The sequence below is a fragment of the Lepus europaeus genome, unplaced genomic scaffold (genome assembly GCF_033115175.1).
Source record: "Lepus europaeus isolate LE1 unplaced genomic scaffold, mLepTim1.pri SCAFFOLD_3_1, whole genome shotgun sequence".
NCBI classification, from domain to species: Eukaryota; Metazoa; Chordata; class Mammalia; order Lagomorpha; family Leporidae; genus Lepus; species Lepus europaeus.
Genome location: NW_026909276.1, coordinates 13,681,548 through 13,753,636, shown reverse-complemented (window position 1 = coordinate 13,753,636; position 72,089 = coordinate 13,681,548). Strand labels below are relative to the sequence as shown.

Genomic DNA, 72,089 nt, shown 5'->3' with positions numbered 1-72,089 from the left:
ACTGATGAACATGAATGTACTGAGAACTCCTTGTCCATTAGATAATAAAATCCAAATGAAGATTTACAAATGAGTTCCCTCCTGCCTTCTTCTATCATTGAAATTCTGTTGTTCCTGCCTTTTGGATCTCCCTGTAATCTGTTGCCTCTTCTTCATTCCTACTACCACCATACCTTGGTTCAGATCCTACTAAATTACCATTGATATACTTTTTAATTGAACTCTCTGCTTTTTGTTTTTCTTACCTTTGTGTCAAAAGCCTCTTAGTTCATCCCAACCTTTTCTGATTGCTCAGGATCTCTTATTCCAATATCTAGGAAAATCATGTGGCTGGTAGTTCTTTCAACACACCACACAAAAGAATGCTCAGTAAATGCTTACTAAATAGTGAATGGAAAGCCTTACAAAGCTAGGGTGAACATTTAACCTGCTTGGCCCCGGATGGTTTCTGTTTATACATTTCAGCCCTGTGTCATCATTAACATGTCTTTTTTATTATCAAAGTTGTCTCTGAGCAACAAATTGTACATTCATCTAATTGTGTCTGTTATCAAATAGATATCTATTGCATTGTCTCTTCAACTAGGTAGTTATTGGGATCAGAAATTGTATTTGTTTAATTTTTATAGCCTCATTTATTCATTCAACTAAAAGAATGACTCTATCAAGATGCTGAGTTTTAATGTCAAAGCAAACATGTTTCTTGCCCTCATGAACTTTCAATCTGGCAAGAAAAAGCAGTCTACACAAAGCATATTGCCTGACATAATAAACATTAGTGTGAAATGAATGGATATATTTAAGCATTCCTAATCCAGCAATTCTAATCCCATGAATTATAAGCAACAGAAATAATCACAAACAGAACTCCATGTCATCCTGCTTCCATTTACATTTCTACTTAAAATCTTAAAAATCAAGCACCACACATATACCTAAGAATGCATAATGTTTATATGCTATCTTGATATTAAACATGAGAAAAATAACCATACAGCAATAGCAACTTTGAACCTCCTTTCTTTTTTAGATAAGTTATAATCCTATGTGTTTCTCTACAGTGAAGATTAGGATTGTAGATACTCTTCCTCTTCCTCACTTTTTATTTTAGAGATGAGAAATCTGGGGTTTTAGAAACTGAGTCGCAAGATAAAAGAAATATTTCTTTTTTTATAGAAGATTTTTTTTATTTGAAAGACAGAGTTACAGAGAGGCAGAGGCAGAGAGAGAGAGAGAAGTCTTCCATCCACTTGTTCACTCCCCAAATGGCTGCAATAGCCATAGTTAAGCTGATCCAAAGCCAGGAGCCAGGAAATTCTGGGTCTCTGATGTGGATGCAGGGTCCCAGGCATTTGGGCCATCTTCTACTGTTTTCCCAGGCTAGAGCAGAAAGCTGGATTGGACGTGGAGCAGCAGAGACTTGAACCAGCTCCCATATAGAATGTCGGTGCTGAAGGAGGCAGCTTAGCCCACTATGCCACCGTGCTGGTCCCAAAAGATTTCTTAAACCAATATTTCACTTTGGTTGGCCTTTAACCTAGACTTTTTTTTTTTTTTTTTTTTTTTTTACCATACTTCCATGGGCAAATTCAATTCTAATCTCTTCCCACCTCAGCTTTCTCTTTGTAAATTGAGAATGCTGTCTCCAGAATTAAATGAGGTATAATTGATACAAAGTAAGGCATTTACTCTGGTAATCTGGCCCCTAGAAGATACTTGGAAATGTTAGTCCTGTATCCAGTTCTCTTTTTTTTTTTTTTTTCTTTGTTTTTTGTACTTGGTGAATTAGAGGGTGGTGTAAAATGCTTTGAAAAGAACCACAAATAAAAGACACAAATAAAAATTGTATTCTCAAATCTAGATGTTAAACTATGCTGTGTACACCTGTGCTAAGAGTTACATTGAAATCCTTGTCATTCATTACTTGAGAGAAGCTGTCCAGGAATAAAGCAGCCAGTAGGATTTTTCTGAGGGAAACAGCGTGTGTGAGGGAACTGGGATTTGGGACTCAGCAGCAGTGGCTGTCACTTCTTAAGATTTTGTTCAAGAAAGGAAGAACAGCAGCTGACCCTTGAGGTCTGGGGTGGGAAGGAAGGGAAGGAGGGATGTAAACAAAAGTAAATACCCTCTGGTTCCCAGCCTGTCTCCGCCCACCCCACACTGCAGCCCTAGGAGAGGGCCAGTAAGTCTATCCAGGAATGCCCTGGCCTGGACTCCATTTCCCAGAGTCACCCGGTGCTCTACCGTTTTCCTCTCTGAACGCCTGTGCGTGTGCATGCGGAAGAACGTGCGCATGCGCGTGCCTTTCCAAGTGGCTCGGCGTTGGGAACAGAAGTTCAAGAGGCCGCGCTGCTCCTTCTCCTGCATTCAGTGGGGAGTCTTGCTCTGCAAGTGCAGTTGCAGGCGGTTCGGGAGCGCAGCCCCAGACCTGCCGCCCGCCGCTTCTGTGCCTCTGCATCTGCCACCGTGGGTCCCAAGTTCCAGTGACTTCTGTCCCCCCCTCTCCGCTCTGCTCCCCGTGTGTCCTGAAGAAAGGGGACCTGCTCCCGAGATTTTCCACGGCAAGTATGGGGGCCAGGAGGGGGCATCTATGCGTGTGTGGGAGAGCGGTGGGTGCGATGGCGGGTGGCGGCTCCCAGACCTCGATCACTTGCTTCTCAGTGATCCTGGGAGCTTCTCCGGCAGAGTCAAGGCTAGGGCCCAGGTGTTGTGTATCCCACAGCCACTTCCCAGTCTCCCAATTCTCGGCCGGTCCCACAGGCTGCCTCGCTCAAATTCTCCTTAAAGTACACTGGACGAGGAACAGCACAAGCAGGGCAGTTGAGAGCACGCAAAGGAAGGATTCCCATTTAAATAAGCCCAGTTCTCACTTTGGGTGGGTCAGAGAATGCCTTGTGGCTGGGCCTTAGGCTATATCCCCTGGTAGTTCCAGCTGGGTGGGGCTTGGTGGCCCTCAGGCTCCGGAGAGGTGGAGATGGAAGATCAGAGTAGGATCTGGCTCTCATGGACCCCATGCTGGATCCCGTGGACACACTTGACAGCTGGGGCTCTGGGTGTTTGGCTGACTTTCCCAGCAGCACGTGAAGCTTGTGCAGTAGCTTTGTGGATTGATCTCTCTTCCGTGTATAATTAACAGACTCTTTTTCAATCTGGAGCTTGAGGCTGATTTATTTTCCTGCTTTTCGATTTCTGTCTTCAACCATTCTTCTCATGTTATTAGGGATGTCAACTTTTATTACCTGCTGCCAATCCCTTTGCAAAGTGAGAAGTGAACTGAAATTAATGCAAGTCTACCGTGTGAGTTAATAATGAGCTACTTCAATCTGGATTTTCATAGTGGAGAGCTATGAAAACATAAATACAGAAAAGTATCAATTTTTCTTTTCTAGTTCTTTACAGTCACTCAATGCTCCACCAAGCTGATTATCTTACAGTCTATATGGTTTTAATTAAGAGGGCCAGTTGCTTTTTTTTTTTTTTTTTAATTTGACAGGCAGAATTAGAAAGGAAGGTCTTCCTTCCGTTGGTTAACCCCCCAAATGTCCACTATGGTTGGCACACTGTGCTGATCCGAAGCCAGGAGCCAGGTGCTTCCTCCTGGTCTCCCACGTGGGTGCAGGGGCCCAAGCACTTGGGCCACAGCAGAGAGCTGGACTGGAAGAGGAGCAACTGGGACAGAACCGGTGCACATATGGGATGCCAGCGCTGCAGGCAGAGGATTAACCAAGCGAGACACAGTGCCGGCCGGTTACTTTAAAAATATATATATATATATATATATATTTATTTATTTAAAAGGCAGAGTTACAGAGAGGCAAAGATAGAGAGAAAGAGAGAGATCTCCCATCTGCTGGTTCACTCCCCAGATGGTCACAATGGCCAGAACTACATGGATCTGAAGCCAGAAGCCAGGACCTTCTTCCAGGTCTCCCACACAGGTACAGGGGACCAAGCATTTGGGCCATCTTCCACTGCTTTCCCAGGCCATAGCAGAGAGCTGGATCAGAAGTGGAGCAGCCAGATCTTGAACCGGCACCCATATGGTTTTACCCGCTCAGACACAACACCAGCTTCAAGTTACTTTTCTTATTCTGGGTTCTGTGTTTAACCTCATGACATTTCCAACATGGGAGGATATTAGTGGTAGATTTTCAAAATGACTGGTCTGTGGAAGCCTTTGTTCAAGGTGTTAATGTGAAGAGGGGTAAGGAAGAAAAGGGAAAATGTGCCCCTCTCCCCCCACAGAGATGCCCACACAGTACGGTAAAAGATGTGGCTTTGGGCTGGCATTGTGGCTCAGTATGTTAATCCTCTGCCTGTGGTGCCAGCATCCCATATGGGCACCTGTTTGAGTCCCAGCTGCTCCTCTGATACAGCTCTATGCTATGGCCTGGGAACACAGTAGAAGATGGCCTAAGTGCCTGGGCCTCTGCACCCATGTTGGAGACCCAGAAGAAGCTCCTGGCTCCTGGCTTTTTATCAGTGCAGTTCTTCTGGCCATTTTGGCCAACTAGGGAGTGAACCAGCAGAAGGAAGACCTTTCTCTTTGTCTATCCATCTCACTATCTGTAATTCTACCTCTCAAATAAATAAATAAAACATCTTTTAAAAAAAGAGCAATGTGGCCCTGAAAACTATTGCTATAGACTAACTTTCAGTATAATGACGTTTTCACTTGATTAACTGAGTGATTCATAGATTCTGTTAGAGTCCTGTTGTCACTAAATTACTAATCTGTGAAACTCATTTAGCATAGTAAGGTTACCTAGGAAGTAAAAATAGAAAGGGAATCCTGGATAGAGGTTGCTAGGGTAACAGCATTCTTCCTCTCAAACCCAGTATGTTTTTGACCTTTTTTCCCATGTACTCCCTATCTCAGTGCTTGTAAGTGGGCAAGCAGTTATATTTCTGCTGAAAACAGTTGCTTCACACCCAGGAAACAACTGTAAGACACTCTATCAGCAACTATGTTGTGTGTACATTAATATGAACTTGAAAACATCCAAGAACAGGATTCCTAAACTACTCAGGCTAACTCACTGTTCTTGGCACATTATTCCCTGCTCTGCTATAAGTTTCTGGCAAGTTCTTTAAAATTTTTAGGAGAGACATGTTTCATATGAGAGACATAATCTGATAATGTAGCAGTGATGTATTTAAGAAAAGGTGCCATGTGAGGAAGCAGTCTGATGTGTCCTTTCATCTTCCCATTAATAACTCTCATTGATGTCTAGCACAGGGTGGCAGAAAGCAATCCTCCTTCTGAATTGCATCAAGCCAGGAGGATTCATCTACAGTTCATCTGAGCTTTCTTTGTATGAGGGAATAACCAAAATACAACATTGTATAGGTTTTTTTTTTTTATTCATTTTATTTACTTGAACAGCAGATTTACAGAGAGATGGAGAGACAGAGAGAGGTCTTCCATCCGTTGGTTCACTCCTCAAATGGCCACAATGACTTGGGCTGGGCCAGGCTAAAATGAGAAGCTAGGAGCTTCTTCTGGTTCTCACACTTGATTTCAGGGGCCCAAACACTTGGACCATCATCCTTTGCTTTCCCAGGTGAATTAGGGAGCTATATTGGAAATGAAGCAGCCAGGTCTTGAACCAGTGCCCATGTGGGGTGCTGGCACTGCCAGGGTCGGCTTAACCTACTACACCAGTCCCATGTGCATTTTTCAAAGGGGGGGGAGGGGTTAAATTTTGTCTAATATGACTCTCAAAGATTATAATTTCTGGGCCGGCACCATAGCTCAACAGGCTAATCCTCTGCCTTGCAGCGCCAGCACACCGGGTTCTAGTCCTGGTCGGGGCACCGGATTCTGTCCTGGTTGCCCCTCTTCCAGGCCAGCTCTCTGCTGTGGCCAGGGAGTGCAGTGGAGGATGGCCCAAGTGCTTGGGCTCTGCACCCCATGGGAGACCAGGAGAAGCACCTGGCTCCTGCCTTTGTATCAGCGCAGCGCACCGGCCGCGGCGGCCATTGGAGGGTGAACCAATGGCAAAAGGAAGACGGTTCTCTCTGTCTCTCTCTCCCACTGTCCACTCTGCCTGTCAAAAAAAAAATTATAATTTGTAGTAGATGATGATTTTGGTTATATTTTGAGTTTCATTACATTTCTATATTTTTTAAGTTAATGAGTACTAGTAGTTACCTTATTTTTTTTAAAGATTTATTTATTTTACTTGAAAGTCAGAGTTGAACACAGAGAGGAGGAGAGGCAGAGCGAGATAAGTCTTCATTTGCTGGTTCACTCCCCAGTTGGCTACAGTGGTCAGATCTGTGCTGATCCAAAGCCAGGAGCCAGGCGCTTCTTCTGTGTAGTAGTTATGTTATGTTATGTTATCCTTGCTTTGGATAAACAAACTCTCTCCCATCCCTCATTTAAAATGCTTTTTAAAATAGGTTTATTTTGAGGGCTGGCACTGTGGCATGGCAGGTGAGGCCACCACCTGCAGTGCTGGCATCCCATATGGGTGCTGGTTTGAGATCCAGCTTCCTGCTGTCTCCTGGGAAAGCAGTGGAAGATGGCCCAAGTTCTTGAGTTCTGCACTGCATGGGAGACCTAACAGAAGCTTCTGGCTCCTGGCTTCAGATAGATCCAGTTCTGGCCATTGCAGCCATTTTCAGAGTGAATCAGTGCATGGAAGACTTCTCTTTGTGCCCTGCCTCTCTGTAACTCTGCCTTTTAAATAAATAAATAAATTTTTACATGCTACACCATGGAGCTGGCCCCAAGACCTAACAGGTTTTCTGGGTGCTTATCCTGGGGTTCACTTTGAGCACTAAGCACAGTTATTCTGTGTGACTGAATATTTCATGTTTCTTATCGAAAAGTTTTTCTCATGTTCTGAGTGATTCGGCTACATCTGCCCATAGTGGAAACTAAAACTTAATTTGGCGTTTGAATACCCAGAGTGCTGATTCCTGTAATCTTCTGAATTTAATCAGAAAATGTGTTTTGAAACATTTGGTTTATGGGTAGACAGGGCAGTTTTCCTGGATCCCTGTGAGAATTGATGAACTGATGGTGTGTTTCTACCCCACGTTATATTCTGAAATTTACTTCCTTTTATTTTCTTAAAATAAGTATATTTGAAATTTGCTCCCCCCTTCTGAAATGTTTGTGCTTCTGTCCTCCTTATAACCATGGACATGAGTAGCCCTTTTCCTTCCCTTTATGATGCTATAAGAGCAATAGGACATTGTCTCCCCTATCAGCACATCTTCCTCAGTATATCTCTTTGAATTAGACCCTGGGTTAACTTGGCTGCACAAAAGGCATATACCTAAACCCAGTGTACCTAATGGATGAAAGTCATCATAAAATCAATATGCCTTGTAAACCTCTCATCTCTTGTTTTGAAATGTGTTTTGAATGTGTCTTATGTCAGTGTCTGTAAGCCAGAGACTTCCCACTTAAGGCAGAAGGCTGCTGAGGGACAGCACAACCGTAGCTTTGCTCTGTTACTTTACTGTGGCTACTCTCTCACCCTTTCTCTTTATTTTATTAAGATTTAAAAATTTTTATTTTAAAGCAGAGTTACAGAGAAAGAGGCAGAGACAGAAGGATGAGGATCTTGCATCTGCTGGTTCACTCAAGAGCCTGCAATGAATAATCCTGGCCCAGCCTGGAAGTCCAACTCAGTGTCCCATGTTGGTGCAAGGACCCAAGTACTTGTGCCATCTGTTTCTGCTTCCCCAGTTGTGTTAGCAGGGAGCTGGATCAGAAGTGGAACAGCTGAGACTCAAACTGGCACTCATGGGGCTGGCATTGTGGCACAATGGGGAAAGCCACCATCTGCAATGCCAGCTTCCCAGATGAGCAGCAGTTCATGTCCCAGTTGCTCCACTTCTAACCTAGCTCCCTGCTGATGGCCTGAGAAAAGCAGCAGTGGATGTCTCAACTGTTTGGGCCATTATAACCCATGTGTGAGACCCAGATGAAATGCCTGGCTCCTGGTTTCTGTGTGGTTCAGCCCTGGCCATTGCAGCCATCTCAGATGGAAGATCTCTCTCTTTTTTAGCATTTATTTATTTATTTGCAAGGCAGAGATAGAGAAAGGGAGAGAATGAGAAACAGATTTTCCATCTGCTGGTGTACTCCCTAGATGGCTGCAATGGCCAAGACTGGGCCAGGCCCAAGCCAGGCACCAAGAGCTTCATCCAGGTCTCCCACTTGGGTGTCAAGGACCCAGGTATTGGACCATCTTCTACTTTTCCAGGGCTACTAGCAGAGAACTGGATCAGAAGTGGAGCAGCCAGGACATGAACTTGTACCTATAGCAGATGCCAGCACTGCAGACAGCAGCTTTACCTGCTAGTCCACAATGCTATCCCATCTGACTCTCCTTCCTCTCCATAATTCTGACATTTTTAAAAGATTTATTTTATTTATTTGACAGAGTTATTGATAGAGATAGAGACAGATAGAGAGGTCTTAAGTCTGCTGGTTCACTCCCCAAATGGCCACAGTGGCCAGATCTGAGCTGATTTGAAGCCAGGAGCCAGTAGCTTCTTCTGGATCTCCCACATAGATATAGGGGACCAAGGACTTGGGCCATACTGTGCCACTTTCCCAAGCACATTAGCAGGCAGCTGGATTGGAAGTGGAACAGCCAAGATCCAAACCAGTGACCATATGGGATGCAGGCCAGTGTCTCAACCAGCTGTGCCACATCACCTGCCCCCAAAACTCTGACTTTCAAATAAATCTTTTTTAAAGGGTGGACACACATATTGGATCCCAGTATTTCATTTGGTGGTGGCTTAATCCACTGTGCCACAAAGCCAGCCCCACCCTTTATGCTGTGTGTCAAGATCTTGGTAATATCTGCTGAACAAATGTTGTTATTATGTTAGACTCCTGTTTTATTTTGGTTCTCATTTGTTGAGTTCATTTTGGCTGCCACTTTTGGGTAGCAAGCTGTGATGTCATCAATGGCTAAAGCTGCCATGTGTTAGGCTGGCACAGATTCTACCTTTCCATTTCTTCAAATAGAAGTGGAAAATGAAATCCTCTCAAAACTAACATGCTACAAAGTAACAACTGGAAATCAAGCTTCCTTTCTTCTCACCTAACAGACCCAACTGGTCTCTGTGTTTCTCATTTTAGCCCAAACCTATATCAGATTCATAGAGCAGAAGGAAGCTTATTTTTCAAGGCAGAATTCATAGATGTGGTTGTCCATTCACCTCTGAGAATTAAAGCCATCACTCTGCTTTTTGACTGGTTTTCAGTCTGTGGTGGTACCATCCTTCACAGGAAGACAGATTCCTCACAGAAGAATACACCTAGGTGGAGAAAACTTTATGGAGTGGGCTTTCCAAAGTGAAATGGAATTCTGGCCTGGACATCCTTGAGATCATGATCAGCAGAGTGGGGAAATTCTTAGCTATGTCCATTCACATACTTTCCTTTTCGTTCAATGTATTCCTCCCTTACATAGTGCTCTGTGCTCTCCTTCTGTTGCACAACACAAGGAGTGTCTGTGATTGAGGCTGTTTGTGTACCGCTGCAGTATCTGGAGTTGCCTTTGTCTCCATCTCTAACCAGAAACTCAGATGCAGAGTGAGGAGGAGACTGCCAGCCTGCCACACAGGGTTTGGGCCCCTTGCTCCTTTACTTTTCTTCAGTGCAGGAGCAGCCTTAAACAGAGCTGTACTGGGTAGTATTGTTTCTTTTAGATTCAAGTGCTCGGATAGCAAAAGAAATACATATTTTTTTCTTATAGAATGGATTGAGGAGGCACTACATAAAGTCAGCAACAACGTTCTTGGCTCTTGTTACATGTCAAGATGAGTCAGAATATATAGGGCCATTTGTTAAATTTTTTTAAAAATTAAAAATATTTATTTATTTGAAAGGCAGAGTTACAAAGAGAGAGAGAGACGTAAATCATTTATCCACTGGTTCACACCCCTATTGGCCACAACAGCTGCAGTTGGACTGGATTAAAGTCAGGAGCCAGTATCTTCCAAATTTCCCATGTGGGATTAGGAGCACAAGCACCATCTTTTGTAGCTTTCCTAGGCACATGAAGGAGCTGGATCAGTAGTAGACAGTTGGGACATAAATTCATGCACAATATGGAATACCAGCATCACAGGCAATGGCTTTCCCAGTATGCTCTACTGTCTGTTTTTATTATTATTATTTTTATTTGAAAGGCAGAGTTAGAGAAGCAGAGGCAGAGAGAGAGAGAGGGAGAAAGGCCTTCCATCTTCTGGTTTACTCCCAGATGGCTGCAATGGCTGGAACTACCCTGAACTGAAGCCAAGAGCTGAGAGCCTCTTGCAGTTATCCCACATGGGCATAGGGGCCCAAGACTTGGGCCATCTTCTACTGCTTCCCCAGACCTTAGAAGAGAGCTGGATCAGAAATGGAGCAGCTGAGACTCAAAGCAGCGCCCACATAGGTTGGTGGCAGTGCAGGCAGCAGCTTCCCTGCTGGGACACAGTACCAGCCCCTCTATCATCTATTTTATGGAAATATATATTTAAGGGACATTAGAAGGCCATTCAGGCCTTTCCTACAAAACATTTTGAAATAATGATTGACAGTTTACAAGACTGCTTCCAAAGGGAGAGAGCTGCAGGAACAGAGAGGGCAGTGATATTGAAAGGGTATGAGGAACAAGGGAAGGTAAGAAGGCCAGAAGAAATCTTGAAAAGTATTCCAATGGATAAAGTAATAGGGCACAGGTCATTTGTGAGGATTTCTATTATAGGGTTTTCCTTTTTTTTTTTTTTTTAATTAAAGATAATTTCTAACATAATTTGTGATATACTTGACTCACTTTTCAGTTTTCTTCTTACAGATAAGATATGCTTATAAGATGTAGAGGGGCTGGTACTGTGGCTTTGTAGTTTATTCCTCTGCCTGTGGCACTGGCATCCTATATGGGCACCGGTTCTAGTCCCAGCTGCTTCTCTTCTGATCCAGCTCTCAGCTATGACTATGACCTGGGAAAACAGTAGTAGATGGCTCAAGTGCTTAGGCCCCTGCACCCAAGGAGGGGACAGAGAAGAAACTCCTGGCTCCTGGCTTCAGATCAGTGCAGCTCCATCTGTTATAGCCATTTGGGGAGTGACCCAGCAGATGGTATAACTTTATCTCTGTCTCTTCCTCTCACTGTCTATAATTCATCCTCTCAAATAAATAAAATCTTAAAAAATAAGATGTAGAGAAAGGGATGAGCTTGGCTTTATGTGTCTTGCTTAGAGCAGAATTTTTATGACTGAATTTGAGATAATTAAAAATCAGTTTTATAATTGAAACATTGACCATTTTTACTGCTGCAGCCTCCCCCTCACTCTGTATCCCTATGCAGATAGTCCACATGAAGGTACAACAGAAAGAGAGGCCTGCATATCTGGAGTAATGCAAATATGCCCTTTGATTAAACCAGGGGATTGATTGACTGGAGTTCTTTGTGATTCAGTTTGTGTTTTTCTGTAGAGTGAAATATAGTGATTTGGGTAAATTGTCTTCTAGTTGATGATTCCAATTGGCTTTCTTATCCATCTACCTGGTATCACAGGTGATTCCCAAGACAGGTGTTGGACTCTATGGAAAAAAAAAAAAAAGTAGCCTCTTCAGAGTTGATGTATTTCTCCTGGAAAATTGGAGAAATATTTTGTAAGAAGCAGTTCATGGAGGATGTATACTTCCCTAGAAATGAAACTGAAGTGATTCCCTTTAATTGCCCCTCCCTGAGCTAGTTCCTGAGGCTTATTGATCAGGGTAAGAATGCTAATATTTATAGGCCAATTATGAATGATCCATGTTTGTCTTACACATGAGATGTCTACAGATCTGTTTCTCAAGGCCTTTAAGATAAAATAAGAAAACTTTGCAACAAAAGAGAAGGTTGGCATTGCCTGTTGTCTTGGTCTAGGATCTGTGCATTTATTACCCACTTAGTACTCTGACTCCTATTGTGCGCATCTCCTGATGGTTCTTTTTTGGCCATTCCTGTGTCCAGATTCCTTAATGGGTGACAATCTTTGTCCAGATTTTCAGTCTGATAACTCAGCCCAAATTGAGTTGAACTAGTTTGTGTACCCACTTCAGGATTAAGGTGGTCCAAAACTGCCAGTGCCCAATGACTTGGCTGCCTTTATGCTCTTATCAAGAGATAAGACTCTGGGCACGGGTTCCAAGTGGCTTTGCTTGGTCCTCTTCCCTTGATCTCCCTGGTGACAAGCTGATTCTCAGGTAGGCAGGGAACTTGTTGGCTCACAGGAGTCTCCAGATTTCTGCTTTGCACTCATCTGCAAAATATTTGAGTTTTCTCTTGGATCTCAAAAGTCCTGAGTAGGGAGTTTTATTTTGTATTGAGATGTGTCTTTATAAAGACAGGTGTCACTGAATACTGTGTGTCCTCATAATTAACTGAACTCACCCAGGCCTGCATGGAGTTCTGGGATCCTGGCTTCAGGCTGAACATTGCCTGCTGTTAAAAAGTGCAAGAATTAAAAATTGTTATTATTTTATGCTCTTATAAAGCTGCAAAAGCATTAACATTGTGCATTTCTGGGTGATTTGAAAATTCTAAATTTGGGCCTGCACCGTGGCTTAACAGGCTAATGCTCTGCCTTGCGGCGCCGGCACACCAGGTTCTAGTCCTGGTTGGGGCACCGGATTCTGTCCTGGTTGCCCCTCTTCCAGGCCAGCTCTCTGCTATGGCCCGGGAAGGCAGTGGAGGATGGCCCAAGTCCTTGGGCCTTGCACCCACATGGGAGACCAGAAGTACCTGGCTCCTGGCTTCAGATCAGCAAGATGCACTGGCCACAGCGGCCATTGGAGGGTGAACCAACGGCAAAAAAAAGGAAGACCTTTCTCTCTGTCTCTCTCTCTATCCACTCTGCCTGTCAAAAAAAAAAAAAAAAGAAAATTCTAAATTTGAAATCAATTGTGTTGACTGGCTTTGCAGAGTAGGAACAAAATAATTGGTTTATTAATTATTTATAAAGAGAGATTATGAAAGAAGCTATTCATTGGTACCAATTGTCTAAGCTTTAGTATTTATGAAACTATGATTTATTTATTTATTTGTTTGTTTATTTATGTTTGACAGGTAGAGTTATAGACAGTGAGAGAGACAGAGAGAAAGGTCTTGCTTCCATTGGTTCACTCCCCTAATGGCTGCTATGGCCAGTGCTCTGCTGATCTGAAGCCCGGAGCAGAGTACTTCCTCCAGGTATCCCATGCAGGTGCAGAGACCCAAGCACTTGGGCCATCCTCCACTGCCCTCCTGGGCCCAGCAGAGAGCTGGACTGGAAGAGGAACAAACAGGACTAGTACCCGGCACCCCAACTGGGACTAGAACCTGGGGTGCTGGTGCCACAGGCAGAGGATTAGCCAAGTGAGCCATGGCATCAACCTATGAATTATTTTATTTTATGAGCTATGTCCACTTGAAGTTGTGAAAGAAAACATACAATGGTGGTTGTAATTCACTTTAACAGACTTTTTGAAAGATTTTATTTATTTCTTTGAGAGGCAGAGTTACAGACAGTGAGAGGTAGAGACAGAGAGAAAGGTCTTCCATCCATTGGTTCACTCCCCAAATGGCCACAACAGCTGGAGCTGCTTGATCCAAAGCCAGGAGCCAGGTGCCTCTTCCCAGTTGCCCATGGGTGCAGGGGCCCAAGCACTTGGGCCATATTTTACTTCTTTCCCAGGCCATAGCAGAGAGCTGTAGTGAAAGAGGAGTAGCTGGGACTAGAACCAGTGCCCATATGGGATGCCAGTGCCACAGGTGAAAGATTAACTTACTGCGCCATGGTGCCAGCCCCACAATGCTCTTGAAAACAGAAACATTTATTCCTGAGTCTTTTGATGAGTTAGGCCAATGAAGTCCTGACAGGGCACATATGTCTCTAGAATTAGAGGAGTGCTCATCATTCTCATACTGTGTTCTGTTGCTGTTCAGCCTGTGACGGTGAGACATATAAATAAAAAAAGATATTCAGCATGTGGTTACCCCACAAGGAGGCTTATCTTGTCTGCATCTGAATAATTTTGATAGTGAGGTGTTTTTAAGTTGCTAAATATTCTCCTAATTTGTATTTATTTAAAGACTATTAACTTAGTACCATAATTTTTGTTATAATAATTTGATTGCTGATAAGGAATTTACAAAATCATACCTTGACTAGAAGTTTTACTTTGTAACAATCACAGACTAGTAGAAGTCATAAACCATTAACCCTCATTTTTCTAAAATAAGAGGTTGTAATTAATATGAATATATAAAGAATATATTTTTTAAGATTTTGTTTATTTATTTGAGAGGTAGAATTACAGACAGAGAGAGGGAGAGACAGAGAGAAAGGTCTTCCTTCCATTGGTTCACTCCCCAGGTGGCTGCAATGGCCAGAGCTGCACAGATCTAAAGCCAGGAGCCAGCTGCTTCTTCCTGGTCTCCCATGTGGGTGCAGGGGCCCAAGCACTTGGGCCATCTTCCACTGCTTTTCCAGGCCATAGCAGAGAACTGGACTGGAAGAGGGGCAACTGGGACTAGAACTGGCACCCATAAAGGATGCCAGCACCACAGGCAGAGGATTAGCCTTTGCATCACATCACCAGCCCGAAGTACATGAAGAATTGAGAACAGAAAATCTACCAACCTCATGGAGTTTATCTCCCTTTCAAAACATTTAATAACCTTTGGGCTGGAGAATACTAATGTAAGGTACTGTAATTAAATTCACACAAAGAAAAGATGTTTTAGGATGTTTTACTTCATTATTTAAGTTAGATACTTTAGGAAATTCTAGATTATTTTGTGGATAAATTGTAATTTCTTTTTTCTTTTTCTTTTTTTTTTTGACAGGCAGAGTGGATAGTGAAAGAGAGAGACAGAGAGAAAGGTCTTCCTTTTTGCCGTTGGTTCACCCTCCAATGGCCGCTGCGGCCGGCACATCTCGCTGATCCAAAGCCAGGAGCCAGGTGCTTCTCCTGGTCTCCCATGCGGGTGCAGGGCCCAAAGACTTGGGCCATCCTCCACTGCCTTCCCGGGCCATAGCAGAGAGCTAGCCTGGAAGAGGGGCAACCGGGATAGAATCCGGCACCCCAACCGGGACTAGAACTTGGTGTGCCAGCGCCACAACGCGGAGGATTAGCCTGTTAAGCCACGGTGCCAGCCAAATTGTAATTTCTTTTCACAAGTGTATTTGAGTAGAAACACAAGCTTTTATAATCAATTATTTATGTTTCAAACATATGCTTATGTATGTTTTGTATTAAAATAACAGCATTTTATGAAGTTTAGATACATCTTGTTCAATACAAGCCTATAGTTTTTTTTAAGTTTTATTTAAAAATAATCTTTGTATTTATTTTTTTAACACAGCAAATTTGAGTGACACGGTAAGTCCATAATTTACCACAAAATTCATAAACTTAACAACTGAGTATCTTAAGTCTTATAAATCTTCTGAATCCTCCATAGTTATGCACTCAATGGAATGAACTCCTCAGCAGCTGAGAAGAATCTTAACTTAAAAGCACCAACTCTTCAGGCATCTCTACAGGCCTCTATTTTTCATTCTCTAAGACATGCAGTCAGACTGCTAGTGCAGCAAATACCAAGTTACCTTAAGCTTAATGGATAAGAAAAAGCATTTGGGAAACCAACATTATTAATATTAAGTCTGAAAGCATTTCTACCTCTTTACTGAATGACTTTCCTTTCTGTCAATGTTAAACTCTAATGAATAAAAACTATGTTTTGAACATAATTTTTTTCAGGTTTATCTAGCACTTTAGGACATTTGTATTTGTTTTATAAGCCTTAAGGAAAACAAAAAGATAATCTCTAATCTAGACAATTCTGGAATCTTTCATTAGATTTAGAATTTTACAGCAAAATAATATGATCTGTTTGTCCAAATAGTATGCCTTTTAAAAAATTCTCTTCAGGTATGTAAATTAATAAAGCTTATTTCCAGTATATATTTTCTGTGTTTTCATTTGCTGGAGCAGGGTTCAAAGGGTGTTTTTAGGATCTTGCCAACATCTGCCCTCTGTACCCATAAATTACCAAAGCCATTAAATGGACAATAAAAACTGGTTGAGGCTACTGATGAATGCTTCAAAAGGAATCTGATACACACAGATTTTATTGTCATATTCAACTCAACTGAAGTCTTTCTTGAAATTGTACTCTTGATAGGCTGAAGACAGTAATGGAGTTAATTCTTTATGCCAAAGAGACATGGATCTGTTGTACAAAGGCTTCATTCTCTGTCAGTCATCAGTAACTTGAGGTCTTTCTGTATATTCTGAATGGCAGTGTTTGCATCTTCATATTGTAAGGCACTGCTAGCATATTTGCAGTATTTCTGAGCTCTCACAAACTCCTCAGGTTTGAGGTGGATATAGCCTTGGGAAACCATACTGAAAAGTGCAGGATCAATGGCTGCAATAGTCTATAGAGTAGGTTGCATAGTATTCCTTGGTACACCCATGCTATGAGGCACTTTTGCTGGTGTGTAGGCTAGGGCATGTGCACCCAGAGGACCCTGTATTCAACTATAGCTGTCTGATGGCATGCTGCCTGGGTCAAATGCTGAAGATGATGATGGCTGAGGTGTGTTGAATGGGCAGAGATGCTACTACAGCATCTTCATTTTCTTCACCATCAGTATCTTCCTCAATTGCAATAGGGCCTACTTGAGGAGTCTCCTCATTGTTTAAGCAATTATGGATATATGTTACCTTCCACCTTGCATACTTCATGTGTTTCACATTTTCATCAGTGTTATGTTAAGCACGGTTATGACATCTGTTAAAAGACTTGCAGTATAGAAGAACATGATCATGTTTTTTGTGAAATCACCCAGCACAATGTTCATTGTCTGCATATATAAACATTTTCCAAGAATAATTCCCCAAATGGGCAGAACCAACTACTCCTTGGGTAATAGCTTATTATCACCCCCACTGTTTCTTTTTGTTGTTTTTGTGAAGAATCTGAGCCTGGGTCAAGGCGTAGCTATTTTAGACTAGGCCTCCATCTTGTAACTCAGGCCTGACCAGACCCTGAACCCTTTGGCAAAATCTCCTGAAAGAAGAAAAATAAACTCCCCTTGTGATAAACTCCCCTAGCAACAGCCAATCAGCAGATAGCAGGGAAATACCTGCTATCCAGATGTCTTTTCCAGGTGTATTTTTAGGCCATTAAGGTGATTGATAACATCCCCAAACCCTGCAGTTTGGAACATACACCCTCATGGCTTGGACCCTACACTTTAGCCAATCATTTTAAAAAGCATCAACCCCAAAGCCGTCTAACCACCTTTACTAGGTCTATTCCCACTACTGGATTTACTAATCAATTTTAAGAGATGTTCTTTAAATTCTCACAGCATGAGATAATTTGCTGATGGTGCTATAATGTATAGAATGTCTCTGAAAACCCTATATAAACCCCACAAAGGAAATGGGATGGGTCCTCATCAGATGACCATTGTGATGATTGGAGGAGTGGACCCTAGATTGAGCTAGAACAATAAACCTCTTTGCTTTTGCATCATTGAAGTCTCTCATTGGGATAATTGAGTCCTATCCAAGTCTGGTCTAATAGTTGTTGTTAAGATTTATTTATTTATTATAATGGCAGAATTACAGAAAGGTAGAGAGACAGAAAGAGAGTCAGCCTCTGCCATCCACTCCCCAAATGGCCGCAATGGCCAGAGCTGTGCTGATCTGAAGCCAGGAGCCAGGAAATTCTTCCAGGTCTCCCACATGTGTGCAGGGGCCCAAGGACTTGGGCCATCTTTATACTTCTTTCCCAGGCCAGAGCAGAGAGCTGAGTCAGAAGTGGAGCAGCTGGGGCTTGAACTGGAGCACATATGGGATGCCATCACTGTAGGCCAGGGTTTTAACCTGCTGTACCACAGTGTCAACCCCCCACCTATTTATTAAGAGCTCCTAACTGACCTGTTAATTTTGATAAAAATTTATGACACCCAGGAGTTTTATTATCAATCTTCATTCTAATTTGCATGGCATATAAATGACCCCCTTGGTGAAATATGTAATGATCAAACAATGACTACCAACAAACACCCCTCAGATCATTTCTTGAGCAACTGTTCAGTAATAGGCCACCACAGGGTCCTACTTGTCATGCTCCTGAACCATCAGGTGATGCTGTATGTTCTTTTATTTTTTAAATTTTTTTATTTTATTTTTTTATTTTGACAGGTAGAGTTATAGACAGTGAGAGACAGAGAGAAATGTCTTCTTTCCAAATGTTCTTGGTATTTTGATTGAGATCACATTGAATCTGTGAATTGCTTTTGAGGGGCTGGCACTGTGGAATAGTAGTTTGAACCTCTGTGGCATTGGCATCTCATGGATGCCAGTTTGGGTCCCAGCTGGTCCTCTGATCCAACTCTCTGCTTATGGCCTAGGAAGGCAGTGGAAGATGGCCCAAGTGCTTGGGCTCCTGTTTCCACATAGGAGATGAGGAGGAAGCTCCTAGCTCATGGGTTCAGATCAGCCCAGCACCAGCCATTACAGCTATTTGGAGAATTAACCAACAGGTAGAAGGCATCATTTTTTGTCTCTCCATCTCTCTATAATTTCCTCTCAAATAAATAAATGATTGTAAAAGTAAAATTAAAAATAATTTCTATTGGTAGAATGGGAATTTTGATGATATTAGTTCTAATTTATGAACATCAAAGATTTTTCCTTTTTTTGTGTTTTCTTTTTTTTCTTTAATGTTTTATAATTTTTCTTATAGAGATCTTTCACACCCTTGACTAAATTTATTCCAAGGTAATAAAAAATTTTATGGTTATTGAGAATGGCACTGATCTGATAAGTTATTTTTCAGCCATGGCATTTTTGTGTATATAATGGTTATTGATTTTTGTGTGTTGATTTCATATTTTACAACTTTACCAAACTTTCTTGTGAGTTTCAATAATCTCTTGGTGGAGTCTTTTGGTTTCCCGATATTTAGGATCATATCATCTGCAAACAGGTTATTAGGCTTTCTCCTTTCTAATTTGTTTTCCTTTGATTTCTTTTTCTTGCGTTATTGCCATGGCTAAAACTGTCAGTAGTGTATTGAACAGCAGTAGTGATGGAGAGCAACTTTGGTTTCAGATCTTAGTGGAAATGCTTCCACGATTTCCCATTCAATATGATATTGGTTGAAGATTTGTCATATATTGCCTTGATTGTGATAAGGAATGTTCCTTCTATTCCCAACTTGCTTAAGGTTTTTATAATGAAAGGTTGCTTTTTATCAAATACTTTCTCTTCATTTATTGATCATCATGTGGTTTTTATTCTTTAGTTTGCTAGTGTCACATATCATATTTATTGATTTGCATATATTGAACTATCCCTGCATACCCTAGGTACATTCCACTTGGTGCAGGTAAATTATCTTTATGATCTGTTGTTGGATTTTATTAGCTAGTATTTTGTTGAGAATTTTGGGATCTGTGGTTATCAGATTTAATGTTCTTTAATTCTCTTTCTCTATTGTATCATTTTCTGGTTTAGAAAATAAGGTGACGCTGGCCAAATAGAAGGAGTTTGGGAATACTCTTCTCTTTCAATTGCTTTGAATAGCTTAAGAAGAATTGGAATTAGTTCTATTTTTAAGTCTGGTAGACTTTAGCAGTGAAGCTTTCTGGTCTTGGGCTTTTCTTTGGAGGGTTTTTGTTACTGATTCAATATCTGTCTTGGTTTTTTGTTTGTTTAGGTTTTCTATATGTCTTCATGGCTCAATTTTTGTACCTAGCATGTGTCTTGATTTCTTCCAGGTTTTCGAATTTGTTTGTCATTGAATGTGATGCCCGCATTCTATATTGCAGTGCTAATCTAAGTTTTCAGTGTTTCACTTCCAAACTAGTTTCCTGCTTAATATCTCTGGGAAGCATGGGGTAGTGGCTTAAATTCTTTAGTTCCTTTCACCTAAGTGCAAGATCTACTACTTATTAGGGGATGTGAGAGCCTGGTCCAGCCACAGCTGTTGCAGACATTTAGAGAGTGAACCAACATATGGAAGACCTCTCTTCCTCTCTCTCTTCACCCACTTTCTGTGTTTCTTTGCCCTTTCTAAAATCATTTTAAAAGTTATTTACTTCTTTATTTGAAAGTCACAGTTAGAGAGAGAGAGAGAGAGAGAGAGAGAGAGAGAGAAAGAGAAAGACATAGAGAAATCTTCCATCATCTGTTTCATGCCTCTGGTGTCTCCAATGGCCAGTGTAGGGCCAGGTTGAAACCAGGAGCTTCTTTTGAGTCACCCATGGGGGTGGCAGGAGCCCAAGTACTTGGGCCATCTTCCACTCTATCAGGCCATTAGCATGAAGCTAAATCAGAAGTGGAACACCTGTGATTTGAACTGGTGCCTATATGGGATGCCAGTATAACAGATGGCAGCTTTGTATACTGCAGCACACCAGCCCCCTCTCTGCCTTTCAAATAAACAAATCTTTAAAAAAGAAATGAAAATGTCCTTAAGATAGTAAAGGTCATCATGATTGAGCACTGAAGAATCTATTGAAATGATTACATTTAAAAGATTTATTTATATATTTGAAAGGCAGTGTTAGAGTGAGAAAGGGAGAGACTGATCTTCCTTCTGGTTTATTCTCCTCCAAAATGGCTGCAATGACTGGGGCTAGACCAGGCTGATCTCATGAGATAGAAGCTTCTTCCAGATATCACATGGGTTCAGGGGCCCAAGCATTTGGGCAATCCTTTGCTGCTTTCCCAGACACATAAGTAGGGAGCTGGATAAGTTTGGAGCATCAATATCTGTGACATCCTCCTTGCAGTACAAGGATATAGAGCCCATCTGGCACAATTAATGTCCTATTTATGGGTGGGCCAAGTATAACAGCTTTCAACTCTCAAGGTTTGGACTAGATGGGTTCTGAGGAATTGTGTTATAACAGGTATAAATCCATAACTCTTGGTTTAAGCTTTTGTTAGCAGATAATGGCTGTGACTACTTTGGGTCTCGGGATTGTCATCAATGAAGGCATCCAGATTAATAGTAATGAGATCAACAGTCAGCAGAATGGTGTCCAGCTGAACTTAAATGGTTTTTCTTTTTTATTGTTAGAATAGTGACCTCCTGCAGTACCCTGGCATCTGGACATAGACAGTAGACATTGGAAGCCATCCCCTCTGCCAAAAGGAGTATGCCAAGTTTTGGGTCCATCATTTATTAAGGAGGCCTTAGTAGCCATTCTCACATTTTACTATTATATATCCATGGCCAAAGTCCTACTAGACATCAAGGTTTGTAGAATCACAGGCTCAAGGTGTGTAGGTGACTGTTTTTCCAGTATAGCATAGTTAATAGCCATCTAATTTAATTTTACTGGCACATGGCAAGGTTCCAAGAGAGGTTATTTCTTGCATCACACCCTTGAGAAGTAATGGATATCATAGATGATGCAAAGAATTTAGAAGGCATATGAGCTCCACAAGTGAAGAATTCACTGAGAGCACTAATGATAGTGCCTACAGAATTTAATTTGACTGAATTTTAGCACTTTTCATTGGAAGGGGGGCCAGTTAAGCTGGGCTGATTTGTAGCACCCATGACAATTAATTTTTTAAATGAGGCATGCATTGCACCAAAACCCAGGAAGGACTAAAAGGTATTAGTGTTGTATGTTCTTCACAAGTCTGTCAAATAGTCTCATTCAGGGAGGAAGTCATCAATGTGATGTGTTCTTGTGCTCCTGATAAAAGGTGAGTACAGTTAAATTCTTTGCAAAAATTGTGTTTGATGGCAAAGTCAATGAGATGCTCATGTATAGCCTAGAAGTGTCTTTTCAAAGTGAAGGCAAACTAGACTAAGGAGCTGTTGGAAAAGCTTTGAGCAAAACACATTTGCCACTTTTGTAATAGTTAAGATGGGTCATTTATCTATTAAGAGGCATCAGATATATTAATATTAGATATAAAGTATGGTGGACATAATTGATGGCATATAGCATTAAGATTTTAGTAATCTACCATGAGATGCCATTTACTTTTTTCCAGATTCAACAGATAAAATTGGGCTGCCAAGTGGTAAAGAGCTGGAATAATCACCTTTTTGTTAATTAAATCTAATGTAATAAATTTTAATGCATGAAGACATTGAGTTTTTTTTTATTATGTCATCTTAATTATTTTAGTTTGGGACCTGTGGAGTGTTATTTTCCCTAGTTAAGTTGTAGCTTAACATTTTTATTTTAATAATTACTTGCTGTATTAGGCCATCTCTCCCACCTGTGGGATTTTTTGAGTACATCTGACTATTGGAAATTTAGGTAATACTATAATTAAAATGAGATGTACCAAATAAATTATTTTTTTCTTCTGATACATATTTTGGAACTTTTCTAAAATGGTATTGAGTACCCTGTTTAAATTTGGGATCCCCTGGGTAAGACTTATTTGAGCCACATTACTGATTACATCTATGAAACTCTGAATAACTGCATCTAGAACCTGGAAAAGTTGATGTCTTATGCTGAAGAGACATAAGAATCAATGTTTCTTTATCTTTTAATTATATAATTTACAAATAAATTTTAGATCTCTAAAAGGATGAAATTATGTACTTTTCAGAAATTTATACCTATATATAACTGTAATTTATACATTTTACATTTTCCTCCTTTAGGTTTTTAATAAGATTTATTCGGGCTGGCACTGTGGTGTGGGTAGAGGCCCACACATTTGGGCCATCTTTTGCTGCTATTTTCCCAGGTTCAATAACAGGGGGCTGGATCAGGAGTGGAGAGATTGGGACACAAACTGGCACAAACATGGGATGCCATTCCCACCTAGTAAAACTTGGTCAGATAACACTGGTTGTTTCTATTAGTGACATTTCTATTAGTGATAAGTAGCTCAAGCTTGGCCTCAAATTTAGTCCTTGTAGGATGCTGAATTAGTTTCACTCTGTGATCATCACTCTCTTTATATCTTAGGGACTATATTTTTCATTATTGATTCAGTAAAATCAAGTGTTAGAGCTCCTATTTCCAAGTGTTTGAAATTATAAATGCTGGTCATTACTCAGAAGGTTTAAGTAGGGGTTGGTGCCGTGGCTCACTTGGTTAATCCTCCGCCTGTGGCACCGGCATCCCATATGGACACCAGGTTCTTGTCCAGGGAGGGCAGTGGAGGATGGCCCAAGTGCTTGGGCCCCTACACACACATGGGAGACCAGAAAGAAGCACCTGGCTCCTGGCTTCAGATTGGCACAGTGCCGTCCATAGTGACCATTTGGGGAGTGAACCAATAGAAGTAAGACCTTTCTCTCTGTCTCTCATTGTCTATTACTCTGCCTGTCAAATAATAATAATAAAAAAAAAAGATGTATTTAAAACCAGTGAGAGGAAATGAGTTGTAAAAGATCAATCAACAACAATTGAGTGTTGCCTGCTGCCTGCCCATTTTCTTCTCAGGAATCCCCACAGAATTTACAACCGTAATTCCAAAATCACCAACTCCTGCTGTCAGAAGTGTGTGGCTACCACTATAGGGAGCAATAATTTTCAGAAAGGACAAGAGAATCCACTATTTCATGATACTATTCTTGTTTGATGCCTAAAACTTCATTTTCTGTTTACATTGTATGATGCTGGGAACTAAGTAATAATTTTCTTCTGGGTCTGAGATGAAGTTATTTAAGATAGAAGTTCAAAACTGATGTCCCTCAATTTGAAGAATGAAGTCACTGAAAGGCAATTACCAGATCAGTGATGATATAGGCATTTGAATAGCACAATTCATACACTATCCATAGAACAAATGACTAATAGCTGTGGGCTAACAGTCAATGGCCCATGAGACCATCACTCAAATCCTCAAGAGTTTGACTATAATTTCATGCCAATTCTCATTTAGACAAGAGGAGTAAAAGCAGGAGCTCCATGATACCTTTATATTTGTCTCTTGCCTAATTTTTTGGCAGAAACTGCAACTTAAGTGCAGTTTTGTTTTGTTTTGTTTTGTTTTTTTTTTTTTTTTTATATAGCTTTGTTAAAAATATACAGATAACTGGATTGATGGACAGATGAATTTCAGGAAGTTTTGGGTAAAGAATTACCAGATAGCACAGTTTTAAATATTCACAAAGATTTTACAAGGCATTCACCCTGTTTTCCAGCCATATTAATCCACCAAATTATTACTATTTTACTGTGAAATATGATCCACAAATTGTTTTAGTAGGTAAGATCAAGAATCATTTTAAAGGATTAAAAATGATTTATTCAGGGATATTATTTTCTTCTTTAAACACTAAAGTTAAAAAGAGTCCTTGGGTTTTTTTTTTTTTTTTTTTTCCCCAGGTATCTGTAGAAGTATTTGAGGTTTTACAACACTCTGGCCTCAGAATCAGCCCTTAAGGCATTCAGATCTGGCTGAAGAGCCCATGAGAGTATTGTAGGCATGGAAAGCCAAGATACCATGGAGAAGAAAAAAAAAAAAAAAGAAAGAAGAAGAAGACCTAAATGAAAGATCTCTGTGAGTGAGATCCCAGTGGAAAGAACAGGGCCATCAAAGAAGGAGGTACCTTTCTCTGAAGGGAGGAGAGAACTTCCACTTTGACTATGACCCTGTCGGAATAAGATCAAAGTCAGCGAACTCCAAAGGCTTCCATAGCCCTGGTAACTCATGACTAGAGCCTAGAGAGATTACTGACGCCATGAACAGGAGTGTTAAATTGTTAAGTCAGCAACAGGAGTCACTGTGTACTTACATCCCATGTGGGATCTGTCCTTAATGTGTTGTCTAATGTGCAGTGATGCTGTAACTAGTACTGAAACAGTATTTTTACACTTTGTGTTTCTGTGTGGGTACAAACTGATGAGATCTTTACTAATTATATACTGAATCAATCTTCTGTATATAAAGATAATTGGAAATGAAAAAAAAAACCTGGTGTTAAATTGGAAATGGCATAGAAAATTAATTATTTTTTTAAAAACATATTATGTAGGATCTCTGTCTTTAATGTGCTGTACACTGTTATTTAATGCTATAACTAGTACTCCAACAGTATTTTTTTTTTCACTTTGTGTTGCTATATGGGGGCAAACTGTTGAAATTGTTGCCTAATATATACTAAACTGATCTTCTGTATATAAAGAGAATTGAAAATGAATCATGATGTGATTGGAAGGGGAGAGGGAGCGGCAAAGTGGAGGGTTGCGGGTGGGAGGGAAGTTTTGGGAGGGGGAAGCCATTGTAACCCATAAGCTGTACTTTGGAAATTTATATTCATTAAATAAAAGTTTAATAAAAAAATCAAAAAAAGAAGTATTTGAGGTTTTAGAACCACAATTTAATTATGAGAATTGAAAAAGTAATAAAATATTTAATGGCAATTTCCAAAAATTCTATCCACATTTTAATTTCTCCACTTATAGTGTGTTTCTTTTCTTCTTTTCTTTCTTTTTTTTGGACAGGCAGAGTTAGGCAGTGAGAGCGTGAGAGCGAGAGCGAGAGCGAGAGAGAGAGAGAGAGAGAGAGAGAGAAAGGTCTTCCTTTTTCCATTGGTTCACACCCCAAGTGACCACCATGGCCAGTGCGCTGCGCTGATCCAAAGCCAGGAGCCAGGTGCTTCTCCTGGTCTCTGATGCGGGTGCAGGGCCCAAGGACCTGGGCCATCCTCCACTGCACTCCCGGGCCACAGCAGAGAGCTGGACTGGAAGAGGAGCAACTGGGACAGAATCCAGCACCCCAACGAGGACTAGAACCTGGGGTGCCGGTGCCACAGGTGGAGGATTAGCCAAGTGAGCTGTGGTGCTGGCCAACTTATAGTATGTTTCTTTCAAATGTATTTGCCAAGCCAGGAATTAATGAGGAATTGGAATATTATGTGAGCACTTAATGTGGTTAGACAAGTTTTTATGTATCCCTGCTGTATCCTAAGAGGTTGATTTTCCAGCAAATTTCTTCCTAATGGAGGTGTGCACTGTTTTACAGGGAAAGTTGCTTCATTAGCCCATGATGTCAACAGGGAAAGATCATGAAAAGTCTCCTTTATTTTCCTTCTCAGCATATGCCATTGCAACCACTCCCACCATATTTAAAGAATTTCTGGTCCTGAAGCTGTCCTCATATTGCTCAAGGACTGTGTGATTGGTTTCTATGTCTGTGAATGTTAGTGTGGGGGTAAAAGGAACTTTGGAGAGCAGGACAGGTTCCTGTCTCTTGTTGGGATAGGTGCAGATGTAGATTGGAGGCATTATAATCTCTCATTCAGGTACACCCTATAGACCTTGGCTGGTTCAGGAAGGGATACCAATGGTAGATCCTCAGTTCCAAAGACATAGAAGAAATGAATAATGTTGAATTTTCAAGGATTTTTTTTTTTTTTTTTTGTCAGAAGATGAGGGGCTGGCGCTGTGGCTCAATGGGTTAACACCCTGGGCTGAAGTGCCAGCATCCCATATGGGCGTCGGTTTTAATCCTGGCTGCTCCACTTCTGATCTAGCTCTCTGCTGTGGCCAGGGAAAGGAGTAAAAGATAGCCCAAGTCCTTCGGCCCCTACACCCATGTGGGAGACCCAGAAAAAGCTCCTGGCTCCTGGCTTCAGATCAGCACAGCTCCATTGTGGCCATCTGGGAAGTGAAACAGTGGATGGAAGACCTCTCTCTCTCTCTCTCTACCTCTCTCTGTAACTCTGCCTGTCAAATAAATAAAAATAAATCTTTTAAAAAAAAAGTATATGAGGTGTCTGACAGAAGACCAATGGGTCTCCAGATATACAGAAAGGGGTTCTAAAATTTCTGTAGACAACTGGTCTCATACAAGATGGCCGTGGGATGTAGATGGATATTCAGACCATTTGAGCTGAATTGTAAATGAGCTGAATGTAGGTTGCACCTCTGTCACTGTTTACTCATCTTTAAGATGAGTATAGCAATAATATTAGTGAAATGTCCTTATTGTGAGATGTGTGCCGGCTGACTTACACTGTATTGCAATTGCATTTATGGGGTTTCTGGTGTATCTCCTTTAAATGAAGTTTCTGGTTTCCTGCACTGTATAGCCTGTCAATAGCTACTCATTTGAGGTTACAGAACTTATACATTGCATAGTTTCTGGGAACATTGAAGTTTGGGTACTGGGGAACAGTCCCATTTCCTTTGGAAGTGAGAAGTTGTTATGGTATTTGAAGAAGAGAGCTCAATAAATAGGAATCTTTTCTAACAGAATACAACTTAATGCTCTCTGAGATAACACCTTAAGACTAAGAGCAGAGACAAGAGTCATTAAAAAGTAAAGATCCTAGTTGCATTGTCCAAGCAGTTATGGATCATACTGACCAGTGTGAACAAGATATACTTGATATTAACTTACCTCATCCATTAGTTTTCAAGGCTTGGTGGTAATAGAAGTTCTGGACCAGCATTCAAAAGAGAGTTGTGAATGGATTAGAAAGACAGTGGTCTTAATGGTGCAGCCTGGGGTGGAGGGATAACCTCTCCTATCTGAGAGTCACCATCTGCATTGCTTCCTACCACATGCCTATTACTTCATTCCACTATCATGATCTCTAGAAATGGAGGTCTGTGAAACCTACTCTGTCATATACTTGGTACCTGGGCTATGCTGCCCCCTGTATTCCTTTTCTCTTTATCTTTTATTTAATAAATATAAATTTTCAAAGTACAGCTTTTGTATTACAGTGGCTTCCCCCCCCCATAACTTCCCTCCCACCCACAACCCTCCCATCTCCCACTCCCTCTCCCATTCCATTCACATCAAGATTCATTTTCAATTCTCTTTATGCACAGAAGACCAATTTAGTATATATTAAGTAAAGATTTCAACAGTTTGCACCCACACAGAAACACAAAGTGTAAAGTACTGTTTGAGTACTAGTTGTAGCATTAATTCACATTGAACAACACAATAAGGACAGAAATCCTACATGGGGAATAAGTGCACAGTGACTCCTGTTATTGATTTAACAATTGACACTCTTGTTTATGGCCTCAGTAATCACCCTAGGCTCTTGTCATGTGTTGCCAAGGCTATGGAAGCTTTTTGAGTTCACCAACTATAATCTTACTTAGACAAAGTCATAGTCCAAGTGGAAGTTCTCTCCTCCCTTCAGAGAAAGGAACCTCCTTCTTTGATGGCCCATTCTTTCCACTGAGATCTCACTCACAGAGATTTTTCATTTAGGTTTTTTTTTTTTTTTTTTTTTTTTTTTTTTTTTTTTTTGGCTGGATTGTCTTGGCTTTCCATCCCTAAAATACTCTCATGGGCTCTTCAGCCAGATCCGAATGCCTTATGGGCTGACTCTGAGGCCAGAGTGCTGTTTAGGACATCTGCCATTCTATGAGTCTGCTGTGTATCCTGCTTCCCATGTTGGATCATTCTCTCCTTTTTAATTCTCAGTTAGTATTAGCAGACACTAGTCTTGCTTATGTGATCCCTTTGACTCTTTATCCTATCATTATGATCAATTCTGAACTGAAACTGATCACTTGGACTAGTGAGATGGCATTGGTACATGCCACCTTGATGGGATTGAATTGGAATCCCCTGGCACGTTTCTAACTCTACCATTTGATGCAAGTCAGATTGAGCATGTCCCAAATTGTTGCTCTCCTCCCTCTCTTATTCCCCCTCTTATATTTAACAGAGATCACTTTTCAGTTAAATTTAAACACCTAAGAATAATTATGTGTGAATTACAGAGGTCAACCAATAGTATTAAGTAAAACAAAGAACTACTAAAAGGGATAAAGTATTAAGTTGCTCATCAACATTCAGTACAAGGGGTGAGCAAGTCACTGTTTCTCATGGTGTCCATTTCACTTGAACAGGCTTCCTTTTAAGTGGTTGGTTAATTGCCACTGATCAGGGAGAACATATGATATTTGTCTCTTTGGGACTGGCTTATTTCACTCTGCATGATGTTTTCCAGATTCCTCTATCTTGTTGCAAATGACTGAATTTCATTGTTTTTTTTTTTCCTGCTTTATAGTATTCTATAGAGTACATGTCCCATAATTTCTTTATCCAGTCTACTGTTGATGGCATTTAGGTTGATTCCATGTCATAGCTATTGAGAATTGAGCTGCAATAAACATTAAGGTTCAGACAGCTTTGTTATGTGCCAATTTAATTTCCTTTGGGTAAATTCCAAGGAGTGGGAGGGCTGGGTTGTATGGTAGGGTTATATTCAGGTTTCTGAGGAGTCTCCAGACTGACTTCCATAGTGGTTTTACCAGTTTGCATTCCCACCAACAGTGGGTTAGTGTCCCTTTTTCCCCACATCCTCTCCAGCATCTGTTGTTGGTAGATTTCTGTATGTGAGCCAATCTAAATGAGGTGAGGTGAAACCTCATTGTGGTTTTGATTTGCATTTCTCTGATTGCTAGTGATCTTGAACATTTTTTCATGTGTCTGTTGGCCATTTGGATTTCCTCTTTCAAAAAATGTCTCTTGAGGTCCTTGGCCCATCTCTTAAGTGGGTTGTTTGTTTTGTTGTTGTGGATTTTCTTGATTTCTTTGTAGATTCTGGTTATCAACCCTTTATCTGTAGTATAGTTTGCAAATATTTTTCCCATTCTGTTGGTTGCCTCTTCACTTTCCTGACTGTTTCTTTTGAAGTACAGAAACTTCTCAATTTGATGCATTCCCAATTGTTAATTTTGGCTTTGATTGCCTGTGCCTCTGGGGTCTTTCTAAGAAGTCCTTGTCTATGCTTATATCTTGCATGGTTTCTCCAATGTTCTCTAATAATTTGATGGTGTCAGGTCATAGATTTAAGTCTTTAATCCATGTTGAGTGAATTTTTGTGTAAGGTGTAAAGTAGGGTCCTTGCTTCATGCTTCTGCATGTAGAAGTCCAGTTTTCCTAGCACCATTTATTGAATAGACTGTCCTTACTCCAGGTATTGGTTTTGGATCCTTGATCAAATATAAGTTGGTTGTAGATGTTTGGATTGATTTCCAGCGTTTCTATTCTGTTCCATTGGTCTATCCATCTGTTTCTGTACCAGTACCATGCTGTTTTGATGACTATTGCCCTGTAGTATGTCCTTATATCTGGTATTGTGATGCCTCTGGCTTTGTTTTTGTTGTACAAGATTGCTTTAGCTATTTGAGGTCTTCTATGTCTCCATATGAATTTCAGCATCATTTTTTACAGATCTGAGAAGAATGTCTTCGGTATTTTGATTGATATTGCAATGAATCTATAAATCACTTTTGGAAGAATGGACATTTTGATGATATTGATTCTTCCAATCCATGAGAATGGAAGATTTTTCCATTTTTTGGTATTCTCTTCTATTTTTTGCTTTAAGATTCTGTGATTTTCATCATAGAGATGTTTAACATCCTTGGTTAAGTTTATTCCAAGGTATTTGATTATTTTTGTAGCTATTGTGAAGGGGATTGATCTTAGTAGTTCTTTCTCAGCTGTGGAATTGCCTGTGTATACAAAGGCTGCTGATTTTTGTGCATTGATTTTATATCGTGCTACTTTGCCAAACTCCTTTATGCGTTCCAATAGTCTCTTAGTAGAGTCCTTTGGATCCCCTAAATAAAGAATCATATTGTCTGCAAAGATGGAAAGTTTGACTTCTTCCTTCCCAATTTGTGTCCCTTACTTTCTTTTTCTTGCCTAATGGCTCTGGCTAAAACTTCCAGAACTATATTGAATAGCAGTGGTGAGAGTGGGCATCCCTGTCTGGTACCTGATCTCAATGGAAATGCTTCCAACTTTTCCCCATTCAATAGGATGTTGGCCATGGATTTTTCATATATTGCTTTGATTGTATTGAGGAATGTTCCTTCCATACCCAGTTTTCTTAGAGTTTTCATCATGAAAGTGTGTTGTATTTTATCAAATGCTTTGTCTGCATCTATTGAGATAATCATGGTTTTTCCTCTGCAGTTTGTTAATGTGGTGTATCACATTGATTGATTTGCAAACAATGAACCATCCCTGCATACCAGGGATAAATCCCACTTAGAATGGGTGGCTGATCTTTCTGATGTGTTATTGCATTCTATTAGCCAGGATTTTATTGAGGATTTTTGCGTCTGTGTTCATCAGGGATATTGGTCTGTAATTTTCTTTCAGTGATGCATGTTGTTTAATCTCCATGTGTTTGCATATGCTTTCAGGATTCCTGAGTTGCTAATTTCTCACTTCATTTCACTGTGGTCTGAGAAGCTGCATCCTATGCTTTTAATTCTTTTCAATTTGCTGAGACTTGCTTTATGGCCTAGCATGTGGTCAATCCTGGAGCAGGTTCCATGCACTGCTGAGCAGAATGTAAATTCTTTAAGTGTAGGATTGAAAGTTCTGTAGATATCTGTTAGATCCATTTGGGCTATAGTGTTGATTAAATCTGCTGTTTCCTTGTTGATCTTCTGTCTGGTTGAACTTTCTATTTCTGAGAGTGGAGTATGAAGTCCCCCACTACTATTGTATTGGAGTCTATGTCTCCCTTTTGAGTCCCTTAACATATATTTTAAATAAACTAGTGCCCTGTAATTAGGTGCATATACATTTATAATAGTTACATCTTCCTGTTGAATTGATCCCTTAATCATTATATAGTGCCCCTCTTTGTCTCAATAGTTTTTGTGTTAAAGTTTATTTTGTCTGATATTAAGATGGCTACACCAGCTCTTTTTTCATTTCTGTTGGCATGGAATATCTTTTTCCAGCCTTTCACTTTCAGTGTGCATGCATCTTTGTTGGAAAGATGTGTTTCTTGTGAGCAGCAAATAGATGGGTTTTGTTCCTTAATCCATTCAGCCAGTCTGTGTCTTTTAACTGGAGAGGTATGGCCATTATCATTCAATGTGACTGTCGATAAGTAGCAACTTTGTCCTGCCATTTTCCCAAAGGTATTTCTAATATATGTTTTGAACTTCATGTGATCTTTTACTGGGAGGTTTTCTTCCTTTACCTTCTTTCATATTGATGGCTGTGTTTCTATGTGTAACACATCTTTAAGCATCTTTTGCAGGGCTGGAGGAGTGGAAACAAATTCTTTCAATTTCTTTTTGCTATGAAAGGTCTCTATTTCACCTTCATTCACAAATGAGAGCTTTGTGGGATATAATATTCTGGGCTGTCAGTTTTTTTCTCTTAGTACCTGGGCTATATCTTGCCATTCCTTCCTAGCCTGTAGGATTCCTGATGAGAAGTCTGCTGTGAGTCTAATTGGAGATCCTCTAAGAGTATTCTGACATTTCTCCCTTGCACATTTTAGAATCTTTTCTTTGTGTTTCACTGTAGTGAGTTTGATTACAACGTGTCGTGGTGAGGATCTCTTTTGGTCATGTTTATTAGGGGCTCTATGAGCTTCCTGTACTGGGATGTCTCTGTGCTTCTCCAAACCTGGGAAGTTTTTTGCTAGTATCTCACTAAAAAGGCCTTCTAATCTTTTCTCTCTCTCCATGCCTTCAGGAACTCCTAGAACCTGAATGTTGGGTTTTTTTTTTTTTTAATAGTATCCTGTAGATTCCCAACAATATTTTTTGGATTTCTAATTTCTTCTTCATTTCTTTGGTTTGACTGTATACTTTCCTGTGCTCTGTCTTCTAAGTCCGATATTCTCTCTTCTGCTTCACTGATTCTTTTTTTAAGGCTCTCAAATGCATTTGTCATTTGATCTATTGAATTCTTCATTTCATTTTAATTTCTCTTCACTATCACAAGTTGATGTTCTACTAATTGCTTCATTTCATTTTGATTTCTCCTTAAGATTTCATTTTCATGAGAGAGATTTTCTACCCTGCCCAGTAAGGATTTCTGTAGTTCAAGAATTTGTGAGAACTTCCAAGTGTTCTTATCATAAATTTTTTTAGATCTTCTTCTTGCATTTCTTCTATCTTACCACCTTTATAATCTTGAATTGGGGTGTCTTATTCATTTGGGGTATCATAATGTCTTTCTTGTTCTTCTTTCCTCAGTTTCTGCATTTGTTGCTTGGTAGTGTGGATATATTCTTTGGTTTCTTTTTCTTTTTCTTTTTTTTTTTTTTTTGATGTGGTGATTTTTCTCGTGATACTATGACTTGATTAAGCGGACGGTCTGCTTTTGATGGATCCTTAGAGGTTTGTGATGGGTGTGGCCAGAGAGCTCTGTTTGGTTCTTCAGTGTTAAGGGTGACACACCCAGGTAAGGCATGGTAAATTTTCAATTTTCTCTCTTTCTCTCTCTCTCTCTTTTTTTTTTTTTTTTTTTTGATTCAGAAGGGATTAATTCTGCCCAGCTGAGCAGAATTGAAGGCAGTCAGTGTGTGAGCTCTGCCCCCTGTGGGTATTATATTCGTCTGCTCTACCCCAAGGACCACACAAAGGGTCTGTGCAGTCCTCAGTGTAAGCTCAGTTTCCCCTTCAATCTCCCACCAGCTTGCTAAGGTTACCAAGTTTGAGGCATTTCCTGAGAGTACTCACTCTCAGGCACTCCATGAATTCTCTCATACACCTTCAGGTTTTTTTTTTTTTTTTTTTCAGTCACAGTTCATAAGCTCCACTTTTCACTAGGTCCTAACCTCCTGTTATTTCTCCCCACCAGAGTCAGGTTTTTCTGCTTATTTGAGGGTGGGTGCAGCCCTGAGGTGGTGCAGCTTTTATGTATGTCCAAAATGGTGCCTGCTCTTTGTCTTGCTTGCCTTTATAAGGTGAGTGGAGAGAATCGTATCCATACGGGTCCCTTTTATTTTATTTTTTATATTATTTTTTTTTCTTCTCTCTTCTAGTTAGCCTGTTGGACTTTCCCCCACAGGGCTTCAAACCTCGTTCTCTCTAGGCTCTTACTGCCACTTCCCCACCTGTGTCTTGGGCTACTGAGGCTTTGCCTCACCTCCCTTTCCAGTGCTGCTGTGTGGACTCGGCAGCTGGGGTCCCAATCTGTGGGCACCCATGCCCTCCACATAGATCCACTATGTCCCACTAGTTCCAGAAGAGTTTCCTCTGCAGTTTTTTTCCCTAACTCTTCCCTGAAACTACAGTATCTCCACTTTTATTAAACTATCTTTTCCCAGACTATCAGTGTGCTTGCTCCCTTCCTATTCCACCATCTTGGAGGACTCCTGCCCCCTGTATTCTAATAGTCCTTCCTGGTAGCTCAAGGAAGTTTTGCCAGTATCTCTGTAAAAAAGATGAAACAAATTGTTTTTCAGGAGAAAAGTGCTTTTTTTTTTTAAACTTTTATTTAATGAATATAAATTTCCAAAGTACAGCTTATGTGTTACAATGGCTTCCCCCTTCCCATAACTTCCCTCCCACCTGCAACCCTCCACTTTCCCAATCCCTCTCCTCTTCCATTCACATCAAGATTCATTTTCAATTCTCTTTATATACAGAAGATCAGTTTAGTATATATTAGGTAAAAACTTCAATAGTTTTCCCCCATATAGCAACACAAAGTGAGAAAAATAGTGTTGGAGTACTAGTTATAGCTTTAAATAACAGTGTACAGCACATTAAAGACAGATATCCTACATAATATTTTTTTAAAAAAATAATTAATTTTCTATGCCATTTCCAATTTAACACCAGGTTTTTTTTTTTCATTTCCAATTATCTTTATATACAGAAGATTGATTTTGTATATAATTAGTAAAGATCTCATCAGTTTGTACCCACGCAGAAACACAAACTGTAAAAATACTGTTTCAGTACTAGTTATAGCATCACTTCACATTGGACAACACATTAAGGACAGATCCCACATGGGATGTAAGTCCACAGTGACTCCTGTTGCTGATTTAACAATTTGACACTCCTGTTCATGGCGTCAGTAATCTCCCTAGGCTCTAGTCATGAGTTGCCAGGGCTATGGAAGCCTTTAGATTTCGCTGACTTTGATCTTGTTCCGATAGGGTCACAGTCAAAGTGGAAGTTCTCTCCTCCCTTCAGAGAAAGGTACATCCTTCTTTGATGGCCCCGTTCTTTCCACTGGGATCATACTCACAGAGATCTTTGATTTAGGTCTTCTTCTTATTTTTTTTCTTTTCCATGGTATCTTGGCTTTCCATGCCTACAATACTCTCATGGGCTCTTCAGCCAGATCCGAATGCCTTAATGCCTGATTCTGAGGCCAGAGTGTTGCTTAGGACATCTGCCATTCTATGAGTCTGCTGTGTATCCCGCTTCCCATGTTGGATCGTTTTTTCCCTTTTTGATTCTATCAGTTAGTATTAGCAGACACTTGTCTTGTTTGTGTGATCCCTTTGACTCTTCGACCTATTAGAGCCATCAATTGGTAACTGAAATTGATCACTTGGACTAGTGAGATGGCATTGGTACATGCCACCTTGATGGGATTGTATTGGAATCCCCTGGCACGTTTCTAACTCCACCATTTGGGGCAAGTCCGATTGAGCATGTCCCCAATTGTACATGTCCTCCCTCTCTTTTTCCACTCTGAAATTTAACAGGGATCACTTTTCAGTTAAAATTTAACCACCTAAGAATAATTGTGTGTTAATTACAGAGTTCAACCACTAGTACTAGAACAACAACAACAACAAAATCAACAACAAATACTAAGAAGGATAAAGTATTACATTGTACATCTAGAGTCAGGACAAGAGCTGATCAGGTCATTGTTTTTTATAGTGTCCATTTCACTTCAAGAGGTTTCCCCTTTGATGCTCAGGGAAAACAAATGAAATTTGTCTCTTTGGGACTGGCTTAATTCACTCAGCATGATGTTTTCCAGATTCCTTAATCTTGTTGCAAATGACCGGGTTTCATTGTTTCTTACTGCTGTATAGTATTCTATGGCGTACGTGTCCCATAATTTCTTTATCCAGTCTACTGTTGATGGGCATTTGGGTTGGTTCCAGGTCTTAGCTATTGTGACTTGAGCTGCAAGAAACATTAATGTGCAGATGGCTTTTTTCATTAGCCAAATTATGTTCCTTTGGGTAAATTCCAAGGAGTGGGATGGCTGGGTTGTATGGTAGAGTTATGTTCAGGTTTCTGAGGAATCTCCAGAGTGATTTCCATAGTGGCTTAACCAGTTTGCATTCCCACCAACAGTGGGTTAGTGTCCCTTTTTCCCCACATCCTCTCCAGCATCTGTTGTTGGTAGATTTCTGAATGTTAGCCATTTTCACCTGGGTGAGGTGAAACCTCATTGTGGTTTTGATTTGCATTTCTCTGATTGCTAGTGATCTTGAACATTTTTTCATGTGTCTGTTGGCCATTTGGATTTCCTCTTTCAAAAAATGTCTCTTGAGGTCCTTGGCCCTTCTCTTAAGTGGGTTGTTTGTTTTGTTGTTGTGGATTTTCTTGATTTCTTTGTAGATTCTGGTTATCAACCCTTTATCTGTAGTATAGTTTGCAAATATTTTTTCTCAGGGTCTTTTTTTAAAAGATTTATTTTTTTTAAAGAGTTACACACAGAGAGAGGGAGATGCAGAGAGAGAGAGAGAGAGAGAGAGAGAGAGATCGATCTTCCATCTAATGGTTCACTCCCCAGTTTGCTGCAATGGCAGAGTTGTGCCAATCAAAAGCCAGGATCTAGGAGCTCCCACATGGGTACAGTGGCCAAAGGACTTGGGCCATCTTCTACTGCTTTCCCAGGCCATAGCAGAAAGCTGGATCAGAAGTGGAGCAGCTGGCAATCAAACTAGTGCCTATATGGGATGCTGTTTGCAGGCAGCAGCTTAACCCACTAGGCCACATTGCCAGCCCCAATCCAGGGATTTGTGAAGGGAAAAGGTCTATTTAGAATCATTACTGGTAAAGTGCACTGCATTAAATATACATTATGTGTATTTGTTAACTTTATTTAGTGTAACCTTTAATAACAACATAATGTTTATCTTTGATAATCATTTATTTGAACACTCTTAACATTTCTTTTTACTTTTACACTATTATTTTAAAAAATCTGTAGATAATGCTTTCGTTAAACCAATGATAACTTCTGTTTAATCTCTGCCACGTAATATAGGTGGGTGCATTTTCCTATGTATTTCCATTTTTACAGGTTTATTCCTCCACAGTAAAGCTGGTATTTTCTTGGTTAATGTATTTATTGTTATTTATGCATTCTATCATATTCTTTTTTTCCCACTGTTCAGTGCAGAAGGAAAGTACAGGTTTTTTTTTTTTTTTTTTTTTTTTTTTTTTTTTTTTAGATTTCATTTATTTATTGAAAGAGTTGCAGAGAGAGAGAGAGAGAGAGAGAGAGAGAGAGAGTCTTCTATCTGCTGGCTCACCCTCCAAATTACTGCAAAGGCTGGAGCTGAGCTGATCCAATGCCAAGACCCAAGAGCTTCTGGGTCTCCCATGAAGGTGTAGGGGCCCAAGGACTTGGACCATGTTCCACTGCTTTCTCAGGACATAGCAGATAGCTACATTGTACGTTGAGCAGGCAGGACTCAAACCAGCACCCATATGGAATGCTGGCACTGCAGGCAGCAGCTTTACCCATTATGCCACAGCGTTGGCCTCCAGAGTTTTCTTTGAACTCTTGTCATTCACCTTCTCTCCCAGGTATGATTCTAGGTCCTCCACATGTTCCTAAGAGGAAAGAAAATGAATATATCACCTGTAAGTGGTTTTTTTTTTTTTTTTTTTTTTTTTTTTTTTTTTTTTTTTAAATTATCCCCCAGTTTGTCAGTACTTATTTTAGGTGTTTAATGCTAGTTTATTTATTTATTTATTTTCTTTTTAGATTTTTTTAAATTTATTTGAAAGCCAGAGTTACAGAGAGGCAGAGGGAGAGAGAGAGAGAGAGTCTTTCATCTGCTGGTTCACTCCCCAATTTGCCACAATGGCCAGAGTTGCACTGATCCAGAGCTAGAAGTGAAGAGCTTCTTCTGGGCCTCCCATATGGGTCCAGGGGCCCAAGGACTTAGGCCATCTTCTACTGATTTCCCAGGCCATAGTAGAGAGCTGGATTGGAAGGAAAGCCACTGGGACTTGAACTGGCACCAATATGGGATGCCAGCACTGAAGGCAGTGGCTTTACCTGCTATGCCACAGTGCTGGTCCCAGTATACTAGTTAATTAAAATGGAAAATATGGGGCTGGCTCTGTGGCTCAGTGGGTTAATGCCCTGGTCTAAAGCATTGGCATCCCATATGGGCACCGGTTTGAGACCCTGCTGTTCCACTTCTTCTCCAGCTCTCTACTATGGCCTGGGAAAGCAGTGGAAGATGGCCCAGGTCCTTGGGCCCCTGAACCCATGTGGGAGGCACAGAAGAAGCTCCTGGTTCCTGGCTTCAGATTGGTGCAGTTCCAGCCATTGCAGCCAATTGGGGACTGAACCAGCAGATGGAAGACCTCTCTCTCTCTCTCTCTCTGCCTCTCCTCTCTCTGTGTAACTCTGACTTTCAAATAAATAAATAAATCTTTAAAAATTTTAAAATAGAAAAATAAACATAAAATTTGTTCTCATGGTATATACAGAAATGAATGATGAATTTGGCACAATTATGCATCATTACTGTCATCTATCATAATGCAGTTTGGTCTCTTGTCTTTCTGTTGCTATAGCAAAATATATATTTGTTACATGAATTGAGTTGAAACTAAGCACAATATGCTACATTTTTGGGGTCGTGTTGTCTGAAACAGTCTAAATGTAGATGATGTACTGAGCAGTGTTTTAGTGCTACCTATGAAGTAAACACTTAGCATTCCGCAAGTGGAAGAGTTACCTAGTGCTAAAACACAAATCAGTTAAGTTTGTTTTTGAATTGTTAGAGTAATGGAGTCCTTAATACCTTTGAGAAGCTGAATTGGATTCTGGAATAGAATAAGGAATGTGTGAAGAATCTACTGGAGGCTTATTTATTTATTTATTTATTTATTTGGCAGGCAGAGTGGATAGTGAGAGAGAGAGAGAGACAGAGAGAAAGGTCTTCCTTTGCTGTTGGTTCACCCTTCAATGGCCGCCGCGGCCAGCGCGCTGTGGCCGGTGCAACATGCTGATCCAAAGCCAGGAGCCAGATGCTTCTCCTGGTCTCCCTTGCGGGTGCAGGGCCCAAGGACTTGGGCCATCCTCCACTGCACTCCCGGGCCACAGCAGAGAGCTGGCCTGGAAGAGGGGCAACTGGGACAGAATCCAGTGCCCCGACCGAGACTAGAACCCGGTGTGCTGGCACCGCTAGGTGGAGGATTAGCCTGTTTAGCCACAGTGCCGGTCTGCAATACTGACTCTTGAATGGGCAATGTTAAGGAGAAGTATGTAGAAGCATTGAGAATAAAAGGCAAGAAATCATCAGTGAAACTGCAATGGGAATGAACAGAAAATAATTTCCAGGAAAACACCATGCATATCATTTCCAATATGTCAGAGAAAAAAATATATTAAAAGACAGGGCAGACATTTAGCTTAGTGTTTATGATGCCACCTCAGAGTGTCTATGTTTGATTTCCAATGCTGGCTCTAGTTTTTAGCTCCCAGATAATGCAGACCTGGGGACGCAATGGTGATGTCACTAATGAAGGAGGCCTAGATTCTATTCCTCAATCCTGGCTTCAGTCCTGCCCCACCTCTGTTTGGTGTGGTTATCTAGGAAGTGAATTAATGTGTCAAAGCTCTCTATCTCTCAGTACATCAACATTTTGCTCTATCAAGCTAATAAATATTTTTAAGTAAGAGAGAAAATACAGGTAAGACAAAGAATACAAATTAGCTTTTGCCCTTGTCTATGATTATTCTACTGATAAACAATTGAAATAACTGCCCAAAACATTCAAATGATAAACATTTGAAATAACATTATACATAATTAAAGTGAAAGCAATGGAATTATTTGCCCATAAAGAGAACCTGGGAATGTCTGCAGTACAATCTGCATTTGTGACTCACTGAGAAAAATGCTTAGAGATTTGTTTAAGAACCTGCAATAGTCACCAGAATTGTAATCCAGCAGGCTAAGCCTCCACTATCAATGCTGGCATCCCATGTAAACAAAGGATTTGAGTCCTTGCTGCTCCACTTCCAATCTAGTTCCCTGCTAATCTGATTGAAAGAGCAGTGAAAATGACTTGAGTATTTGGACCCTTCCATCAATATGGGAGACCCACGGAGTCCCAGGCTCCTGGCTTTGACCTGGCCCAGTCCCAGCCATTGTGGGCATTTGGGAAATGAACAGTAGATAGAAGATATATCCTTTTGTCTCCCTGTCTCTCCCAATCTCTGTAAGTCTGCCTTTCAAATAAATAATCTTAAAAAATAGGCCAGCGCCTCCACCTTGCGGTGTAGTCAGTATTGCCCCTCTTTTAGCCTGCTGTGCAATTCCCCTTGACAGATGTGGCCTTTGTGATTTGAACCTCCTGTTTCCCTCCAGCTTGGGCATTTCTCACAGCCAGTAGATAATGGGTTTGACTCTGTTGAATGCTCTGTGTGGCTTTCTAAACACTCAACAAGTCTAATGTAAAACCATATCCTTCCTTTTTCCTTCATATTCATACACAACTGTCAGTGTTTGTTTTGTGACAGAGTTAACATGTTGACTGGAAGTGTAATGTTACAGGTGATGATAGCATTTGAAGACCTGGCTGTGTACTTTACCTGGGAGGAATGGCAGAACATGAACAATGCTCAGAAAATCCTGTACAGAGATGTGATGCTGGAGACCTACAGGAGCCTCTTCTCCTTGGGTGAGTGACACCCATCACATTCCCAGTGATAACATTTTCTTGCTATTTGACAAGCAAGGGAACACTTTATAATGTTTAATATTGGACAGGATTAGAATTTGAGTCCATGAATAATCTGAATATCTACCATCTAACAAAAGATTCAAATTGGAACATTTGTTGCATAGCTCCTTAACCAAGCTGTAGTCCTTCAAATAACCCAAGATAGTGATTTTACAAAGTCTTACTTTGTTTCCATTAATAGGGCACTGCATTACCAAACCTGACTTAATCTTCAAGTTGGAGCAAGGAGAAGAGCCATGGATGGTGGACAAATGCTTGAATCAGAGCCTTTCAGGTCAGTCTGCACATAAGAGACAGGGAGGCCAAAGCAGAAAGTGTGTATATGTTGACTAGTAGTCTTTCCATGAAATTTTCTCAAGCCTTACTCCTGCTGACAGCTGGTTTTGTGGATCAGACACAGGCATTTAGAGATACCAGTATCTTTTCTAAATTTTGTTCTTAGTGAAGATGTTCTTTGATTAAAAAAAAAAAAAATCCAGTCATTTCCTGATGTTACTAAGGCTTTTATTTAGGTTTGATACATTCCCCAAATTCTAACTTGTCCTTATCTATACTTTTATACCTTTTCCTTCATGCACTTATTAGTTCCTTCAGTGCTTGTAAGTTAGGCAACATACAGAAACTTATTTTTTTAATCTTAATGTTTCTGGTCTTTTTTTTTCTTTTTTTGACAGGCAGAGTGGAGAGTGAGAGAGAGAGACAGAGAGAAAGGTCTTCCTTTACCATTGGTTCACCTCCAATGGCCACAGCACACTGTGGCTGGCATACCATGCTGATCTGAAGCCAGGAGCCTTCTCCTGGTCTCCCATGCGGGTGTAGGGCCCAAGGACTTGGGCTACCCTCCACTGTACTCCCGGACCACAGCAGAGAGCTGGCCTGGAAGAGGGGCAACCGGGACAGAATCCGGTGCCCCAACTGGGACTAGAACCAGGTGTGCCAGTGTCACAGGCAGAGGGTTAGCCTATTGAGCCACGGTGCTGCCCTGTTTCTGTTCTTCTTTTTTTTTTTTTTTAAGATTTATTTATTTATTTCAAAGTCAAGAGAGAGAGAAGAAGGAGAGACAGAGAGAGAGAGGTCTTCCAGCCACTGGTTCACTTCCCAATTGGCTGTCATGGCTGGAGCTGTACTGATTTGAAGCCAGGAGCCAGGAGCTTCTTCCAGGTCTCCCACATGGGTACAGGGGTCCAAGGACTTGGGCCATCTTCTACTGCTTTCCCAGGCCATAGCAGGGTGCTGGATCAGAAGTGGAGTAGCTAGGACTTAAACTGGTGCCCATAAGTGATGTTGACACTGCAGGTGGTGGCTTTACCTGCTTTACCACAACGCCAGCCCCCGGAAACTTATTTCTAACTCGTTGCTCAGATTGAGTTCCCTCTCATGATTTTGCCCAGGCATAGAACTTGCTCAGGACTGAATCAATAAGTGTGAACTCTCTTTTTTAGTCTCTTTTTTTTTCCCTCTGTGCCTCTCAAATAAATAAGAAAATTATAGTCTGTTGGAAACATTTGAGGAGTGAGCCTATAGTTGGCAAACCTCTGTTTCAGTCTGTCTTTATCTTTCATTCTGTCTCTCTGACTCTCAAGTAAGCAAATAAGTAAATGCTAAAAGATGGTCATGTGGCCGGTGCTGTGGTGCAGTGAATTAAAACCCTAGGCTGAAGCACCAGCATCCCATATGGGCACCAGTTCGAGACACAGTTGCTCTACTTCCAAACCAGCTCTCGGCTATGGCCTGGGAAAGCAGTAGAAGATGGTCTAAGTCCTTGCACCCCTGCACCTGAGGGAGACCCAGAAGAAGTTCCTGGCTCCTGGCTTCAGATCAGCACAGTTCTGGCCTCTGTGGCCAATTGAGGAGTAAACCATTGGATGGAAGAGCTTACTCTCTCTTTGCCTCTCCTCTCTCTTGTAACTCTGACTTTCAATTAAATAAATAAATCTTTAAAAAAAAAAAAAGATGGTCATGAGTAAGCCTCTGTGTTGTGACATCATAAATTATGAAGCTAGGAATGACACTGTGGTGCAGTGTGTTAAAGCTCCAGCCTGCAGCACTAGCATTGCATATGGGTGCCATTTCAAGTCCCAGCTGGTCCTCTTCTAATCCAGCTCTCTGCTAATGTACCTGAGAAAAGAGAAGAGGTTGGCCCAAGTCCTTGGCCCCCTGTACCCATGTGGGAGACAGGAAAGACACTCCTGGCTCCTAACTTCATCTTGGCCCAGCATTGGTTTGTTGTTCCCATATGGGGAGTGAATCAGCATATGGAAGGCTTCTCTCTGTCTATCTCTTTCTATAATTCTAGCTTTCAAGTAAATAAAGTAAATCTTTGAAAGAAAAGAAATCATAAACTAAGCATGAACTTATATAAAACATGAAAATAAGTGATCCTAGACTCACCAAGAAAGTAATGCGCTTTTGAGACTCAAGCTCAAGTAGCCTCCTGGGTTTATGTTGAGTGGCTTAGATTTTGTTAAGGGTGGAGTTTGAAGTATGATTTCTCTCTTATTTTTCAGTATCATTGAAAAATAAGCAAATAAAAAGATAAGAAAAGCATAGGAAATGAAGCTTTCAGTGAAAATAGGAGGCAACTGATTAAAAGCATCTAGAAATTCAAATTATCACACAGGAATGCTTACAGAAAGAATCGAGAGGAGGTAACCAGCACTGATGATTTCAGAATGAGCTAGAAAACACTTTTCAAAGAAGATGAGCACATCCCAGTTTGCAGAAACAAATTCTTCAAACTGATTGGGAGTGTTTAACTAAAGTGGTAGATTGGGACTTTTCTCTACCTGTTGTATTTCTGAGAGGCTGAAGGTGTTGGGTGTCCTTAGGAATTTGGGGAAGCTGGCATAGAGTAGAGACAAGGTAGTTTTTCATTTGAAAAATCCCACAAATGATGTTTACCTAGGAAGACTGAACATGAGACAATCTTAGATCCAAATCATACTCCTTAAATGTTGTCCTGCTTAAAGTACAGGCACATTTCACTCTTCTCCACCTGCAAGTAAATGATCATGTTTATGGTTGAAATATCGGAGAATCAAAAAGCACACAATTTTTATAAAAATAAACTGGAGAAAAAGGACAGGGGAAAAATGGTTGCTAGGTAGTGGGTGAATATTTTTATTAAATATTTGTCCATTCTTTAAAATATTTTATAGTTATTTCATCTTTGTGAAAGGCAGAGTGATAGTGAGAGAAGAAAGAGAGAAAGAGGCCCTCTATTAGCTCACTTCCCAGATGTCTGCAACACTTAAGTCTAACTAGTCTGAAGCCAGAGCTCTAGAATTCCTCTAGTCTTCCCTGGTGTCTCACAGGTTCCCAGGCACATGAAACATTATCTGCTTCCTTCCAGTTTACATAGGCAGAGATCTGTACTGAAAGCAGATTAGCCAGGGCAGGCATCCCACTCATCATAGCACAAATGTCATTCTACCATCCTTGACAAATTCCCATAGTAAAAAGGATCAGGTTTGAACATTGGGAAACCTCATGGTATATTAATGTATTAAGGAGAAAAACCATATAATGGTCACAAATAAGTACCTCATACTGATTCTGTGAAAATCTTATGCCACTTGGATAACAAGTAACTTCATTCTCTTTACATGAGTATGCCAGGAGAAACAGTAACATGTGATTCAGTGACATGATTGCTTTTTTCTCATTTCAGTGGTCATGAAAATGGATGACCTGATTAAGATCAACCTGGAAAGTCAGGACAAAAATCTGAATCAGGATTTTATGAAAAATAACAAGACATCAGCTCACAAGAGAGTTGAATTAAGAAAAACCCTTAGTTTAAATTCAAGCCATATTCCAACACTGATTATTAAAAAGGGAATCTATTCAGGATTGAATCCTGAGGAATGCAATAAATGTCACACTGTGTATCCCCACAGTGGGCCTGATCAACTACAGGCTGGAGAGAAATTTGATAACACTAAGATACCTGGAAAATCTCTTCACTTCTGTGAGCCTCTTAGTCAGTATGACAATATTCACATCATGAAGCAGCCATTTGGACCCACTGGACAAGCAAAAGTCTTCACAAGAAAGATGTTCTGGAAATCTGAGAGGGTTCATATGGCAGAAAACTGTAATAAATCAACTGTCACTTTTGGAAAAACAACTCAAATAGAAAAAGCTATCCATGAAAATTCTAGCCTCAATATGCATCAACAAACTCACACAAGAAAGAAATTTTATAAGTACATTAAGTATGTTGAACCTGTCATTCACCAGTCACATCTTACAATAAATCACAGACTAAATACAAGGGAAAAACTTTACACATGTAACCCTTGTGGAAAATCACTCAGTATTAATTCACCTTATGAATGTAATGACTCTGGAAAAGATTTTGGACAAAAGTCAGTCCTCAGGAAATGTCAACAAATTCACACAGGAGAGAAATCACATGAATGTAGTGATTGTGGAAAAGCCTTTACACAAAAGTCATACCTCATAAACCATCAGCGAATTCACACAGGGGAGAAACTTTATAAATGCCTTCATTGTGGAAGAGGCTTTCTGTGGAAGTCAGCCCTCATCATACACCAGAGAATTCACACAGGGGAGAAACCTCATGAATGTAATGACTGTGGAAAAGCCTTTGGACAAAAGTCAGACCTCATCATACACCAGCGAATTCACACAGGGGAGAAACCTCATGAATGTAATGACTGTGGAAAAGCCTTTGGATGCAAGTCACACCTCATCAGACACCAGCGAATTCACACAGGGGAGAAACGTCATGAATGTAATGACTGTGGAAAAGCCTTTGGACAAAAGTCAGACCTCATCATACACCAGCGAATTCACACAGGGCAGAAACCTCATGAATGTAATGACTGTGGAAAAGCCTTTGGACAAAAGTCACACCTCATCATACACCAGCAAATTCACACAGGGGAGAAACCTCATAAATGTAATGACTGTGGAAAAGCCTTTGGACAAAAGTCACGCCTCATTATACACCAGAGAATTCACACAGGGCAGAAACCTCATGAATGTAATGACTGTGGAAAAGCCTTTGGATGCAAGTCATACCTCATGAAACATCAGCGAATTCACACAGGGGAGAAACCTCATGAATGTAATGATTGTGGAAAAGCCTTTGGATGCAAGTCACACCTCATCAGACACCAGCAAATTCACACAGGGGAGAAACCTCATGAATGTAATGACTGTGGAAAAGCCTTTACACAAAAGTCAGACCTCATCATACACCAGCGAATTCACACAGGGGAGAAACCTCATGAATGCAATGACTGTGGAAAAGCCTTTACACAAAAGTCATACCTCATCATACACCAGCGAATTCACACAGGGGAGAAACCTCATGAATGTAATGACTGTGGAAAAGCCTTTACACAAAAGTCAGACCTCATCAGACACCAGCAAATTCACACAGGACAGAAACCTCATAAATGTAATGACTGTGGAAAAGCATTTGGACAGAAGTCAGGCCTCATCATACACCAGCGAATTCACACAGGGGAGAAACCTCATGAATGCAATGACTGTGGAAAAGCCTTTGGACAAAAGTCAGGCCTCATCGTACACCAGCAAATTCACAAAAGGGAGAAACCTCATGAATGTAATGGCGATGGAAAGGCCTTTGGATGAAAGTCAGACCTCATGAAACATCAGTGAATTCACACAGGGGAGAAACCTCATAAATGTAATGACTGTGGAAAAGCATTTGGACGAAAGTCACACCTCATCGTACACCAGAGAATTCACATGGGGCAGAAATCTCATGAATGTAATAACTGGCAAAGCCTTTGGACACAAGTCACACCTCATCATACACCAGAAAATTCACACAGGGCAGAAACCTCATAAATGAAATGACTGTGGAAAAGCCTTTGGACACAAGTCATACCTCATATTACACTAGAGAATTCACACAGGGGAGAAACCTCATAAATAATGATTGTGGAAAAGCCTTTGGCCATAAGTTAGGCCTCATGATACATCAGCGAAATCACACAGAGCAGAAACCTCATGAATGTAGTGACTGTGGAAAAGCCTTTGTATGAAAGTCACACCTCATATCACACTGGAGAATTCACACAGGGGAGAAAACCCATGAAAGTAATGACCAAGGGAAAGCCTCTGGATAAAAGTCAATCCTTTAGAAACATCAGAGAATTCACACAGGGAGGAAACCTCATGAATGTAATGACTTTGGAAAAGCCTTTTGACAAAAGACAAAACTCATCACAGCAGAGAATTCACACAGGGTAGAAAACTCATGATTGTAATAACTGTGGAAAGCATTTAGCCATAAGTCAACCTTCATCATGCATCAGGGAATTCACACAGGGCAGAAACCTTATGAATATAATGACTGGAAAAGCCTTTGGACAAAAGTCAAACCTCATAATGCACCAGAGAATGCACACAGTGTTGAAACTTCATGAATGTAATGACTGTGGAAAAACTTGATTTTAACTTCCAACTCCAAATGCATCAGAAGATTCACACAGGGAAATAACCTTATAAATGTAATGACTGTGTAAAAGCCTTTTTCTATAAGTTATATCAAAACAGAATTCACACAGGGCAGAAACCGTATCAATCTAATGAGTGTGGAAAAGCCTTTATAAATCATATGTTGTAAATCATAGCTCATATCACACCAGAGAATTCACATCGGAGAGAAACTTCATGAATGCAATGACTGTAGAAAAGCCCTTGGCAATAAGTCACATCACAGAATGCGTCAGAAAATTCACATGAAAAGAAACCTTTTGGACATAATGACTTGGAAAGCTTTTTCCCATAGTTCAGCCCTCATTGCACATCATCTAATTCATATGTGGGAAAACACTTTGTATATAATGCATATGGAAAAGCCTTTATCCATAAGTAACACCCCATAAAACATCAGAATTCACATGGGGGAGAAACCACATGAATGGAATGAGTGTTGGAAAACTATGCCAATATCACACAATATAACATCGAGAATTTATTACATGGTGGAAATCTTGTAATAAATGTGGGAAAGCCTTTTGTCAGAAGGAATACCTCATAACACATGTAGTTCAAACAAGGGATAGAACTTAAGAATATAATGAATGTGAAGGACTTTTTCCAAAATCAACATAACCATGTGACAGAGCCATTTGCTGGAAATTACATCCCATACAATAGGTACTCCCATAAGGAAGAAAAGTTGGGACCAGCGCTGTGGCACAGTAAGTTAAAGCCCTGGCCTGAAATGCTGGCATACCATGTGGGCACTGGTTCTAGTCCCGGTTGCTCCTCTTCTGATCCAGTTCTCTGCTATAGCCTGGGAAAGCAGTAGAAGATGGCCCTGCACCCATGTGGGAGACGCAGAAGAAGCTCCTGACTCCTGGCTTTGGATTGTGGCAGCTCCAGCCATTGCATCCATCCAGAGTTAGGAGTTAGGAGTCTCCACTCGGCTGCTTGCCTGATGCAGACACAAGCTGGCACAGATGTTATGTATGTCCAAAATGGCTCCTGCTCTATTAGCTTGCATGTCTTTGTGAGGTGATTGGAGAGAGAGAAACATGTCTGTACTGTCCCTTTTTTTTCTCTCTCCTCTAGTTTGGCTGGCACACTTTCCCTTGGATATTTAAGCCTCATTTCCTCTAGGTTCCTGCCACATTTTTGCCGGTGGCTCAGGCTACTGTGGTCTTGTCTCACCTCACTTTCCAGTTCTGGTGCATAGGCTCTCAGCTGTTGGAGTCATGATCCATGGGCACCATGCCATCCATGTGGGTTCACTGCATCCCTCTAATATCAGTAGAATTCCCTCTGTCATTTTTTACCTGACTCTTCCCTGAGACTACTCTATTTCCACTTTTTTTTTTTATTTTTTGACAGGCAGAGTGGACAGTGAGAGAGACAGAGAGAAAGGTCTTCCTTTGCCATTGGTTCACCCTCCAATGGCCGCCGTGGTAGCGCGCCGCGGCCGGCGCACCGCGCTGTTCCGATGGCAGGAGCCAGGTGCTTATCCTGGTCTCCCAAGGGGTGCAGAGCCCAAGCACTTGGGCCATCCTCCACTGCACTCCCTGGCCACAGCAGAGAGCTGGCCTGGAAGAGGGGCAACTGGGACAGGATCGGTGCCCCGACCGGGACTAGAACCTGGTGTGCCGGCGCCGCAAGGCGGAGGATTAGCCTGTTGAGCCACGGCACCGGCCTCTATTTCCACTTTTTAAAAACTATTTTCTCCTGGGCTAGAGCAGTAAGCTCCCTCCCTACTCCACCATCCAATTATTAGCCCATCTCTATATGATTATGACTCTGTTTCTGCCAAATTACTAATTCATATACCATATAATCAAAATTAAATGCCTTCCATGGAGTGCATATTTATTTTGTCATTTACTACTGTCACCTGCATGTGTAATGAGTAACCTGATTTGTAACATTCCTAACACAGGGAAATGATGGGCCCCACGGTTTGATTTATAATTGTGTGGTCATCTACTCACTCTAAATGCTGGAAGTTGTCCCAGCAACTGTCATGTGTATAGGATTTGAGTACATTGCAGTGCCAGCACCATCATGGTCATCAGCATAGGATACATTATTAATGTTTCTAGATGCTCCTGGAACTTTAAATTATTTTCTGATTGTGGAAATTTTCCAAACTACAAGTCTATATCATACTGTAATTTTTCCAGTTTATTCCAGACTGTTCTTTCACCAAATATTCATCCACATATTTGTTTTTAATTATGGCTCACATTAAAATGACATTGTTACTAAGGGCAAGACAAAGTTTTAACTTCCATGTGCATCAATTTTCTATATTTTGTCTTTCATTTTATTAATTTCATCTGAGTATGTCAATATCCACATGGAAAGCAATCTTAGCACTGCCAATGTATGATGATTTTTTTGGGCACTTATATTTTCATGTCATGAATGCACTAAATAATGTTCAAGTTGTCTTAGCAATCTCCATCTTTATGGCCTATCAAATAATTTTAGAACATTACATTCTTTTACACTTTCAAGGACACTTTTTTATAGCTTCTTTATATTTCGAGAATCAAAATTGTCATTCTCTTTAAAATTTCCATTCATTAGATCAAGACAATTTTATCTTGGTTTTAAAATTACTGAGTTTAATGGCATAAACTTTCTTTGATTTAAGAAAGCACAGATTTTCTGTATTTAAATGTGTATTGAGGGCTACTTTTATTAATATCTGTTACATCTCCTTGTAACCTTATTCCTGCTTCTACTAAATTTACCATTTGTACACACAACTATCAATATAAAACATATATTGAAATGAATACATTTCTCTATTTTTCATGTTGATTCAAATTTATTATTACCACCTCAATAAATAATAACCTAATTTGTGCCAATTCTAGTGCAGGGCACTTCAGGCTACCATGATTTACTTTATCATTGTAAGGCCATCAAATTCTGGCAGATGTCCAAATTTTATTTTCACAGTATATGAGAACAATTTAGGGTGCGTTCCATCACTCATTAGCAGGAGATTTCATTCTTAGCTTTATAGACATTCATGGAACTTGAAATTAACCTTTAATTATGAAAATTTGTTAATTTTTAAATTCACTGGAGTCACTCTTTTGCACAAATACTTAAGTCTAGACCAATCCTAACCCTGTGAATCTGTGGCCATGGTGATTTAATTTTTATTGTAAGATCATCATCACCCCCAACATTCTGTAAGTTGCCTTCTGGGTACACAGTGTCTCAGGGCCATTTTAGCCAAGGGTAATAATTCTTTCTCCTCAACGTAGTAAATATATGAATATATGTAACATATATAACATACATATATTTTATTCATAGATAAATTTGCCACTGTGTGTCTAGATACTAGTATGTTTCCTGAAAATTATGTGGGAAAATAGTGGGATCTTAATGTTATTTTTATCCCAGAATTATGTATGTTTATTTAATTTTAGAGGCTGGTAGACTTGGAGAAACAGAGAAACAGACTTTATGAGCTACAACCTGATGGCTTACTCTTCATTCTTGTAATTTTCAGAAACTGGATCATTACAGAAATCTGAGTATTCTTTTCTGATGATAAATACATTATACAAATTTCAAAATGTTGCTCTGTGTACATTTATATTACAAATTATATATATGTGCATTTACATTGTAATGTCATAAACACACACACATATATATTATATATATATAAACACCTTTAAAATTCCCCTTGTTATTGGTATAAATTTTTTGAATTTTAAATATTTACTTCCTTTTAAAATTTTAAGTAATATAAGTTTGATATATTTCACATATACAGACTAATGAATGTAAGTGACACTTCCCTCAATACCCTCCCTCCCACACACACTCCAACCCTTTCTCCTCTTCCCTCTCACATTCCCACTTAACTTTTACAAAATGATTGTATAGTTAACCCTACACTAAGTAAGAGTTCAACAAGTGAGCAAATAGTATGAAGGAAAAAAATAAAAAGAATCACTGTTCCTCAATGGAAAAGACAAGTGCTCTAAACAATCATCAAATCTGAAAAAGTGTATCTAACTCCAATACATTACATTTTAGGTACTCTATTAGCTACCTCAGATCAGGGAAAACATATGATATCTGTCTTTTGGGGACTAGTTTATTTCACTAAGTATAATGATTTCCAGTTTCATCTATCTTGTTGCAAAAGACAGGGTTTCTTTTTCTTTTTTTTTATAGCTGAGTAGTACGCCGTAGTGTGTATATACCATAATTTTCTTATCCAGTCAACAATTGATTGATATCTGGATTGTTCCCAGACCTCAGCTATTGTGAATTGTGCTGCAGTGAACATGGGGTTATAGATAACTCTTGCATATGCTAATTTCTTTTGGTTTGGGTAAATTCCAAAGAGTGGGATGGCTGGATCATATGGTAGGTCTGTAATCAGATTTGTAAGATATCTCCATACGGTCTTTCACAGTGGCTTGCACCAGTTTACATTCACACCAACAGTGGACCAGGGTAACTTTTTTCCACATCCTCATCATTTTTGTCATTTGTTGATTTTTTTTTGACAGGCAGAGTTAGGCAGTGAGAGAGAGAGACAGAGAGAAAGGTCTTCCTTCCATTGGTTCATCTCCCAAATGGCCACTATGGCTGATGGGCTGCAGCCAGCGCACTGCAATGATCCAAAGCCAGGAGCCAGGTGCTTCCTCCTGGTCTCCCTTGTGGGTACTATCCTTTCTTCCCAGTTCTGACTCTTAAAACTGTTCCAAATTATGGGATTTGATTCAATGCACCAGGTCTTTTTTTTTTAATGTTTAAATAATATTTTTAACTTTGTAGAAATTTGCATTTTCTTTTTTTCACTTTTTTTTTTATTAAACTTTTATTTAATGAATATAAATTTCCAAAGTACAGCTCATGGGTTACAATGGCTTCCCCCTCCCAAAACTTTCCTTCCACCCACAACCCTCCCCTTTCCCGCTCCCTCTCCCCTTCCAATCACAACATGATTCACTTTCAATTCTCTTTATATACAGATCAGTTTAGTATATATTAGGTAACGATTTCAACAGTTTGCCCCCATATAGCAACACAAAGTGAAAAAAAAAAATACTGTTGGAGTACTAGTTATAGCATTAAATAAGAGTGTACAGCACATTAAAGACAGATATCCTACATAATATTTTTTTAAAAATTAATTAATTTTCTATGCCATTTCCAATTTAACACCAGGTTTTTTTTTCATTTCCAATTATCTTTATATACAGAAGATCGATTCAGTATATAATTAGTAAAGATCTCATCAGTTTGTACCCATGCAGAAACACAAAGTGTAAAAATACTGTTTCAGTACTAGTTATAGCATCACTTCACATTGGACAACACATTAAGGACAGATCCCACATGGGATGTAAGTCCACAGTGACTCCTGTTGCTGATTTAACAATTTGACACTCCTGTTCATGGCGTCAGTAATCTCCCTAGGCTCTAGTCATGAGTTGCCAGGGCTATGGAAACCTTCAGAGTGGGCTGACTTTGATCTTATTCCAATAGTGTCATAGTCAAAGTGGAAGTTCTCTCCTCCCTTCAGAGAAAGGTACATCCTTCTTTGATGGCCCCGTTCTTTCCGCTGGGATCATACTCACAGAGATCTTTGATTTAGGTCTTCTTCTTTTTTTTTTTCTTTTCCATGGTATCTTGGCTTTCCATGCCTACAATACTCTCATGGGCTCTTCAGCCAGATCCAAATGCCATAAGGGCTGATTCTGAGGCCAGAGTGTTGCTTAGGACATCTGCCATTCTGAGTGTGCTGTGTATCCCACTTTCCATGTTGGATCGTTTTTTCCCTTTTTGATTCTATCATTCAGTATTAGCAGACACTTGTCTTGTTTGTGTGATCCCTTTGACTCTTCGACCTATCAGAGCCATCAATTTTGAACTGAAATTGATCACTTGTACTAGTGAGATGCCATTGGTACATGCCACCTTGATAGGATTGTATTGGAATCCCCTGGCACATTTCTAACTCCACCATTTGGGGCAAGTCCGATTGAGCATGTCCCCAATTGTACATCTCCTCCCTCTCTTTTTCCACTCTTAAATTTAAAATTAAAACACCTAAGAATAATTGTGTGTTAATTAGAGTTCAAAGACTAGAACTAGAACAACAACAACAACAAATACTAAGAAGGATAAAGTATTACATTGTACATCTAGAGTCAGGACAAGAGCTGATCAGGTCACTGTTTCTTATAGTGTCCATTTCACTTCAACAGGTTTCCCCTTTGGTGCTCAGTTGTCGCTGATCAGGGAAAACAAATGATATTTGTCTCTTTGGGACTGGCTTAATTCACTCAGCATGATGTTTTCCAGATTCCTCCATCTTGTTGCAAATGACTGTGTTTCATTGTTTCTTACTGCTGTATAGTATTCTATGGAGTACATGTCCCATAATTTCTTTATCCAGCCAACTGTTGATGGGCATTTGGGTTGTTTCCAGGTCTTAGCTATTGCAAATTGAGCTGCAATAAACATTAATGTGCAGATGGCTTTTTTATTTGCCAAATAAATTTCCTTTGGGTAAATTCCAAGGAGTGGGATGGCAGGGTTGTATGGTAGGGTTATGTTCAGGTTTCTGAGGAATCTCCAGACAGACTTCCATAGTGGCTTAACAAGTTTGCATTCCCATCACAGTGGGTTAGGGTCCCTTTTCCCCCACATCCTCACATCCCCTCACATGTTGTTCAATCTCCATGTGTTTGCACGTGCTCTAGGGATTCCCGAGTTGCTAATTTCCAATTTCATTCCTTTGTGGTCTGAGAAGCTGCATTGTGTGATTCTAATTCTTTTGAATTTGCTGAGATTTGCTTTATGGCATAGTGTGTGGTCAATCCTAGAGAAGGTTCCATGTACTGCTGAGAAGAATGTAAAGTCCTTAGATATAGGATGAAATGTTCTGTAGATATCTGTTAGATCCATTTGGGCTATAGTGTCATTTAAATCTACTGTCTCCTTGTTGATCTTCTGTCCTGTTGATCTGTCTATCTCTGAGAGTGGAGTATTGAAGTACCCCAGTACTTCAATATTGGTGTCTAAATCTCCCTTTAAGACCCTTCACAAGTCTTTTAAGTAAGCTGGTGCCCTGTAATTAGGTGCATAAACATTGATAATCATTATATCTTCCTGTTGAATGGATCCCTTAATCATTAAATAGTGCCCCTCTTTGTCTCTCCTAACAGTTTTTGTGGTAAAGTTTCTGTTGTCTGATATTAAGATGGCTATGCCCGCTCTTTTTTCATTTCTGTTGGCATGGTATATATTTTTTCCAGCCTTTCACTTTCAGTCTGTATGCATAATTGTTGGACAGATGAGTTTCTTGTAAGCAGCAGATAGATGGGTTTTGTTCCTTAACCCAATCAGCCAATCCTTGTCTTTTAACTGGACAGTTCAAGCCATTAACATTCAATGTGACTATTGAGAAGGAGTAACTTTGCCCTGTCATTTGCCAGATTTTTTCTAATATATGGTTTGAGACTCCTGTGATCTTTTGCTGTGAGGTTTCCTTCCTTTATCTTCTTTCATATTGGTGACCGTGTTTCTGTGTTTCTGTGTGTAACACAGCTTTAAGCATCTTTTGCAGGGCTGGATGAGTTGAGACAAATTCTTTCAATTTCTGTTAGCTGTGAAAGGTCTTTATTTCACCCTCATTCATAAATGAGAGCTTTGCAGGATATAATATTCTGGGCTGGCAGTTTTTCTCTCTTAGTACCTGGGCTATATCTTGCCATTCTCTCCTAGCTTGTAGGGTTTCTGATGAGAAGTCAGCTGTAAGTCTAATTGGAGATCCTCTGAGAGTAATCTGGCATTTCTCTCTTGCACATTTTAGGATCTTTTATTTGTGTTTTACTGTGGTGAGTTTGATTACGACGTGTTGTGGTGAGGATCTCTTTTGGTCATGTTTATTAGGGGTTCTATGCGCTTCCTGTACTTGGATGTCTCTGTCCTTCTCCAAACCTGGAAAATTTTCTACTAGTATCTCACTAAAAAGGCCTTCTAATACTTTCTACCTCTCCATGCCTTCAGGAACTCCTAGAACCTGAAAGTTGGGTTTTTTAATAGTATCCTGTAGATTCCTGACAGTATTTTTTAGAGTTCTGATTTCTTCTTCTTTTCTTTGGTTTGACTGTTTCCTTTCCTGCTCTCTGTCTTCTAAGTCCGATATTCTCTCTTCTGCTTCACCCATTCTGTTTATAAGGCTCTCTAATGTGTTTGTCATTTTATCTATTGAGTTCTTCATTTCATTGTGTTTTTTTGTCACTATCACTGTTTCTTGTTGTACTAGTTGTTTCATTTCACTTTGATTCCTCCTTAATATTTCATTTTCACAAGAGAGATTTTCTATATTGCCCATTAAGGATTTCTGTAGTTCAAGAATTTTTTTGAGAACTTCTGAATGTTCTTATCAGGTTTTTGAGATCCGCTTCTTGCATTTGCTCTATGTCTTCATCTTCATAATCTTGGATTGGGGTGTCTTGTTCATTTGGGGGTGTCATAGTTTCTTCCTTTCTCTTTTTATCTCGGTTTCTATGTTTGTTGTTTGGTATTTTGGAGATAATTTATGGTTTGTTTTTTTTTTTTTTTTGGCTATGGTGTTTTTTTCTCATTATAATATGCCTCTAAGTTGGCTGTCTGCTTTGATGGATCCTTAGAGGCTGTGATGGGTGTGGCCAGAGAGCTCCGCTTGATTCTTTAGGTTTAAGGCTGTGCAAAAAGCGACTCACCCAGATTGTTCTCTCCCTTGCTCCTTGCTGGATTGCTCTCTCTCTCTCTCTCTCTCTCTCTCTCTTTTTTACTCATGGGAAGTAATTTGGCACAGGTGAGTGGAATTGAGGGTAGTTGAAATCTGGCCTCTGTGAGTATTCGTTTGATCCACCCCTGGGACCACACAAAGAGTTTATGCAGCCCTCATTGTGTTCTCAAGTTTCACCAAAGTTTCAAAGTTAATGAGTTTGTGAACTTGTTGGCGGCGCTTTACATATGTAAAATGGCACCTGCTCTTTCTTTTGCTTGATGAGTGAAGAGATAGGTCTCTGCTTTTCCCCCCGAATGTCTCGGGTTTCTGACGTCTTTGTCTTACTTTCCGTTCGTTCCCGTGCTGGCGAGATTCTGTGGCTCGTCTCCCGCGGTTGGGTTTACACGCGGTGGGCTCCCAGTAGGTCCTCTGTGTAACATCCACTAGATCTGGAAGCGTTTCCTCTGCAGTATTATTCTTGAGTCTTTTCCTGAGGCTACAGTAATTCCACTTTTATGAAACTTTATTTTCTCAAACTACGGCGCACATGCTCACTATCTGCCATCTTGGCTCCGCCCTCCCAGGTCTTAAATTTAAGGTTTTATTTTTTACTTTTGAACAACCAAAGAGACAAATTTTGTGGTATTTTGAAGTAATCTATTATGTTCTATTAATGCCTCTTAAGTTCTAATTGTTTAAAACAACTGAGTTTTAAAGAAGTTATGATTTGATTAAATCGGGTCTATACTTTGTCATGATGTTAAGGGATCTTATTTCAACCAGGTATTTTGAGCCTTCTTGTCATCTGTTTTTTTCAAACTTTTATTTAATGAATATAAATTTCCAGTGTACAGCTTATGTACTACAATGGCTTCCCCCTCCCATAACTTCCCTCCCACCTACAACCCTCCCCTCTCCCACTCCCTCTCCTCTTCCATTTGCATCAAGATTCATTTTCAATTCTCTTTATATACAGAAGATCAATTTAGTATAAAGATTTCAACAGTTTGCACCCACATAGAAACACAAAGTGAAACATACTGTTTGAGTACTAGTTATAGCATTAAGTCACAATGTACAGCACATTAAGGACAGAGATCCCACATGAGGAGCAAGTGCACAGTGGCTCCTGTTGTTGACCCAACAAATTGACACTCTAGTTTATGGTGCCAGTAACCACCCTAGGCTGTCGTCATGAGTTGCCAAGGCTATGGAAGCCTTCCAAGTTTGCCAACTCTGCTCATATTTAGACAAGGTCATAAAAGACAGAGTGAGGATAGTAACCAATGATCCTAAGAGTGGCATTTACCAGGTTTGAACAATTATACAGCATTAAGTGGGGAAGAGGACCATCAGTACACACAGGTTGGGAGTAGAGCCATTGGAGGTAGAGTAGAGGTTATGATTACAAAGGAATGAGGCCCAAGTGCACTAGACAGGGCCTAGAACAAAGGACAGAGTCATTATTAGAGGAGCTAAGAAAGGTGCTGTGTAAGCTACAATTAAGTTTTCTGATTGAGAGGCAAATAGAACCTGATAGAAGGGGCTTGATAATAATCTGGTGGGCTTTAGGCCTTGTAAGTTAAGAGGCCCAGACCTATCTATCTCTTCACATGGGGTATATCCTAAGGGAGGTGTGAACCTCCTAGGGGAAGGCACTCTGTTGACTTTCATTACTTGGCTGGCCTGGGAGGAGAGCTGGCCAGGTAAAGGCAGGGGGCATCTCTAACAAGAAATTTACAGTTCTGCCTGCAATGTTGCTGACCCTACTTGACCATCCCCTCAGCTGCAGTGGTCACTTTGGAAGTTGGGCTGAGTGAAGTGCTTTTCAGCTTAGAGCCAATGAGATCTGTGGCTCTGACCTGGGCATCCTTCGACTCCAGGGCAGGTCCATTTCCAGTGATCCAACTCTTGGCAGAGCTGCCAGGGCTCTTCACAAGCTGACTTCTGCTGAAGCCCAGGCTTACCACTTTGAAAGCCACTGCAGTGGACTGGTCTGTTGGGTCTCCTTGAGGGCAGATCACTGTACAGATCAGCCATTAATAGGCCTGCCACCCATTGCTTCTGGTGCCTAGCTTTCTTTTCCTCCTGGTTTGTGTTAAAGCAGACCAGAGGATGCAAGTCAAGGGAGTGCCCGAGTCCCATCTCTAAACTTCGGTGGCCTGAACTACAAGTCTATAGTCACAGGCATGTTCTGTAGTAGTTTTTCTAAGGTAGACAATGCCCATGAGGAAAATTATATTCTCACTTAAAAACTTTCTTTCCCTTTGGTCTGAAAGGGAGGTTTTTTCTACTTACTGTATACTTCGCTGATGGCGAAGAGAATCTAGCTATGAGATTATTATTTAAGTTCTTATTTTGGCTATGCTATTACAGAAAAATGTTAGCCATCTCTTTTATAAGGTCTAAAGATTAAATTGTGCATCCTACAGATTCCTTCATAATAGAATTAGTTTCCTACCTTGAAGAGAATAGAGAAATGAAAGAACAAGTTGGGCTTAGAATAGAGAAATGAGGGAGCAAGTCCTAGATTGCTTGCTGACAATAGCAATATCACATGAATACTTAGCAAACCGTTTCAACCATTAGATAACAACTTAAGAAAACGTTTACCAGAAGGTCCAATGCCTTCTATAAATTTTAAGAATCATGTATTTGGAAACACCTCTTAAATATCTAACATGGTGTAGTTTGTTTAACCAGTAAACTTAAGCACAACCATATAAAATGTTTTTAGTTTCTTTCTACCAAGAAGTTTAAAACATATGATACACAGATTCAGGTCACACAAATTAAAATGTATCTTTGATTGATTTTAGCAGCTTAAATTTATGGACAATCTTATATATAAGCCATTCAAAATAAAACTCTTAATAATAATATTTTTATAATAATTATAATAATTTTAATAATAAAATTTCCCCATGTGGACATACACATATAACATAGCATAATAGACCAATATTGCAATTTTAATAATAGCTTTTAAAATCTTTAACTCTTTTTGTAGATTGCCAATTGATTTGAATTGCTTTTTGTTTTTAGTAACCTCAGTTAACCATACTTTCTCTCAGTTGGTACTGTTGATACATTATTGGCTTCATCTGTTTACAGAGCCATCCCAAAGTACTGGATGCAATAGAAGTGGCTGGAAAAAGTCCATAGGAACCTATAGGAGGACAGCTAAACACAGAACCAACAAGGCTTTAGTTTTATGAGCAGCAAATCATATATAACTGTGGATGACAAAAGACTTTAAGTCGCCATGTTTAAAATTATAAACTCATCAACCAACAAGAGGCACTTGCTTACTTCACAGTATTTTTGAAAGCACCTGTAGGATTTTACAAGTATTTAACCCTTTAGGCCTCTGGGGCTTTCTCATTAAGATAACTATCATGTCTAGTAACACAAAATCATTAGACTTTTTAATTCTAATTTCTACTTCTTTTCTTTGGTTTGCCTCTTTCCTGTTCTGTCTTCTAAGTCTGATATTCTCCCTTCTGCTTTGTCCATTCTGTTTATAAGGCTCTCTAATGTGTTTGTCATTTGATCTATTGAATTCTTCATTTCATTGTGGTTTTTTGTCACTATCACAGTTTCTTGTTCTACTAGTTGTTTCATTTCATTTTGATTCCTCCTTAATATTTCATTTTCACGAGAGAGATTTTCTATCTTGTCCATTAAGGATTTCTGTAGTTCAAGAATTTGTTTTTGAGAACTTCTTAATGTTCTTATCAATTTTTTGAGATCCGCTTCTTGCATTTCTTCTATCTCATCATCTTCATAATCTTGAATTGGGGTGTCTTTTTCATTTGGGGGCGTCATAGTGTCTTCCTTGTTCTTTTTAGCTTGGATTTTGCATTTGTTGTTTGGCATGTTGGAGATATTTGGTTTCTTCACTGTGGTGTTTTTTCTTGTTACACTATGACTCTATATTAAGTGGACTGTCTGCTTTCGGTGGAGCCTTAGAGGCTTGAGATGAGTGTGGACTGAGAGCTGTGTTTGGTTCCTCAGGGTTGAGGGTGTGTCAAAGATGACACTCCCAGGTTAGGCATGGTAAATCTCTCTTTCTTTCTTTCTTTTTTTGATTCAAAAGGGAAGTAATTCCGCACAGCTGAACGTAATTGGAGGTAGTTAGCAGGCAAATGATACACCCACAGGAGCCAGAGATTGGAAGCTCTTTTCCAAGGACCACACAGGGAATCTCTGCTGCCCTCAGTGTGGGCGCCAATTCTCCTACAGTCTCCCACTGGGTTGCCAAGTTATATCCTAATCTCCTGTTATTTCACCTATCCCCCCAGAGTCAGGTTTTTCTGCTAGGCTCAGGGCCAGTGCAGACCTGAGGTCGCCCTGCTTATGACGTATGTCAAAATGGCGCCTGCTCTTTGTCTTGCTCGCCTTTGAGGGGTGAGCGGAGAGAAAGAAACTCGTGTCCGTATTGGTCACTTTTTTTTTTCCTCTCTCTCTTCTAGTTAGCCTGGTGAACTTTTCCCCACAGAGTTCCAAACCTCGTTCTGTCTAGTCTCCTCTTTCTGCTTTCCCGCTGGTGTCTCGAGCTATTGAGGTTCGGCTCACTTCGCGTTCCAGCGCTGGTGTGTTGAGTCTGCCGCTGGTGTCCTGAACTTGGGCTCCCAAGCTCTCCACGCAGGTCCACTGTGAATCACTAGTTCCAGAAGAGTTTCCTCTGCTGTTTCTTCCCCTACTCTTCCTTGACCCTGCAGTATCTCCACTTTTATTAACCTGTCTCTCCCCCGGACTAATAGTGTGCTCCCTGCCTATTCCGCCATCTTGCCGCTCTCCTTTCTTGTCATCTTTTACAGGCATTCAAAAAAATCAAAGTTCCAAAGAATTTGAACTTTGATATTTCCAGTTGGGTTCCTGGAAATGTCAAAGAATATATGTCTCTCATCTTGGAGAGACACCAGCTAATTAATCAGGCTATTTGGGTTACATTACAGATACTGTTAAAATGTGATATCGTGCTAAATTTGTTTTGATAATATAAAATAAAATGCCACTGATACAAATGTGTGAAAGTTAAAAAGTCTAATGATCATGTGTTACTAGACAATCTTGTGTTACTCTTAATGAGAAAGGCCCAGAGGCCAAAAAGAATTAAATGTTTTGTAAAATCCTACAGGTGCTTTTAAAAATACTGTGTGAAGTATCAAATGCCTCTTGTTGGTTAATGAGTTTATCATTTTAAACATAGCTATTTAAAGTCTTTACTCATCCACAGTTTTGTATATCAGATTTGCTGCTCTAAACTAAAATATTGTTGGTTCTGTGTTTAGCTGCCCTCCTATAGGTTCTGATGGACTTTTTCCAGCCACTTCTATTGAATTCAGTAGTTTTGAATTGTTCTGTAAACAGATGAAGTCAATAATGCACTACAGGTTCCACCTGGAAGAAAGTATAGTTAATCAAGTTTTCAAGAACAGAAAGTAATTTTAATTGGTTGGTAATAAAAAAAAGCTAAAGATTTTAGGAAACTATTACTAAAACTGCTTTATTGTTCTATCTTGTATGTTGTGTTATGTGTGTATTCATATTGTATGTCAACATGGGAAAATTTACTTTGAGCTCTGTCTTAATTGGTTTATCAAGGAAGGATTGCTCATAAATTTAATAGCTAAAATTAATTGAAGATACATTTGATTCATCTGACCTGAATCTCTTTGTCAGATGTTTTAAATTTGTTGATAGAAAGGAACTAAAAAATGTTTTATGTTTCTGTTTGTTGTTTAAACAAGCCACATCATGTTAGATATTTAAGATATATTTAAATACATGTATTCTTGAAATTTATAGAAGGCATTGGACCTACAGTAAATATTTTATATGCTATTATTTAATGGTTAAAACCACTTGTTAATATTCCATTTGACATTGTCAGTGGGCATTCAGGCAAGCCTGACTTGCTCCCACATTTCTCTATTCTCTTTAAGATGGGACACTGACTCTGTCCTGAGGGATTCCTCAGGATGTAGTTTGAGTTTTAGATCTTATGAAAGGAGTGACTAACATGTTCTGTGTAACAGCATAGCCAAAATGAGAGCTTAAATAATAATTTCATGGCTGGACTTACTTCACCATGGGATCCCAAATTCCCTTGGGCTAGATGGTGAAAGTGGCATCTTAAGTTTTGACATATATATATATATGATTAAGTTTAAAAGTGACTGTATTTGATTGCATTAAGTTTTAAGTTGGTCATGTAGGAGGCACTAATTGTTAAAGTGATCATATCAATAGAATTAATATAATTAAAGAGGAGTAAATGCTTCAACATGGGAAGCAGTCCATACAGCAGACTCATAGAATGGCAATTGCTCTAAGTAACTCTCAGTTACCTCAGAGTCATCCCTAAAGTCATTCTGATCTGGCTAAAAAGCCCACAAGAGCATTTCAGGCATGGAAAGACAGGACACTTGTGTGAAAAGGTGTACCTACAGGGAGAGTCTCCCTTGGTGAGACTCCTGTGGAAAGAAGTGGTCATCAAAGAAGGATGTACTCTCTTCAAAGGGAGAACTTTCACTTTGCTTACGTCCTTCTCTAAATATTGACTGAGTTTGTGGATTCAGAAGGCTTCCATAGCCTAGACAGCTCATGTCAAGAGCCTTGGGTGATCACTGACATCACACAAGAGTGTGAATTGTTAAATTAACCATAGGAGTCACTGTGCACTAACTTCCCATGCAGGACCTCAAGACTATGCTTAAAAAAACAGAGGGGAGAGTATGATACCCCCACTATTAGTGTATTAACTTTGCTCCTTTTACCATAAAGTTCTTACAGGTCTCACCCCCTGGAGAGCCACCAGCATTGAAATGCTGGAGACCTCTCACAGGTGCAACCCAATTGCCTCTGGTTTGGTGGAGGGACCCAACCACCCAACAATGGAAGGGGCCTGATCCCCTCATAATGATGGGCAAAGGTTTTTCTTGTGTTTTCCAGAGATCACTCTGCAGCCTGTGTGGATAGCAGCCTGAAATGCCAAACCCTGGACCCAGTCTCTGAAAGCTGACCCTCTGACAAGCCAACTTCAGCACCTTTCCCTGAACAAGCCATTCACAGAAAGATCCTCTTCAGATCAGCTACAGCTTAAATGGAAGGGACCTTACCAGGTGCTACTGAACATGACTACCTCAGTAAAATTAGGATTAAATGTCTACCTCTCAAGTCCTCACAGGTGTACTCAAAAGACATGCCTGATTATTCCTGTAAGCCAGAGATCTAAAGAAAAAAGAAAAGTAAAGCCTTTGCTTTCCTCACATCAAGAGTGCTGCACCTGAAGGCAGGCATGGTGTACCTGCCTCTTTTGATTCTCTGTTATTAATAATAAAACTCCTAATGTGTTCTTCTATTATAATTCTCTATACTCAAGCTAAATGGGTTTATAATGTATCACCACCCACTATCTGGGAGTCTGTAGGATGTGGTCTTTTCATCTTAAAGGGGCACTCCACTTACAATTGGTCATGTTCCAGTTTTGCTCATACTAATTAACAAACTTACATGTTCCAGAACTCAACAACTTCTGGGAGTAACTGACCATGCAGGGGACACAGACATTGGTAGTGACCAAGATTGCTCCAGCTCACAAAGAGAATTTGTTAAATGAGATAGGCAGAGACTTCCAGACCCAGGACAGGCAGGGCCTGCACTACATCCCTCATAAACAGGAAGCAGCTATAGAAGATGTGATGATTCTACACCCTTCAACATCCCTAGGATTAAGGGAATGGAGTCTCTGAAGGGGGAATGATGCAGGCAGTCATACATCATTAGACTTGAGAGCTGAAAGGCTATGACTTCATCACACTTTCCCCATGCCCCCTGCATGATCTCATGCCCCTGCTTTCCCATATCTGTGCACCCGCCTGCCAATTACAAAGGCCTGAAACATGGTGGGCCTGATCTTTTTCCCTTTGCCCTTCTTTTCCTCCCTGCCCTTAATTCCCATGGTAGGCATTCTTCAATTTAATTTAAAGCTTATTATAGGTTGCAGCTTGTTGCCGTGCCACGCTAAGCAGAGTCACACTTGCCCTAAAACAAAGGGAGGAGATGTGGGTGATCCTGTGAGACTTTCTGCCTAGCCCATGTGGCTAGCCTGACTGATGGTGGGAGGTGGGAGCCTCAGGCACATTTCCTCCCACCCCCACCTTCTGCCAATTAGGTAAACTGTTGCTGGGAGTGGTCCAGGCCCACCTTGAAAGCTACCCTAACTATGAGACCTTCAAGGTAATTGGAGATGCATATTGGTGCCAGTGTTGGTTCTATCCTATAGAGTTAGGGTTGCCCTGAATTAGTTATGCCCCTTCTGCCTGCCCTTTGAAAGTGTACATGGTCTTTAGTAAAGGTGGACATGTTCACTGAAGCCTGTCCCTGGTGCTTTCTGTGGAAGAACACCATTGCCTCACTCTCCCCAATGGTGGGGCCTCACAGGACAAGTCCACAGCTCTTGGCCTGCTCCCTGCTTGGTATGGACCCTACTGAATTTCCAGACTTTCCTTTCTCCTTTAGATAAAGCCCTCAATCTCCTATGTGTTTCTCTCACTGAATAAAAGCTTAAAAACTCAGCTTATCATCTGGTCTATTTGAGCCACTATTCAGAATTTGTCTCTGAATTCATGGCAAGAACCCACACAGATTATTAATTTCAGAAATATTAATAAGTGCTGAAGTCTTAGGGCCAAATTATGGAGTCTTTTATTTCTAAAAGCCTATGGCTGCACAGGGGCCTGTGCTCTCCAAATCATACTGCCCTGATAGAGCTCAAGGGTAAGCTTCAAAAGGCCAAAACCATATCTTGTTGAAGTTAATTACAAAGCCAAGCATTTGTTACAGGAGCTAGAGCAAACAACATTATGCTTATTTCAGGGGCATTAACCAGTTTCCCAGTACTTAGTGTAAATAAACTTACAAAAAACCTTTCACAAGACTAGTTTTTGAGTAGCTACCATTTGCGGGACTGGTTACAAAAAAATAAGAGGAAAATGAGGGACAAAATGGAGTGACTCTGGTCAGGCCATAGCTCATTTGCACTTGAAAATCAGTAAAATGTAGCCCAAGGTTCTGCAGCTCCTCCTGCATGGACCCAGAGGCCCCTCTGACTTTGACCACCTTGACCTCAGCATAACCCCAGCAGGGCTCCCCATTCTCTGTTACAGGAAACTGGGTTGCCAGCGTCACTGCAGAGAACAAGAACAGTCCCACAGTGACAGAGGTGGAGCCTGGAGCTGGAGTCTCTACAAGCGGCAAGGACCCATGGCAGTGTGGCCAGGAGTTCCCCAGGTCTCACAGAGGACAGTGAGTATGCCTCTGGTGGACTTCTTGTTGCAGGCAGAGGATTGTTCACCTGCAATCCTCACTTCAGGACTGGTTACTATGTGAATCATGCTGGCTGTGAGGCCTTAGCCCCATGCAAAACTTGGCTCATCCCTTGGCTGCCTAGAATTAATCTCAGACATGGCCAAGCAGACCCCACAGCACTGCTCAGTGCATGGCATGGCCTCTGTCAGTGAGGATAGTGTCAACATAAAGAAGCCACACCACTGCCCCTGAGCCAAGCACCCAAATCACTTGTCTGTCCCAATGTCTGAACACCAGCCTGTTTTCAAAATCAATTTCATTGTGACAGGATGAAGAAGTCAATAAAACTGGAGAAAAAGATTCTACACACTTTTCAAAAGATAAAGAGGAAGAATACATCTGGACTAATCCATAATGCAAACATTATACAACTGCAATGATTGAAGAAATCAAATTTCCACATGAGCAATAATATAAAAAATCAAACTAAATTTTGAAACAGGATATTCTTCAATAGGTGAATGTATGAGTAAACTGTGTTGTGTCTGAGAGACCTCAGCCTGGATGAATGCGCAGCTATTTTAGAATAGGCCTCCATCTTGTAATTCAGGCCTGACCGAGCCCTGAACCCTGAAGCTCATGAAAGAAAAAATAAATAAATGAACTCCCCTTGAAATAAACCCCACCTAGCAACAGCCAATCAGCAGCTAGCAGGGAGATACCTAAAGTTTCAGGTGTCTTTTCAGGCACTTAAGGTAATTGATAATATCCTGAGACCCTGCAGTTTGGCAAGTACACCATAGTGGCTCTGACCCTATACTTTAGCCAATCATTTTTTTTTTACTTTTTGACAGGCAGAGTGGACAGTGAGAGATAGAGAGAAAGGTCTTCCTTTGCTGTTGGTTCACCCTCCAATGGCCGCTGCGGCTGGCACGCTGCGGCCGGCGCACCATGCTGTTCCAAAGGTGCCAGCCTGAGTAGTAGTTTTACCATTAATTCACATAGTACAACACACTGAGGACAGAGATCCTACATGGGAAGCAGGTGTACAGTGATTCCCATTGTGGATTTAACAATTGACAGTCAGTAATCACCCAAGGCTCTTATCTTGAGTTGCCGAGGCTATGGAAGCCTCTTGAGTTCACAAATTCCAACCTTATTTAGATAAAGCCATAATCAAAGTGGAAGTTCTCTCCTCCCTTCAGAGAAAGATATCTCCTTTGATGGCCCGTTCTTTCTGCTGGGATCTCACTCACAGAGATCTTTCATTTAGCAACCTGGTTATTTTTAAAGTAACAAGCTGATATAAGTGCATATGAAAATGCAAAGAATCTAGGATAGCCAAAATAACTGAAAAAATAATAAAATCAAAGGGATGATGATTTTTAAGTGTTATAAATTTATACTAATCTAAAGTATGCTGTTGTCATACAGAAAGCCAGACAGATGAATGGAACACAAAAGAGGTTCCAGAGAAGATCCAAACACAGTGAACAGGTTTTCTACAGAGGCACTATCACAGTGCAGGGGAGAAAGTATAGCCTTTTCAACACATGCTGTTAGCACAATGAGATACTAATTTCCAATAAAATAGCTTCTATTTACAAAATTGAAAAGAAAATATGCCACAGATCTAACTGTAGTACTGAAAACTACAATACTTCCAGAAAAAAAAATCATAGAAGAAATTTTTTTTCACTTTAAGTTAGGCAAAGATTTCCTAGATACAAGAAAAAATTAAAATCTATAATTGAGTACAGGGATAATTAACACTTAATCAAAGCCTAAAACTTCTTTTCTTCAAGACTTATTTATTTATTTGAAAGGCAGAATTACAGAATGGCAGATGCAGAGAGAGAGAGAGAGAGAGAGAGAGAGAGAGAGAGAGAGATCGTCCATCTGCTGGTTCACTCCCCAGATGGCCACAATGACCAGAGCTGGGCTGATCTGAAGTCAGGAGGCAATAGATTCTTCTGGATTTCCCATGTGGGTGTAGAAACCCAAGCACTTGGGCCATCTTCTACTGCTTTCCCTGGCTATAACAGTGAGCTTGATCAAAAGTGGAGCAGCCAGGACTCAAAGTCATACCCATATGGAATGTTAGCACTGCAGGCAGCAGCTTTACCCACTATGCCATAGCATGGCCCCAAAAACTTCTTTTCAAAATACTGTCTAAAGAATGAAAGTCAGAGCAAAAAAAATCCTTTAAAAATATACTGAGACCAGCTTTGTGGCATAGTGGGTAAATCTTCTGCCTAGAGTACCGGCATCCCATATGTGCACCGGTTTGAGTACGTTACTCAACTTCTGATTCAGCTCTCTGCAATAGCCTGGGAAAACAGTAGTAGATGACCCAAATCCTTGGACCCCTGCACCCTCATAGGAGATCCAGAGGAAATGCTTGGCTCCTGGCTTTGGATAGGCACAGTTCTGGCCATTGCAGCCAACTGGGGAGTGAATTAGCAGTTGGAAGACCTCTCTCTCTCTGCCTCTCCTTCTCGCTCTGTGCAACTCTGGCTTTCAAGTAAATAAATAAATCTTTTTTTAAAAAAAGAAAAAGGAAAAATATACCTGATAAATTAAATTTTATAGTGTAATACATAAGATGCCAACAAAACAACCCTTAATTCTAAAATAGTAAGCATGTTAGAAATAGTTCACCACAGAAGACAGGAAAGGGAACTGTTGTTTAATATTGGGTTGAGCCATCTCCTACAATACTGGGATTCTATATGAGTGCTGATTTGAATTCTGGCTGCTATACTTCCAAACCAGTTATATTAATGCTTCTGGGAAAGCAGCAGTGGATTCCACACATATTCTGACCCCCTGGCACATATGTGGGAGACTGATATGCAGTGATCCTCACCAGGTAATCAGCAAGCCCTGAGTAGATGCAACTTCCCACAGTGACTGCCCAAAGTCCCAGCCACACCCTGAGCCCTCCCACACAGCATCAGTGTTCTCACAGTCCCAGCACACAAGCCTCCCACAGTCATGGGCACCCAGCCCTCCATCAGTTCCCCCCACCAAATTCAAGTTTCTCTGCTCTGCTGTTTGCTGGGTGTACACACACTGGTGCATCTATTACATATGTCCAAAATGATGCCTGCTCTCTATCAGCTTATTACAGAATGCCAGTTTCAGGGTGATCAGGGAGACAGAAACATGACAGGTACACTGTCCTACCTAGGGCTCCTAGCTGGATTCCCACCAGGATCTTTCTGCAACTTTATCACCAGTGGCTTGGGAGGCTCCAGTCTGGTCTCACTTCCTGAGCTGCTGCTGAGGTTCTTGGCTGCTGGGTTTCTGAGTTGTGCATGTCCACACCCTGCACATGGTCCACAGTGTCCCTCTAATTTGTGTGGAGTTTCCTCTGCCATTTTTTCCCTAACTCTTCCTTGAGACTGTACTCTCTCCAGTTTTTTCATACTATCTTCTACAACAGTAAGCTCCCTCTATTCCTCCATCTTAATCCAATCCTTGATTTATTTTTTCTCAAGAAATTCATTATCTGTTCAATTACTCATCTGTTCAATTGTTTATTATTGGGTTCAACAAATACTTATTGAACAACCAACGCATGTCCATGATAGTCATGATGGAAAGAAACATGGCTTTTAAATTTTAAAATTTTATAATAAAAATGATAATCTGTGATAGATTGTCAATATTTTATTTTCTAAAGTACATATACCAAGTCTTCTCATTTTCCCTAGAGTACAAACAACTATTATACAGCACCCTGAAAAATCATAGCCATTTATGATAACAGGGTCAATGACACTGTCATATATATAATGCTAAGGAATGGCTAAATTTCATCTTTCAAATTGCTTTTATTGGATGCATGCTTGTGAGAACACTACTAGAAAGGCTTCACCCTAAGCTCATTTTCCCAACCGCACCTCCCTCCCTACAAACTGCCCTCTCTAACTTGGATTCTGTATCATCTTCACTCTCTGAAAAAGAATGCACCTGACAACTAATGTGAAGAGCAAATCACTTCATCTCCTGTTTAGATGCTGCTTTTTGGACACTTGTGTGCTTCTACCTCCAAAAACAGCCACTCTGTCATTCAACGGTCACTGTTATGTCCTTCAACAAATAGGCACTAAAAAAAGACAAGAGCAATCCTACACTTCATGGGTTTTGTGTCTTCCCAGAGCCTGTAGATTACAATTCTCATGGCTAAGGTCACCAAGGAGTTGTATCAAGACAGACAGCATAGAGTTCCCTATTAAAAAAAAAAGGTCAGGTCTTCCTCTAACACATTTGTGTTAGCCAATGAAAATTTGTTAGATTATTAGATCAGCTACTTACTACATTAGGACAAAGAGATAACATAGCATCATGGAACGAAAAAGAAAATGAACCTAGGGTGCAGCTATTTTTTTCCTTTTTTTGTGGAGGCAGCTGGCAGTTTAAGGAAGAGAAGAGTTTGGACAAGAGTGCAAGCTCTGAACCAGCAAAAGCCAACCCTAGCTGAAAGAGTGATGGTCCACACCAAAAGTTCTTGCTTTCCAAAATTCAGAAACAAGCTTCCCAGAAACTGAGATGCCCCAGGAAGAAAAGACAGCTAAAGAATCCAGTTAGGTTGACTCCAATGAGACAAGAAGAGAAACACATTTTTCAACATGATGCTTGAAGTATGCTCTCCATCTCATGAAGCATCTGTCCAGGGTCTGGTGCCCTTTTGGTAAACAGATGCCATACTTCCCCCCTAGCTGAACTGTAGCCATCATCATTCATCAGCTGGCCTCTATTCTGTTCAGCAGCACTGAAGCCTATACCCTATCCCCAAGTCCTACTTCAAAATCCTCAGCTTCTGTAGCTGGATGGACCAGAGAGACTGGTAAGCCAAACTCGAGTGAAGACAAGGCACAATAACAAGAAATATGGAGAAGTGTGTAATTCAGGTTTGAGTAGTAGAGACAACATGTACTTAACTAACCAGTCTTGGTTCCAATCCAGGTCCTGCAACATGTTAGTCTGTCACAAGACTTTGAGCCAATGATCTTGCTCCTCAGCATCTGTCTCCTCATCTGCAGAGATAAAACGCCGACTTTGCAGAGCTACTATGAAATTTAAATACATAAGAAGGGCCAGCGCCGCGGCTCATTAGGCTAATCCTCCGCCTTGCAGCGCCGGCACACCGGGTTCTAGTCCCGGTCGGGGCACCGATCCTGTCCCGGTTGCCCCTCTTCCAGGCCAGCTCTCTGCTGTGGCCAGGGAGTGCAGTGGAGGATGGCCCAAGTGCTTGGGCCCTGCACCCCATGGGAGACCAGGAGAAGCACCTGGCTCTTGCCATCGGATCAGCGCGGTGCGCCGGCCGCAGTGCGCCTACCGCGGCGGCCATTGGAGGGTGAACCAACGGCAAAAGGAAGACCTTTCTCTCTGTCTCTCTCTCTCACTATCCACTCTGCCTGTCAAATAAATAAATAAATACATACATACATACATACATATGAAGTTGGCCTTCTTTATTAAAAGACAATCCCAAATGCACGTGAGGCAAGAATTTGATTTTACTAGACACAAATCCTACAGTATAACTGAGAATATAAAAAATCAAATCTGAATAACATATAGAAGCTACTTTGATGCAACAAAATATACACATATGCAACAAAATATACACATATGCAACAAAATATACACATGCACATGTAACAGTTGTACAAATTCCCAGCTTAGGAAATCAGAATTATCTAAACAAAACAGATGTTAATAACCAAAATGTATGATGAGTTCTGCTCATTTCTTCACCACAAATAAAGACCTTCCAGGATGAAATCAATGTCCTCATTTGCTTTCTCTAAGTTTGGGGGTGGTTAGGATCACTTCATTGGCCTCCTGGGGTTTCCAAGGCAACTGTTAGGGTAATTCTCAAAAGGAAAAGAACACCAATCTCTGGCAACTATTCTAGAGACATTCATACAGTAATAAGCATCATTACTAGAAATGCAGTGCTCTCAACAGCAGCTATCTCCTTTGGATAATTTACTACATACAAAGCTCTAAGTAGGTAAACTTACACTTCTGCATAAAAAGTAATAATTATTAATACAAGAAACCATCAGAACTCTAAAATTAATTTCATGAAAGTGAATTACAAAACCTAAAGCCCAAATTTGCAGCATAACCCAGTATTGTCTTGCCAAAAAAAAGTTAATTCTCAACTGTCTACACCTAAGAAATTCCCACAGCTGCCTCATGTCATCCTTTTCCAGGAGTCCTAGGGAGGAAAAGAAATAGGTAAATTATATTCAGAATGTCCTTATTGTTTCTGTTTACTATCACATAAATTTATGATAGGTCAACTTTCAGTTCAGCATTTCAGTGTTCAGTTGTTCTAGAATATTTCATTTGTGGAGCAGGTATGTAACCTAGAAGTTAAGATGCCTGCATCCCATGTTAGAGTACCTGGGTTTCATTTCTGGCTCTAGAACCTGACTCAAGCTTCCTGATAATCCAGATCCTGGGAGACAGATAACTGCTCTTGCTACCAACCTAGGAGGCCTTGATTGAGTGCTTTTCTGCTGACCTAACCCCAAGTGTTTAGGCACTCATGGAGTGGACATGAAGAGTTTAGCTCTTTCATTAAATTCCTATCTCTTTGTCTCTATGCCTTCCAAATTTAAAAAATGACAGTAATTCTATTTCTGAGTCATTTAATAAAGAATCACATCTAACCATGAACTATAAAGCAATTGAAGTTCTAAACAGAATTATTTTTAAATTTTTTATTTACATAAGGTGAACAAATTCCATGCATTTCATATGTACAGATTTAGGAGCATAGTAATACTTCCCACCAACTCTCTCTCGC

General features: G+C 40.4%; 1 protein-coding gene and 1 pseudogene across 1 annotated transcript; one reads left to right on the top strand and one right to left on the bottom strand.

Moving 5' to 3' along the window:
• Positions 1-16,248: 16,248 nt before the first annotated feature.
• Positions 16,249-26,247, bottom strand: LOC133755228 (vacuolar protein sorting-associated protein VTA1 homolog; annotated as a pseudogene).
• A 14,137-nt stretch (positions 26,248-40,384) lies between these two features.
• LOC133755120 (zinc finger protein 260-like) lies at positions 40,385-65,896 on the top strand. Its single transcript, XM_062185396.1, has 6 exons — positions 40,385-40,623; positions 40,868-40,960; positions 44,357-47,894; positions 62,900-63,069; positions 65,116-65,254; positions 65,586-65,896. Exons 1-3 carry the CDS (start codon positions 40,470-40,472, stop codon positions 46,312-46,314), a joined length of 2,205 nt encoding a protein of 734 aa, XP_062041380.1. The 5' UTR covers positions 40,385-40,469; the 3' UTR covers positions 46,315-47,894; positions 62,900-63,069; positions 65,116-65,254; positions 65,586-65,896.
• The last annotated feature ends 6,193 nt before the right edge of the window (positions 65,897-72,089 follow it).

Bases quoted from the DNA above. Each gene is read 5' to 3' on its own strand.
- LOC133755120 (XM_062185396.1), top strand. From the start codon at position 40,470: ATGTTGACTGGAAGTGTAATGTTACAGGTGATGATAGCATTTGAAGAC. The intron at 40,624-40,867 runs GTGAGTGACACC...TTCCATTAATAG, and splicing joins CAGGAGCCTCTTCTCCTTGG to GGCACTGCATTACCAAACCT. The intron at 40,961-44,356 runs GTCAGTCTGCAC...TTCTCATTTCAG, and splicing joins CTTGAATCAGAGCCTTTCAG to TGGTCATGAAAATGGATGAC.